This window comes from Nyctereutes procyonoides, unplaced genomic scaffold (genome assembly GCF_905146905.1).
Source record: "Nyctereutes procyonoides isolate TBG_1078 unplaced genomic scaffold, NYPRO_anot_genome, whole genome shotgun sequence".
NCBI lineage: Eukaryota > Metazoa > Chordata > Mammalia > Carnivora > Canidae > Nyctereutes > Nyctereutes procyonoides.
The window spans coordinates 59,350,620-59,422,708 of NW_026575142.1; the positions used below are offsets into that span (position 1 = coordinate 59,350,620).

The 72,089-nt window shown below is 35.6% G+C and overlaps 1 pseudogene; it reads left to right on the forward strand.

The window, feature by feature from the left end:
- Nucleotides 1–2,492: 2,492 nt before the first annotated feature.
- LOC129498467 (tigger transposable element-derived protein 1-like) lies at nucleotides 2,493–20,978 on the forward strand (annotated as a pseudogene).
- The last annotated feature ends 51,111 nt before the right edge of the window (nucleotides 20,979–72,089 follow it).

A 72,089-nucleotide genomic window follows, 5' to 3' on the forward strand; every position in this document is an offset into this window, starting at 1 on the left:
AGTCCTGCTCCTCGGACGGGCTCGCCTGTCCTGGGGCACTCGCCCGGGCTCAGCCCGGCTCCTCGCGGGGCCCTCCCCCACGGAGGCCTTTTGTTCCTTTATTTCTTTTTTCCCCGTCTTCCTAACTTGATAGAAGCGCGAATCCTCTCACCTGTAGATTCCAGCTGTCTCTCTTTACATCTCAGGTGAATTCGTAGACTTTTCAGGATGGGTTTGAAGGTTATTAGGTAATTTGGTGGGGACAGGTGATTTGGGGACCTGCTCTTCCGCATCTGCCCCTCCTGCATTTTTGTACTTAATATCTGTTTATATCTTCATGGAGCCTAATGCAGTTGAATCGTGTCCTCTTCAAAAGCATATTGGAGTTCTAACCCTCACTACTTGTGAATGTAACCTTTTTCTGGAAATCGATTCTTTGAAGTTGTATCAATCAAAGCAATCAAGTTAAGGCAAGGTCATACTAAATATGGATGGACCTAAAATCCAATGACCAGTGTCTTTATGAGAAAGGTTGAGGAAATAGAGAAAAAACAAAACACATACGGAGAAGATGACCATGTTGAGATGGAAGCAGAAAGAGACAAGCCAAGTGCTAAGGATTGCTGCTACTCACCAGATTCTAGAGAAGTAAGGTAGATTTCTTGACAAGAGCTTTTGGAGGGAGTATGACCCTGTTGACACCTTGATTTCAGACTTTCAGCCTCTAGAACTGTGAGAGGATAAATGTATGTTGTTTAAAGCCATTCAGTTTGTTATTGTTTGTTATAGCAGCCCTAGGAAACTAATACAAAATTGTGTTATTGAGTGTAGCCTTTCACTGGTTATTACAAAAGTACTATAAGCAATAACAATCAGTTTCACTTTGATACTATTACTACATTTGATCGAGAGTACAAGTTATATATGACAAAGAAAATGAAAGAGCACTGATATTTTTGTGTGTGCCCACTATTTGCTAAGATCTGTACTAAGTGCAGTTACATGGATTATTTAATATATTACTCATCAACTTTATGAGGCATTAACTCTTACAATCTTCTTTTCTTATAGCTGAAGTGATCAAAAGAGAGGGAGATTTTGTTTTCCCCCTTAAAGCTGGTTGAGTTACAGTCATGATCAAATCGTAGTTCTGGCTATCCTTAAGAGTTTTGAAGCTGCCTTTCCTTACTAGGGATTCAATGATCATTACAATATCAAAGGGCATTGTTGTTGATCTTGCTTAGAGGTTTAAAGAACAATATTTTATTCAAATAAATATTTTCTTGGAACTCCAATATATGAAAGAGGAGCAGAAATTTCTGGAACTATGTCTGCTTTTCCTATCATTCTCACTCCCAGCCTGACTGCAGTACTACTCTATGACCCCATGAAAACTCAAGTCTTTGCAAAACATAGGATTGAAACTGACATCTTTGTTTTAGTAGTATGGAAAATGAGACCATAAAGACAAAGTGATTTGCTCACAATCACTATATCAGATCCTGACAGAACTGAGATCAATAGAAATCCTACAGAGAAGGAGAAGACCGGTCAACTTTTTGCAGCATAATTGATATGGGACATCTGGGCTTCATTTTTTTTTCTTCTCATAGATAAAACAGGAAGCCCAGGCATTACTAAGCAAACTATCCCACAGCTGCAGGCAGTACCATGAACAGCTGTGAGCAATGTGCATTTTATGAAATAATACAGATGTTCTGCATTATAAATATTGCTGAGGCATTAAATGCCATCTTAAATAGAGATTAATTACACAGGTAATAATGATAGTGCTAGAGAATGCATGTCTTAGCTATGAGTAAAACACATTTTCTTCCAAGTATTATTTATTAGACTTTGTAAAATATGGTTTTTGTTAGCCTAAAGAGGAACTAATGAATTTGAGCTAACTGCTGAAATTTTTCTTTTCTTTTTCCTCTGCATCTACTCATTGGGAAAATGTATTGATCTTAGGTGAATATGAACAAATATCTCAACTTTTTGTCAAAATTTCTAAATACATAGAACTTTGCAGTGTGGATTATAGAACAATCTGGCTTCCCTAAGGTATATCAAGACCTTCAAGTACCAATTGAATTTTGCAAGTTTCCAGATGATAGAAGTATGTTACCTGGAATGGGCCATCCCTAGCATATACCCTCAGATGTCAGAGTATCTGCTATGGCCGTATTTCCTGGAAATCTGTTTGGGATAATAAACAGGATGATAAAGTTAGACCTTGGAGATTTGGGGAAAAAAACAGTCATCAGGGTAGATTGGGATATATATCTAAACATATATTACCACTAATGCTATCAGTAGATCAGTCAACCTGTAACAAGCAACCAATGATTGCCTTAATATCTAACTTACTGGCATATAAATAAGCATTTGCAAATTTGTCTCTACCTCCCTGAATTCTTCCATATGGAAGATTCAAATAACTCTCTTAAAGATGTGATAGGAGTGGAAGTCTGTTATACCTGTGTGTATTCGTAGCTCGTGCCTCAGACATGCCTGGAACAGCCAGATGTCAGCTTATGGAAATCACTGCTATTGTAACAAACAGTGAGTTATTTTGATACATTGTAAATTTAACTCCTACTCTCATACATCTTCTGGGATCATAATCAGACAGTAAATGTCCTGAAATTGGCTTGTTCCTTTTCTTCAAAATCATAGTCCAGAGCTCAGGTCAATGTTTGAAAAGTCCTGCTTTAAGTAGGCATGGTCCTGTCTTGGTTCTGAACCTACAGCCCTGCCTGGTCTGATGGGATTAGAAAATTCTGTTCAAGTTAGTGGGATTTAGACAGAACCATTTGCCCAGCCACCTGGGTTAATTTATGTGGTATTGAAATGCTCCTGGAATGAAAGTTTTAGAAGAAAACTTAGAGGAGAAGTCTTTGTTACTTTGAAGTGGCAAGGTTTATTAAAATGGACACTAAAAAACACTACCTGTAAATAAAGATAAGCTAGACTATATTAAAATTAACTTTCATAATCAAAAGGCACCAGTAAATTTGTGTAACAACACACAGAGAAGGAGAAAATATTTACAATGCATATGCCTGAAAATAGGTTTATCCAGAATATATGAACTTCTAATAAATAAAGAAAAGGCTAAAAATATAATAGCAAAAATGGATAGAAAATTGGAAGACACAACATTGAAAAGATTCAAATGGCCAACAAAGATATGAGAAGTTGTCCAACTTCATTGTTATTAAAAATGCAAATCAAAACTTGCAGTGTGATACCACCAGAATGGCTAAAATGACACAGAAGTCAATAATGATGAAAGTGTATATCCAACAAAAATTTCCTATATTCCTGTGGGCATATAAATTATTACAACAACTTGGAAAACCAGTTAACCAGCGTTTGCTAAAGTTGACTTGTGTACCTCGTGATGAAGCAATTAATACCCACATATACACCCAGAAGGAATATACACCCAGAAAGATGTGAGGTAGAATGTTATGGCAGCATGATTTCTATTTATTTATTTATGTATTTATGTATTTATTTATTTATTTATTCCATTCATTCATTCATTCATTCATTCATGAGAGAGAGAGAGAGGCAGGACACAGGCAGAGGGAGAAGCAGGCTCCATGCAGGGAGCCCGACGTGGGACTTGATCCCAGGACCCCGGGACCATGCCCTGGGTCTAAGGTGGTGCTAAACCGCTGAGCCACCCAGGCATCCCAGCAGCATGATTACTAATTGCCTCATGTTAGAAATTATCCAGGTGGCCAGTAGGAATAGTGTACAAATTGTGGTATATTGACACAATGGAATATTATTCAGCAATGAGAATCAATCTTAGAAGTCAGGAGAATGGGAACTTCTGGGAAAATGTAATGACTGGAAGGAATTTCTGAAGCATCTAGAGCGCTGATAGTAGTCTGTTTCTTCTTTTGAGTTCAGGTTACATAGGTGTGTTTAATTTACGAAGTTATCAAGCTGACACAATGCTTGCACTTTGATTTTCTACTACAATCCAATCAAATGTTAGGAATATATATGTGTGTGAGTTACTTATAAGCAGACTTCTGTTTTTGCTCCTAACCCCACTTCTTATTTTCTGGCCTGTCTTCTCTGTACTGAGATTGTGTTTTATGTTTGTCACTTGAACCAAGGTTTGTTTCAGAAAGTCAAGCATGTTGCCTAAAGCTCTCCCCATCCCTAGAGCTCCTTTTTTTCCCCCCTAGACTGGATCATGCTTCTAATAAATCTTGTACATCACCCTGATGGTCTTCTTTCAAGAGATAAATAGCTACCACACTGACATAAAGCTGCTCCAATCTTGACAATTTCTCTTGGTTCTTTGTGGATACATGGGTGCTGAAGCCTTGTTGGGGCATGGATGTTCTATGTCCCCTCAAGAATTAATTATTTGGGCTATAAATTTCTCCCAGACAGAGATTAGTTCCTATTTCTTGATGAGTTTATTCTAGTCCTATTTAAGCCCTTCTAGGGCCTTCCTCCTCACACCCTCCTCCACACATACTCATATGTACCTTTTACACTTCATATCCTATAAGAGGCTCACTAGCCTATGTATTTGAAAACTTGTCTAGTTAACTTAGGCTTGGAATTTAAATTGTAAGATAGACTTAATTGGTTCCTGTATTGCTAAAAAGTGAGGGTTTATGATTTGTATCATGCTGGAACATTTAAAATTTAATAAGCTTTATATAATGAATTTCAAGGCAATATCAAATAAGAAGAGCAGTTCCTTTCCTTTGACAGTATGAAAAATTAATCTGTATTAGAAGAAAGCTTCAAAATCATTGGTGAATTGCTCCCAATAAGTTATCTTTCACAGTTCAGCACATTTCCATTTAACAGGTTCTGAGTAGGCTGAAATGGATTGTATGATCAGGGAATTACTGTATTTTTTCTGACCACTTATTTAAAACATCAGTTGTGAATTTCTTACCCTATAACTGACATATTGGGTAGACCCCATTAATATTGTTTACTTTGAGACCTTAAAACAACTTCATTTTGAGGAATTAAAATTTAAGGCAAGTCTAAATCAAAGCTTTGTTCTCACATCTATTTTCAGTTTTCTCCCTGAACCCTCATCTCTAGCCTGATCTATTTTTTTGGGGACAAGCAATAGGAAAGAATTTTGTGGTCTGTTTTGGACCCTCTCTGTTCCATTTACTTCTTTTCCTTGACTCCTCACCCCTGCTTCTGGCTCAAGTAGAGTCAGGCTAGTAGTAAAGCAGCATGGTAAGAAGGAGGGCGTATATTTATTTAGCCGAATACTGCAGTTCAGTGTCAGCCAATGAAGGCTCTTTTTCAAAGCAGGTGTTCTAATGCTTGCTTTTTTGTGTGGGATTACTAGCCCATTCTTTCAAAGACTGTGTAAAGCCCCTGAATCTCACTGTCCCATGATCTGGCCATATGCTCTTTGGCTGACTTCATAGTCATCAGCCTGTAACTGTTATCCTGTAGTGGATCCCCTACAGATTATTTCTTCTGGGAATCCGTTTGCCACAATAGACATTGCTGTAGGGTAGTATCCTTTAAAAATATGTCAACTCTAGCTACCTGTGTGGTATCTACCTTGCCTTAGATACCTGAGGTGAGCTTGCCCACCAAGCACAGGACAGCTTGCTCCCATTGTTCTCTTTCTCTCTCTCCCTCTCCCTCTCTTTCTCTCTTTTTGCAGGCTACTCAAGGCAGCCACCTGTCTTTAGATTATTCTAGGCAAAAGCTGGTATAGGTATCTATGCCCCAACTATAGGTTACATGTAAAGCTCTCCCAAGAGTGCTCTTGGCTTCTGTCCTGGTGGTTGCGCTGGACAAGCTGAAGAATTTAAGCAGCTCAGAGTCCTCTGGGGTAGTAGGATGTAAGTTCCCCTCTAGCAAGCATCTGTAGCCTCTGAAAGTGTTCTCTTGGTGTTTCCTTTGCTTGCCTTAGGTGGGGTGAGGGTGGGGAAATCCCTATCCTCTTTGCTGTGGGGATAAAGATGAAATGATGCAGGATTCTGTACTCCTGCCAATTTCTCTATTACATCTCCCCTGTCCAAGCAATCAAGACTTGCCACACTAGTGTACCTTGAGGATTGGTGTTATTCAACCTGTTTGCCTCATTTTTAGTTAGTCCTGCATTTATGTGTTAACGTTCCTATTTAAAATTTCGTGTATTTGTACATCTTTCAGTTCAGCTTTGAAGCTTACATGGAACTCTTAGAAAAGCCCCAGGTGACATGTTTTTGTACACCTAATATTCGAATACATATTTCAAATGTATATTCTCGTAAATCTATAAACTATGTCTGTGACTCTATAGACTAGTGCACTCCCAAAGGAACATAATGCAAGCCACAGATGCGATTCTAAATTTTCTAGTGCAACTATGAAAAAATTTAAAAGAAGCAAATGAAATATTGCCTTAAATATAGAATATTTAACCCTGCATATTCAGCATATAATCACTTCCACGTGTGATCAGTATTGAAACATTAATAAGATATTATGTATGTTTAAAAAAATCCAAGTCTTAGAAGTCTGGTGGGTAATTTATACTTATAGCACCTCTCATTTTAAGTAGCTATATTTCAGGTGCATAATAGTGCACATGCTCTAGTGGCTACCATATGGCACAGGGCAGCCACAGACTATTAATTCCTTAAGGGAATGATCTAGGCCTTCTTTATCTCTTTATGCATGTGGCATGGGTAAGGGAGTTGGTAAAGGTAGGATGAATACATATGTGAATTAATTTATGGGTATCTCTAAGAAAAGTTAAAATATCTGTCGTTGTGAAGAAGGTTACAAGGACTTTTCATCCAATTGTCCTGGGGTTTCATTAATATGATGAAAGAGAAATAGTTAAGTCTTCACTCTTTAAAAAAATCAAAAGTAAGAGGAAGGAATACTATTGAGTTGGGAACTATTAGATAAAATACCAAAGAGTTTGCTGTCCCTTAAAATATGATTTAGAGTTTGAACTTAGCCACGAACATAAATTCTTTTCAAATAAAAAGCAATGCAAGTAGAATTTTTCAGTAGTTCCTTTTAATATGGTTAAACACATTAGTGGTGATCCTGGATCCTCTGGTCCTAAGGCTTTTGATGCAACATCATTTACCTATTAGCAATTTATGCTAATTCCAGTTCAAGTTAATAGGAGGAAAATCCAATATTTTAAATTAGTCATTTGGTCCACAACCAACAGTGAGAAGCACATCAGTATGTGGATAAAGTATGCCTTTGGTGAGAAGAGGACACAATTTGCTCTTCCTTTTATTTGCTATTCATTGACACCATTGTTTTAAGACAAGACTTCCACCTCTTACATATTCAATTTTTGTTTCACTTAGAATAATTTCTATGTGATATATATATATATATATATAGTCAAATTTTACTGCCAGGCAAGCCTACCCAGAGACAATATTGACATTTATATTCTATTAAGTCCACAGGGGCTATAAATGTTTTTATTGCATTCAAATGAAACTTGAGCATATCTTATTGACATCAGTCAAATAATTTATGAGAACAATATTAAATTATGACCAGAATGAGTGTAAGGATTATCTTGAGGTAGTCTATGTTATTTTATTTTATTCAGAATAAGAGAGAATATATTTGTAGAGAAAGTGTGAGATTTGGAGACTGGCATCCCTAGATTCAATCCTATTTGAATCTACTGTATCACCTTGAGCAAACTAACACCTATTATGAAATATTGTTAGAATTAAAAATAAAGCAGCAAGTGTTTATTGGCAGGTAAGAGCAACTAAATAATTGGCCATTTTGCTACTTTGTTATTTTCAAAATTTCAATCACAAATGTTGGTGTTTATGCCGTAATCCAAGTCTTAAAATATAAATTGCAGAATATCTTTGACATAGATATGGAAGTGGATATGCACATGATTAGATGAAATAGAGATTAACTTTCTTTTGAAGGGAGGTACTGATTGGGAAGTTTCCATGTAAGAACTGGCACTTGAGCTGGTCTATGAAGAATGTGTATAACTGTGATAGGTAGAAGAGGGGAGGAGAAAAAAAAACATGGAAACACAGCTATTAAAAATGCTTTTACTGCAAGTATATGGCTGCAAATGTAGAAATCTAAAAATTTAACTGAACCTGTTTACTGCTTCTTTGGTCCACCTTGTTCTTAATCCCTTTATTAGTGATTTTTCAGTATAAATCTTAAATTATTTGTGAACCAGGGAAACAAACGTTTAGTCTGTTATTTTGTCTGTGAGACTGCCATTGAAATTAAAATTAGAGATGTGAAAGTGTTTATTTGTTTATATTTTCTTGATAAGGTCTCAGTGGTGTTACCCTAAGAATTTTTTCTATCCTTTACTACACATTGTACTTTCTAGACATTCAAGCAATGCATCCAGAGCTGCAAAAACAATTGATGTTTAAACAATTATATGTAAAAATAATTATCAAGTAGGCATTAATATTGAAATAAAGATTGAGGAAAAGGCAAATATATTTCTCCTTTTATTTTTATTTTATTTTGTTTAGAGACTGAAAGAGTGCACATCAGCAGGGGAAAGGATGGAGGCAGAGAGAGAGAGAGAATCTTAAGCAGGCTCCACAATCAGCACAGAGCCCTACTTGGGTTCAATCTCAAGACCATGAGATCACGACCTGAGCTGAAATCAAGAGTCAGATGCTTAACCAACTGAGCTGCTCAGGTGCCCTGTCTCCTTTTAAATTAATAGTATAAACTACTGTGAGTCTAGGTTTGAGCACAATATGATTCTAAATATATGGATTCAAGGGGAGAGGAGTAATTTTTAGGATGTGATTCATTATCAGAAGTTGGATTGCATCATTAGAATGTATTTGTAACATTTAAGCTCAATTTGATCTGCTTTTAAAAGTCATTTGATTAATAGATGGAGATTGTAGGGTTTCAGTTAAAGTCAGTCAAATCATTTGTTTAATCAAGGCTATTATATAAAATTATGTATGTATGTTTCCTGAATGTTTGGCAATCAGTGTTTCTGTTTGTTTGTTTGTTTTTGTCTTTTCTTTAAGGAGGCTCCACACCCAACTTGGGGCTTGAACTCATGACCCTGAGATTAAGAGTCACATGCCCTACCAACTGAACCAATCATATGCCCCTGCCTTCTCCTAATATTTGGATAGCATTCTAATATACTATTATAAAATCATAAGGTTATATTTTTAGAACTGCATTTTAATTCATCACTTTTGTTTATAAATAAAAGAGTGACATCCTATTAGAAAAAAAATGAAACTAAAGATGTATTCTTTAAACTCCTAGCCTGCTTCACTGTTTTATCAGATAACACATTTTTATATAAAGGGAAGAAAATAGAATGTTTGGAATTAAAATATCAAACTCAGTAGAAAGTACAAAATGTTGTCAAATTGTTCTTATTTCCATGGAAAATTGCACATGATCTCATTTATCTCCTACAATCCCTCCCCCCTAAAGCAGTCATTTAGTAGATATATTTTATAGTTCTGTAAAAAAATTTAGATTATAAATTGCTCTGACCAGAAAATCTTGTTGGAGGAAACAATCCTAAAGCCCTAGGCTAGAACAGGATTAAGGTTCTTGAGAATGAAATAGCTATGTAATATTTTTGGCATTTGAGAATCTTCCAGACATTATATTGGTGTTAGGTAAAATAATGGAGTGATTTTCTTTTTAAAACTTTAGTACTTTACAGATACACTGGAAAAAAAAAAACACAAAAAACTTCAAACAGAAAATGGAACTTATATAGGAAAGAATGCTGCTTATTTAGTTTTCTAGCCATGGGTTAAACCACCCATGTCTTAAGACACTGACACTGGTTATTTTCCAACTAAAATCTAAAATGACAACTTTTGAAGAGCTATATTACTTTCATTCTTTATCCAAGGTTCCCTGATTTGTTATAATAGCTGCAATGCATTTTTAGGTAACTTGATCTGAAGCTAAGGACAGGGAACCAATCACAGCGCTCAGGTATTTTAAGTCTATCCTGAGTGTGACCTTAGTACTTTCCATATGCTTCAGTAGACTCCACACAGCATTTTTGTGAGGAGGTTGCTAGAAGGAAAAAAGGAAAACAAAACCAAGAACTAAAAACCTCACCATTCCTTCACTGCAAGCCTCATTACCTGTTCTATATCAGTTAAAGAAAGAAACTGCAGTTTTTCTTCTGTATCAAATGTCTCTTGTCTCTTTACCTAATATCTTTTCTCTGACCATATCTGGCATATAGATTCTCTTGAAGAGCATATCTTCCTCTGATGCTTTATGCAAAATCTTCCAGTAATTTCTCTTTGTTTGACTATGTTTAAACTCTTCACCTTAGCATGGAAGACTTTCTTCAGTTTATGCAACTGCACATTTATTTGTCTTTACATGCGTTCTCCTCAAATATATTCTGTGCTTTCCACTGAATCTGTTTCTGTGTTCCATACTACTATTATTCCTCTCTTTTAAATATGCCTTTGTTTCATTTAAAATGTATACTTTAATAAGTATTCATTTATTTATTTTAAATTTTTATTTATTTACGATAGTCACACAGAGAGAGAGCTAGAGAGATAGGCAGAGACACAGGCAGAGGGAGAAGCAGGCTCCATGCACCGGGAGCCCGACGTGGGATTCGATCCCGGGTCTCCAGGATCGCACCCTGAGCCAAAGGCAGGCGCCAAACCGCTGCGCCACCCAGGGATCCCCTAATAAGCATTTATAAAGTAAATAGTACTTTATAAAGTAAATAAGTATAAAGTACAAGAAAAAAATAGAAAATACATAAAAAATCACACCATCATAAATTACATTGTTAACACCAGCTGAACATTTTCTCAAATATTTATCTAAGTGTATTTAGAAAGTATTAGATGGCCAGATAAGCAAGCAGAAAAGCAGTTTTTCTCTATATAAAGGGAAAGCATCACAACTCTCCACAAATTCTCCATTTTATTTGATGCAATAGTTAGTGGAGCAATGTCTAGACAATTTTTAAAAATAACTTTTGATCGATGAAAATTTTATTTGTAGTTACATGGTTATTCAGGTTTAATGAAGATAGAAAGCCATTCTTACTTATGAAAGAGCTCAAGAATATGAGCCCTCCTGAACCTAAATTTAAAGAACATTCACAATGAAATCAATTGTAAAATGTAATAATTTGCTTTGCTCTCACTGGAAATTTTAAGAGTATCTCTTTTAATGGGACATTAATCTGAAGTTCATAAATTCCTGAAATTTAATATTTTTCCTATTAAATTCTAGTACACAGTCGTGTACTTATATGTAACATAGTCATAATTCTTAAAATAAGATAAGCAATGCGTTGGAAAAATCTATGAAATGATACTCTCTTAATGATTAGAAAACTAGAAAGATTATTTACACAAGAAAAGTAATACATTTAGTTTTACTGAAATTTAATAGCTTATTCATTCACTTATTAGTTGGCTGGATTTCATCAAGTTGTTTTTTGTTGTTGTTCATGTTGCTATTTGTTTTGCTTTATTTTGTTTCACAATATGTCAGAAGAACTCATCAGGGTTGTATTATCTGAGTTCTGTCATCAGTGAGAAAATTTATCATTTGTTTTTGCTAGTTAATAACAGAATGGATGGCTGTCATATTCTAAGGTAAAGCTTTCTAAGAAATTTTACAAATGTCTACAGACTTTTACTTTTCTGGTGAGGTATAGGCTACTAGATTTTCTCAACTACTACTCGTAGTCAGTTATCATTTTTTTTTTTTGAAAAACTGATACTTTCTTTCAATCTGAATATTTATATCTTCTTTCAGTTCTTCTGGTTTTGTCTCTGAATATTGTTTGGTTCTATTTTCTACTTCATGAAAGCCAGTTATTTTTTTAAATTTTCATCTTTTGCCAACTGTTTTACTCTTTTACTATTGCAATCTCATGACTTTTATTCTAAGTCAATAGTTGAATTTTTAGCCATAGCTATTCTCCCACTGATGGTTTCCTTTTTTTTTTTTTTTTTTTTTTAGAAATAGAAAAGCAGACTACTATTATACTATTATTTTCTGTTCTGGCTTGTTAGGAATTTGGAAGCTGCTACTCTGTTTTAACAAATAATAAAAGGCTGAACAAACTGAAAATTTAACAACTCCTCTTAGATCTGTTAGAAGTGAGGTCATAAGGCTGTTGCTCCCAAAATTTGAGAGACAAACAGGATAGGAACACAGAATCACAACTAACTGGAGCAGAAACCTCTGAACAGAAACTTCCATGGGAAGCAGTACCAGGATAGGAAAACCTAAACTGTAACTGACAGATTTCTGGAAGCTCAATGTGGACAACTTATACTCAAAAACTCCAAAGGGACTTGGTCATAATGAGGTCAAAGACCCAGAATAGCCAACCAAATATTGAAAAGAGCAAAGTTGCAGGATTGATGACACTCAACTTCAAGGTTTTTTATAAAGCTACAATAATCAAGATAGTGTGGTATTTGTAAAAGAATAAACAGATAAATTGAATAGAAATTGACCCATATAAGTAGTCTACTAGTATATGACAGGGGAGGAAAGACAATACACTGGAGCAAAGGCAGGTTTTTCAATGAATGGTGCTGAAACAGTGAGACATCCATATGCAAGAGAGAGAGAGAGAAAGAGAGAGAGAAAGGATCTAGACATAGACCTTATATTCTTAATAAAAATTAATTCAAAATGAGTCATAGACCTAAATGTAAAATGCAAAACTATAAAGCTCCTAGCAGACAACAGAAAGTGTAGGTGACCTTGTATAAGATATGACTTCTTTAATAAAATATTAAAGCACAATCCATGAAAGAACAGGTTGATAAGCTGGGGTTCATTAAAATTAGAAACTTCTGTGCTGTGAAAGACAATGTCAAGAGAATGAAAGGATAAGCCAAATACTGAGAAAAATTATTTGCAAGAGATACATCTGATGAAATACTGTTGCCCAAAATATACAAAGAATTCTTAATACTCAATGATAAGGAAAAAAAAAGACTAAAAAATTGGCAAAAAGACAGGAAAGGCACTTCACCAAAGGAGATATAAATAAGCATGAAGAGGACAAATAAGCACACAAAAAGATGTCTACATCATATATCATTAGAAAATTGAAAATTGCAACAAGATACCAGGACACCTACTAGAATGGCCAAAATCTAAACACTGACACCAAATGCTGATAAGGATGTGGAACAATGGGAACTTTCATTCATTGCTGCTGAGAATGGGAAGACAATGTGGCAGTTTCTTATAAAATTAAACATACCCTTACCATATAGCCCAGCAATCATATTTCTTGACATTTACCCACATAAACTGATAACTTAAGTCCACACCAAAAGCTTCATGCGAATATTTACAGGAGCTTTATTCATAAATGCCAAAACATGGAAGCAATCAAGATGTCCTTCAGTAGGTAAGTGGATAAACAAACTGTGATACATCACACAATGGAATATTACTCAGAACTAAAAAGAAATAAGCTGTCAAACCCTGAAAAAATAAGGAGGAACCTTAAATGCATATTATTAAGTGAAAGAAATTATTCTGAAAGCTTCCCACTGTATGATTCCAAATATATAACATTCTGGAAAAGGTAAAACTATGGAGGCAATAAAAAAATCAGCAATTGCCCAAGACTAGGAGGAGGGAGGCAGGACTGTGTAGAGCCCAGTGTCTTTAGGTCAGTGAAAACTATTCTGTTTGATACTTTAATGATCAATCCATATTTATACTTTTGTCAAAACCCATAAAATAAACAATACCAAGAGTGAACCTTAGTGTAGACTATGAACTTTGATTGATAATGACATGTCATGTCAATGTGGGTTCATCAATTTTGACAAATTTGCCACTGTTCAGTGGGATGTCAGTAGTGAGTGAGGGAGTGTGTGCATGTGTGAAGACAGAGCATGCATGGGAACACTTTATACTTTCTGCTCAATTTTCCTATGAACCTCAAATGCTCTTAAAAATAAAATTTGTTAACCAAAAAGAAGAATCTTAAAAGATAAAAGAAAGAAAGGAAAGTAATTATTGAACCTGGAAATGGCGTAGCATTGCTTTGAGGCCCTGATATTTTCAGGAGATGGACTTGTATCCCAACTTGACATTGGAGTTCTCCCACTGAACCCAAACAATTTCACAGAACACTGACATCAGATTAAGTCACTATGTGACCATGATGGATCAACACAAAATCAAATCTCTGTAATCATGTCTGCAGACAAAACACAGAGGTTATCAATAGAATAATAAAAGACTAATATTTGCCATCCTGCTTAATATAAATGACCGTTGCTTCCTTCCAATTACATGTTTAGTCTCACTTTTTTTTGTTTTTTTTTTTATTTTTTTTGTTTTTTTTCTTTCTGAAAAAAATTTATTAAGATATCAGCTCGGAGGGGCTCGGGCGGCGGCTCCGCGGAGGGGGCTGCGGGGCGGGAGCGCGAATCCACCAGCGCAGGCCCCGGGGCACAGGGCGCCGGGACACAGCCCAGGATCCGGCCTCCCCCGGGACAGGCAGAGGCCGGGAGGGCCCAGGACAGCGAGGACGCTCCTGCCCCGAGCCGAGCAGATCAGCGGCCCCGCCCCGGAGCCTCCAGGCCCTGCGGACGGAGAACCGAGAGCCCCGAGCCCGTAGTTCCTGCGGAGGCTGAATCCAGGCTTCCAGAGTTGCCATAGCAACTGCGGCTGTTCCTCCTGGGGCCCCACGGGGTAAACAACCCCCGCTGAGCCCTGCAGCAGGCAGGGGCAGAGCAGCTCCCCCAAGTGCTAACACCTGAAAATCAGCACAGCGGCCCCTCCCCCAGAAGACCAGCTGGACGGACCAGTGATACTCCCCCGTGTTCCAATACAACTTGTTTCTGGCCACTCTGCACTGAGCAAAATGACTAGAAGGAAAACCTCACCTCAAAAGAAAGAATCAGAAACAGCCCTCTCTCCCACAGAGTTACAAAATCTGGATTACACTTCAATGTCAGAAAGCCAATTCAGAAGCACCATTATACAGCTACTGGTGGCTCTAGAAAAAAGCATTAAGGACTCACGAGACTTCATGACTGCAGAATTTAGATCCAATCAGGCAGAAATTAAAAATCAATTGAATGAGATGCAATCCAAACTAGAAGTCCTAACGACGAGGGTTAACGAGGTGGAAGAACGAGTGAGTGACATAGAAGACAAGTTAATGGCAAAGAGGGAAACTGAGGAAAAAAGAGACAATCAATTAAGGGACCATGAAAACAGATTAAGGCAAATAAATGACAGTCTGAGGAAGAAAAACCTACGTTTAATTGGGGTTCCCGAGGGCGCCGAAAGGGCCAGAGGGCCAGAATATGTATTTGAACAAATCCTAGCTGAAAACTTTCCCAATCTGGGAAGGGAAACAGGCATTCAGATCCAGGAAATAGAGAGATCCCCCCCTAAAATCAATAAAAACCGTTCAACACCTCGACATCTAATAGTGAAGCTTGCAAATTCCAAAGATAAAGAGAAGATCCTTAAAGCAGCAAGAGACAAGAAGTCCCTGACTTTCATGGGGAGGAATATTAGGGTAACAGCAGACCTCTCCACAGAGACCTGGCAGGCCAGAAAGGGCTGGCAGGATATATTCAGGGTCCTAAATGAGAAGAACATGCAACCAAGAATACTTTATCCAGCGAGGCTCTCATTCAAAATGGAAGGAGAGATAAAGAGCTTCCAAGACAGGCAGGAACTGAAAGAATATGTGACCTCCAAACCAGCTCTGCAAGAAATTTTAAGGGGGACTCTTAAAACTCCCTTTAAGAAGAAGTTCAGTGGAACAATCCACAAAAACAAGGACTAAATAGATATCATGATGACACTAAACTCATATCTGTCAATACTAACTCTGAACGTGAATGGGCTTAATGACCCCATCAAAAGGCGCAGGGTTTCAGACTGGATAAAAAAGCAGGACCCATCTATTTGCTGTCTACAAGAGACTCATTTTAGACAGAAGGACACCTACAACCTGAAAATAAAAGGTTGGAGAACCATTTACCATTCAAATGGTTCTCAAAATATACCCTAAAAACTATAGAACACTTCTGAAAGAAATTGAGGAAGACACAAAGAGATGGAAAAATATTCCATGCTCATGGATTGGCAGAATTAATATTGTGAAAATGTCAATGTTACCCAGGGCAATTTACACGTATAATGCAATCCCTATCAAAATACCATGGACTTTCTTCAGAGACTTAGAACAAATTATTTTAAGATTTGTGTGGAATCAGAAAAGACCCCAAACAGCCAGGGGAATTTTAAAAAAGAAAACCATATCTGGGGGCATCACAATGCCAGATTTCAGGTTGTACTACAAAGCTGTGTTCATCAAGACAGTGTGGTACTGGCACAAAAACAGACATATAGATCAATGGAACAGAACAGAGAACCCAGAAGTGGACCCTGAACTTTATGGTCAACTAATATTCGATAAAGGAGGAAAGACTATCCATTGGAAGAAAGACAGTCTCTTCAATAAATGGTGCTGGGAAAATTGGACATCCACATGCAGAAGAATGAAACTGGACCACTCTCTTGCACCATACACAAAGATAAACTCAAAATAGATGAAAGATCTAAATGTGAGACAAGATCCCATCAAAATCCCAGAGGAGAACTCAGGCAACACCCTTTTTGAACTTGGCCACAGTAACCGGAGAAGGACAAACAGTGTATGTTCTCATTCATTTGGGGAATATGAATAATAGTGAAAGGGAATATAAGGGAAGGGAGAAGAAATGTGTGAGAAATATCAGAAAGGGAGACAGAACATAAAGACTTCTAACTCTGGGAAATGAACTAGGGGTGGTGGAGGGGGAGGAGGGCGGGGGGTGGGGGTGAATGGGTGACGGGCACTGAGGGGTACACTTGACGGGATGAGCACTGGGTGTTAAAGATAATCATAGAATTACTCTCCTTTCTGAGAGCATCTAATCCAGAGTAGAGTCTTGCTTCTTTGAAGTCTTTCCCAAAGCACCTAACACAAACTCACATCCTTTAATAAGTTCTTTCTACTCCTCATACTGATCTATCCCATGGTTTCCCATGGTGTGAGATCTCTGTTGTTGAAAGGCATCACTAAGTTCATTGTTCAACAGTTAGGTCCTTGGTAGTCTTTGAATGAAGGCCATTGGCCATTCATTAGTCCTTTAACAGCGTAGGTCTGATTTCCTTAACTTTCCCATTTCTCCTTTCCACCTTCTCTGTATTGTCATATAATCTCTGAGGTTTCCACTTACTGAAATCATTTTCATTTTAATTATTTCAGTGTTCAATACATTTTGGGAAAGATGTATTGCTATTTCTAAGATTATTTTATTCCAGACCAGCATGTTTTACTTTTTTCTGCCTAGTATTCTTCTTTTACTTGTTTTCCTTAGTCCACTAGCAAAATTTCCCTTATCAATCTCTTTTCAAGTTGATTATGTTTCAGTTAGCAGCATTATCCAAACATTTAATTTGTTCCTAGTTAGCATGAGTAAACTACTGTTAATATCCATATTATCTTATCTGAGAATTGCTTTTCTTCCACCCTTATCTAGTTTGAGTAATGATTGTTGTCATATTTATTTTGTAGGTGGAGATAGAGTGTTGTAGTACAGTATAACTTTGGTGGGGTTTGGTGCTATGGTGTCATTATATATGTAAATAAGAGTTTGGTTCACCCATTTGGATTTTATTCTCTCATTATGGAGAATATATCTGGGTTTGGGATAGATGTCTTATTTTAATAGTGAGCCTTCTTTTGCAATGTTTGTATATAAACAATCTTTTGCAATGTTTCCTCTTCTCATGAGACTCTGACCATCGGCAGTGGTTGTCACAGTTTGTTTTTCTGGAAATTAGATGATATTGAATGAGAGATATTAGGATTTTATGTTAGGATTTTATTGGTGCACTTTTTTTCCCATCATCTGGGATAGAGGGAGAAGAATAGAGCCAGCAGACACTGAATCATGTCGGAATCTTTTATTTCTTTTTCTTTTGATATGTTTCTTGTTACCATATTTATTTTTTTTATTTTTTTAATTTTTATTTATTTATGATAGTCAGAGAGAGAGAGAGAGAGAGAGACAGAGACATAAGCAGAGGGAGAAGCAGGCTCCATGCACCGGGAGCCCGATGTGGGATTCAATCCCGGGTTTCCAGGATCGCGCCTTGGGCCAAAGGCAGGCGCTAAACCGCTGCGCCACCCAGGGTTCCCTGTTACCATATTTCTCATGATATGTGGTGTGAAGTTGCCTCCTGCAGTTTCCTCTGATTATTCCTGTTTTTTTGTTATTATTTTCTTTATATTTCCTCAGTACTGAAGGAGGAAATATTCTGATTTACCTTTGCGTGTGTGTCTGTGTGTGTCTTTTTCACCATTTCTACATAGAAGTTCAAATAAAGCTTCATTTATATTTAATTTGCTAAAATTAGTTTTCTTTTCATGTCATTTAAAAGTTTTTCATCCATGAAAATTTCCTCCCTCCTTTGAAATCCCTGGCATGATATTTAAGCAATTTCCCAAATATGAACTCTTAAGGAAGAAAAGATAATATATTGTGATGTTTTTATATTATGAAAAACCTAGAAATGTATTTAGTATACAGGTTGTTTTAGAAGGAATGCTTGCAAAAGAATTTAAAAGTATGAACAAAATTAGTAAAGAAACAGTGCAACCACTGAATTGATTAAAAGATATTTCTTTAATTATTTCTAGAAGTTCTTTCTTTCTTTTTTTATAAAGATTTTATTGATTTATTCATGACAGACACAGAGAAAGTGAGAGGCAGAGACACAGGCAGAGGGAGAAGCAGGCTCCATGCAGGGAGCCCGACATGGGACACGATCCCAGATCTCCAGGATCACAACTGGGCTGCAGGCGGTGCTAAACCACTGGGCCACCAAGGCTGCCCTCTAAGTTATTTCTTAAAAGTGCAATTGTTAGATCAAAGGGCATTCATATTTATAATTTTAAAATATATTGCTAGAATAAAACCCAAACAGCAGTAGAAATTCGCAAATGCATGATTAATATATCATTAATGTACAGGCATACCTTGTTTTATTGTGCTTCACTTTCTCATGCTTTATAGATATTGCATTCTTCACAAATTGAAGGTTTGTGCAAAGTCTGAGTCAAGCAAGTCTACTGGTGTCTTTTTTCTAACAACATTTTCTCACTTTGCATCTCTGTGTCATATTTTGGTAATTGTCACAATAATTCAAACTTTTTTCATTTTTATTATATTTGTCATGGTGATCTAGGACCAGTGATCTTTGATGTTACTATTGTAGTTGTTTTGGGGCACCATAAACTGTGCCCATGTAAGATGTGTGTGTTCTGACTGCCTCACTATTGGTTGTTCCTTATCTGTCTCCCTTACCTCAGGCCTCCCTATTCCCTGAGACACGATAATATTGAAATTATGTCAATTAAGAACCCTAAGATGAAAAAAAAAAAACTTAGATGGGCTCTAAATATTCAAATGAACTTGTGCTAAACAGGTAAGCAAGTTGTGAATACAAAGGAAAAGTTCTCAAGGAAAACTAAAAGTGCTACCCAACTGAACACATGAATGATAAGGAGAAACAGCCCTATTGCTTATACAGATAAAGCTTGAATGGTTTATACAGATCAAACCAGCCTCAAAATATTCCCTTACACCAAAGCCTAATCCAGAGCGAAACCCTAATTCTTCAGTTATATGAAAGCTTAAAGAGATGAGGAAGCCACAGAAGAGGTTGGTTCATAAGGTTTGAAAAGAGAAGCTGTTTCCATGACATTAAAGTAAAAGTTGAAGCAACAGATGCTGATGTAGAAGCTACATCACGTTATGCAAAAGATCTAGCTCAGATAATTAATGAAAATGACTACACTAAAACAACAGATTTTCAATGTAGATGAAACAGCTTTCTACTGGAAGAAGATGCCATCTAGGACTTTTATTGCTAGAGAGAAGTCAATGCCTGGCTTCAAATCTTCAAAAAACAGGCTGATTCTCTTATTAGGGGGTAATGCAGCTGGTGGATTTAAATTGAAGCCAATGCTCATTGACCCTTCTGAAAATCCTAAGGCCCTTACAAGTTATGCTAAATCTACCCTGCCTGTGCTCCATAAATGGAATAATTAAGCCTGGATGACAGCATATCTGTTTACAACATGGTTTACTGAGTATTTGAAACCCACTGCTGAAAACTGCTCAGATGATGATTCCTTTCAAAATATTACATCTCCCTGACAAAGCACCTGACCACCCAAGATCTCTGATGGAGAGGCAGAATGAGATTAATATTGTTTCCATGCCTTGAAACACAATACACATTCTGCTGTCCATGGATCAAGGAGTAATTTTGACTTTCAAATCTTATTATTTAAGAAATATATTTCATAAGGCTATAGCTGCCATAGATTCCTTTGATGGACTTGGGCAATCAGTTGAAAACCTGTAAATGATTCACCATTCTAGATGCCTTTAAGAACACTTGTGATTCATGAAAAGAAGTCAAAATATGAAGGTGAACAGGAGTTTGGAAGAAGTTGATTCCAACCATCATGGATGACTTTCAGGGGTTCAAGACTTCAGTAAAGGAAATAACTGTTGATGTGTTAGAAATAGCAAGAGAACTAGAATTAGAAATGAAGCCCAAGTATGTGATTGAGTTGCTGTTATCTCACAATACTTAAACGGATAAAGAGTTGCTTTTTGTGGATGAGCAATGAAAGTGGTTTCTTTTTTCTTTTTTTTTTTTTCTTTTTTGAAGGTGGTTTCTTGAGATGGAATCTACTCTTGGTGAAGTTGACAACAAAGGATTTAAAATATTAAATAAACTTAGTTGACAAAGCAGTGGCAGAATTTGAGAGGATTGACTCCAGTTTTGAAAGGAATTCTACTCTGAGTAAAATGCTCTCAGATAGCATCACATGCCACAGAGAAAGTGTTCATGAAAGAAAGAGTCAATTGATTCAGCAAACTTCATTCTCATAAGAAATTGACACAGCCACCTCACCCTTGAGCAACCATCATCTTGACCATTCTTCAGCAGCCAGTAACACCAAGGCAAGACCGACCCCAACAAAAAGATGATGACTTCTGAAAGCTCAGGTAATGTTTAGCAATTTTTTTTTAGCAATCAAGTATTTGGAATTAAATTATGCACATTGTTTTTTAGACATAATCCTATTGCACACCTCATAGACTACAGTAGAGTATAAACATGACTTTTATATGCACTGGGAAACCAAAAAAAATCATTTGATTGCTTTCTGGTGATATTTACTTTAATGTGGTGGTCTGGAGCTGAATCTGCAATATCTCTGTGATATGCTTGTGCAGTTTTTCCTTCTCTTTTTTTGCTACATAAGAATGGACAACTTTACTAGATTATAAATATGAGCAACTACCAAATACATAGGGAAATACCTTGTATAAAGTTATAAAAAATATGTATTATAATGAAAATACATTATTCACTTAGGCAACATTTTAAAATCATCTATTTTTTGTCCTATTTTAGGTTTTGTGATATATGAAATGGCTTCCCTCCATAAGGGACTTAGTCCCAAAGGATGACAGACAAATACACATACACACTGCAATAAGGGTCAAATGGAGTATACTACCTCATGGATCATTATTTCTCAGTCTCTTTTGTTGACTCCTCAACCTCTAATTTCTTTTCTTTTTCATTTATTTTCTTTTTCTTTTCTTTTCTTGTTCTAGTACAGTTGACAGTGTTATATTAGTTTCAAGTGTATGATATAGTGATTCAACAATTCTATATGTCACCTGGTACTTATCACAATTGCCCTCCTTAATCCCCAACATCTATTTCACCCATCCCTCTGTATGGTGTTTCTTAATTTTTTAAAACTCATAGAAGAAAAATTGATCTATCACTGTACTGTTGCTTTATATTTCCCTGGCTACTGGGCATTTCAGCTTGTTTTCAAATATCTATTGATTCTTTGCAGATTTTTACATTGGATTTTTTCATTTCTATTTTTAAAATCAGGTAGTATAAACTTTCTGCATAATAAGATTAACTCTCTATTTCTTATGTATGGAGCCTGTGTTTCCCCGTGCCATGATTCATCTTTTAGCTTTTTAAATTTCTTTGCCAAATCTACCTTGTTTCCTTAATACTTTCTGAGTTTCTTGATTGGATGTAAAGGTGTGCTCTAAAATAATTTATTATTTTTATTATGTTTCAAATTTTCCTTTATGTATTTATAATTATCCTATATAAACTATATGTGATATTAGGAAGGATTCTATGCACTGCTTACTTTCAGATGTATGATCTCTAGCAGTGTTTGTTAAGCATACCATTCTTGTCCAAATGCATTGAAACATATTTATTTGTTTACCAATTGCCTCTTACTAACATTTCTTTGTGGTATATTCTTCTATTATACTGATATATTACTCTTTTTATTACAGTGGTGAGTCCATACCATTTTTCATTTCAGCAGTTCTATATTTACAAGTTTTTATGACTCTTAAGGTACTTTTCTACAAACTTTTAGCCATTCGCAGATATTTAGGTACGTTAAAGATTATTTGCTTTATTTGGTTAGAAGTTAGTAGTGAGGACCAGTACCATGAGTTCAATTATTTATTGCCTTTTCATGAGAGGTATCTGTAATTATAACTCAGTAGGGCACACTCTCAACATATAAGACAGATGCTGAAAAGGAAGAAAATGTTTGAATAAGAGAAAAAAGAGAAAAAAAGAAAACATGTCAGGTATACTGTTAATGCCCTCCATACATTTTATTTTATAACCTCACTTTAGGAGAAGGTATTATTCTATAAAGACGAAAAGTGGAGTTTGTGATAGTTTAGTAGAAGACAAGACAACAAGGATGCTTTTATACTATTGCACTATGTCTTTGTCAGTATGCTCATATACACAAGTGAAGTAGGCCTAGATGGTGTTGCTCTGGAGAATTGTTGACCTTTGTTAAATAATTAAATCCCTGCTGCTGCTTGCCCTGGAATATGCCACCTTGAGCTGCATGTGTGAGAAACAGCTAGATTACAAAACAACCCTAGTAGTTCTGAATATCTACCTTTTGAGACTTTGGGTGTGAATTGTTTTGAAATTACACCTGTCCTCAATAGCAAATTTCATGTATGCCACATGGCCTTATTGACCTCTTACGTCCTGCCTGCTCTTCCTGCAAATGGTTAGGGGAGAAAAAAGCATCCAATTTTATTTTCATTATATAGTAAAAGAAAATAGAAAAAAAAAGTATCTTTTAGATAGTCTTAGATGTTATTGTGATGTCATTACACTTAAGGTCTGAATATAGTCTGATATTTGCTAGATATACTTTCACTAAAATAATAATAATAAGTTAATATTTACTATTGATGGCATGGTTCAATGTCCTTATTTGATTTGTTAGAAAAAAAAAAGTTTGAGAAAGGGTAATTAAAGATAACATATAGCTATGCATAGTTCTATGAACTACAGATAGAATATATATCACAGATAATTTATATCTTAAAATGATTGTGATTTAAACTCCTATCTTAACCTGAATTGAGGTACATGCCATTTATTCTTATTAAGCCTGCTCCTGAATTGTATGAACAAATGCTATAATACTATTTTTCACAAATGTGGAAGCTTTAAAGACTATCATTTACTGCTTATGAATGCTAGCTTTGGCATTAATTATACCTTCTGTTTGAATCTTGGCTTTACTCATTTTTTGAGAATTCAGGTTTATAGAGATTAAGTAAACAACTGTCTTTCCATCAGCAAAATATAGTACTTCTTACCTATATAATTAGGAAGTCAACATGAGGTTATGTTTTCTCAGAATAGCATGTGCTAATTTTTTATAACAGTGGTAATTTTATATTTATTTATAACTAATTATTTCCTTGCACACTGGGAGTGCCATAAAGGTAGAGATCTTGTATCTGTTCTTATCGTTGTACACTTATTGCCTTAAATGGGCATGACACATAGTAGATTCTCAAAATTTATGTTAAATCAACAAAAATATATGAAAATGGGTTAGTGCAGCATCTGCACATGATCTATATTACTTATTAAAGATATATATTCATTATAAAATACTTCATATCCCATAATATATTAAAAATTTAGCCTTTGAGATTACACATGAGTATGTATGCTATAAGGCCAAATTTCTTTTTAGTTTTAAATTTTCAATTGATTAAAAATGAATGATGAAAATATAATTGTGGTTCACCTAGAAACTGGTGTACTAGGTTTTAGCCTGAGCCCCCAAACAGATTTATTTCCAATCTTGTTGAATTAAAGTTATAAAAAATGGTGTTGGTAACAAGATACTGAGAGGCCATTAACTATAGAGATGCTAAAAGTCTACACAATAATAAATGAGCTCAGTTGAATGTCATAAGTGTTCTTCATTGATATGGCTATTTTAAATTATTGCAAATGTACTGATAATTAATTACATTTCCTGAGACTATAAAGTCATTTTCTATACTGAGAGCTGAAAAACAAATCTGATATTTTATAGCAAAATGCCAAGTGGCATTTGTTGTTTTGTAAGTGTTCCCTGGAATAAGGCACTTGAACAGGATGAAGATAAAAGGGCAATGCCAAAAACATGATTTATTTCCCAATTGTTTATTCCTTTCCAGTAAGCAAACAACAATGCTACCCACTGAGAGAATTCACTATATTTGACACAGAAAAATACCCTGTACTCCATCATGATATCTTTTATTATTTTATTTTAAAGATTTTATTTATTTATTCATGAGAGACAGAGAGAGGTACGGGGAGAGATACAGGCAGAGGGAGAAGCAGGCTCCATGCAGGGAGCCCGACATGGGACTCGATCCTGGGACTCCGGGATCACGTCCTGGGTCAACGGCAGGCGCTGAACCACTGAGCTCCCCAGGCTGCCCTATCTTTTATTTTATAATACTTTCTTTTCATTTAAGAATTCAAGTAAATTTTGATATCTTGAATGTCTGGGTCATCCTGCATCCCTCTGGAGCTTACCATTATGCTTGGTACATAGTATATAAGTAGTAAGTATCTGTGAAACTGCTGATTTCATTTTACAAATACATGTAGAAAGATGAGTAGTCTCACTTCATAAATATACAAATCTTGCTCAAAAAACTCCTAATGCATAAAAGTACTACATGCCATCTGATGCTCTTATTTGATCAAAATTAGTACTACAGAGTGCTCCCATAGCAATAATGTGAAAACAAGATCAAATGAAATCAGTCTCTGATTTGGACATTTCTCCTACTTGGCAAGAGGAAGAAATTCCAGATTCTATTTCCTCTGGATCTGCACAGCCTGGACAATTCTTGTTTTGTACAGAAATTAAAACCTCCCCCAGCTTGCTCAGATCACTCAGAGAGAGTTAATGGCAGAGCCCATATTAATATCCAGGTTTTTCTACTTCTAATCTAATGCCCTTTTAATACACAGCAGAGGTGCTATTAGCAACTCCACTCGAGCTATTTGTCAAGACAAATCACTGACTTTGAGTCAGATGTTCTCTTTTTAATAAACCCACATTTGCCAATGAGATCTAGAAAAATGTATTAACACTTTCTAAATTTTAAAGTCAAATATTAATATGTTCTCCTGACAAAAAATATTTTCCTATTTATATAAATGTACTGAGTCAACAAATGATTATGTATGACAATACAATCACATATTTAACCTTGATTCATGAATAATCTTCAGGCATATATAATCCATTAATCTAATAGTAATAGCAAATAAACATATGAAGGTATATATTTGAACTTAAAAATTTTTAATATATACCATTTGTCACAACTGTAATTAATTCTTCTGTATTTTTTACTCGATTGTTATTAATGTCGATCTTTGGGTTTCTGAGAGCACGTCTAAGTGACAGATGAATTCAAAACAAGCATAGGACAAGTTATAAGAAAATGTTAAACCAAAGCTATAGTTTAATTTCCGTTAAAGCATTTTTATCATATGGAATTATTATTACCCTTTATCTGTTTCTTGTGCTATTTTTCTCTTTCCATTGGAACACAGAATGTAAAAATCATTAATTTATTAATTATCCTTAAAATTAAAGCTTAGGTGAATGTTCAAGGCATATGGTGGTTCCCTCATCATCTACTCATTTTGTTCAGAATGTGCACCCTTTGAACTAAAAAGCTGGCCAAGTTACAATGAAGTGTTTGGAGAATAATAAATTGAAAATACAACCAGAGGCACCTTTCTGTGCTCATTGTCTCACTAGTACCATTATTTTGTCCAATAATACTGACTTTGTGGAAACCATGAGATATAGCCAATGCATTTTACTTTTAAGCCCGAGGCACCTAATAATTTACAGTGATAAGTATCTGCCTACAATATTGCCAGCTCTAGTTTTAAGAAGTGGTGCCAAATAAGGCAGAAGTCTGGTCCCACAGCCCTCTTAGCTTCCTTTCATTTTTGCCTACCTGCAGATAATTTCACAATATCATGGTCATCCCCTTCTCTTCTTTACCCCAGACAAGAGCTAAAGCTGGAACAGCTACCAGAGACTATTGATATATTTGTGATATGTATGAAAAAAGACTGACTTATTTTCTTATAAAATCTATTTAACTGTTTAAGTTTACACTCTAGAATTTGAAGACTATTTGTGCTTTTCACGTTTTCAAAGAATAGCTTGCTGAATTTGTTGGATGTGCTATTTATTTTGTAGCCTATGGAAATATCTTCCATGAATAATACTAAAAGGCAGCCTGGCTGGTATTGCTTACAAATTAATCTAGTAAATGTGATGATAAAGCTCAAAAAGTATAAATTGATGCAGTCCACAGCCAAGAAGTATAATCCTGAGGGTTGAACTGTTTGTTTCCTTTCTGTTCCTTCTTTAGTCAGTTGTGATCACTTTGCCTCAACTCTGGAATCTTTCTCCATGGTAATTCAGGCTGTAATTACCCATCCCCACGTAATTAAGCGGATGAGGTCAGTCCTCGTAGTACAAGTACTGTCATGTGTAGTCTCAAAGGCCAAATTTTAATGTCTTGTGGGCTATGAAGCATGTTATAATTTATTTTTCTCATTATGTCTCTCCATCCTGTATTGTCTACCTCCTTGACTACTGTGCTAACCCACGTCGTTAACTCTAAGACAGGTACACATTTTACTTAGAGTTGGATTATTATAACATATGGCTCACTCCTCCTAACTACAGAAAGTGATTTTACTACTGCTTTCACAGTTGTACTGCTCCTTTTGCTACAACATATTTGAGTGAAATTTTACGTGCTGTAGACAGTTCTTCATTATCTCTGGTATCATGTTTTTCATTCATTGATAGTATTTCTGGTATTTGGCCATTTCAGAAGAGGCCCCAAATGTTCCAGGAGTATTGAAATTAACTTAGAACTCTTGGCTACATGCTCCAAGGTCAAAACCTATTGAGGGCTTGAAAGTTGTGTGTATGTTTTGAAGAGTGAGGATTGGAGTTATCTTGAGAGCTCTTGGCTCATAGCCACACTGACCAGCTGCCTTATGATTTGTATTTTCCATACAGTGTCATCGCCATTCACAGTTTTTCTTCACTCTCTGTTTGGGAAGTCATCGAATCTATTCTCAGTAAAAAAGGGAGGTCATCCTTATTCTTCCTAGAGAACCATCCTAGTGTGTTGTTGTTGTTGTTTTTTAATCAGAAAATCTTTTTGTGCCAATTGCTAGAATGCTTCTCCATGTGACCATAACTTCATTTTCTCTCCTCATTTTCTATCACATCTTTTGATCAAATCCATAGTTTTGGAAATGTATTCTTACCTGCTAAGACACTGAAAAACATTCTTAACTCTTTTGATCACTGAGCAATTATTTAAGATTCCTATCATCCCTGCCACTGAATACATTCTACACACACACACACAAACACACACACACACACACTCTCAGTTTCTCTTATTACCTACTTTTTTTTCTTTTTTTTGCTAGAAAAAGTAACTTGTTCAAGGTCATAGAATCACTAAGTGTTCGAGCTCACACCTGAACTCGTATCTTTCTGTCACTGAGGCCTATGGCAATTTTACAGTAGTACTAAATACACAGTGCTCTAGAAGAGGGTTGTTTGTTGCTGGCCATTTGATTTCCTAGACGTGAAAATTCAGCAGTGTTTTACGCTCACAACACATTGTCATGGATCTGGTCCTGTCTGAGCTTCTCAGCCATAAGCCGGTCTGTGAATGATCCCTCCAGTTTTAAAAAGAGAGAGAGAGAGAGAGAGAGAGAGAGAGAGAAACAGGAGATCACAGGGATCTGCAAAAAAAAGATCCAGAGAAAGAAATCCCAGGTTCCATTAGAGGATTTGGGTGATATCTGAAATGCTCTTACATTTTGCATAGAGACCATAGCAGCTGAGGGATTCACTTTTGAGAAACTTTTGCTATCATGGAGTGCATTAATGAGCTGACGACAGGATGAGAGGCTCTGGATTTTGTCAATAAAGTGGTTGACTTCTTTGCATTGGATTTATTTTCCGCCTTCAACCATGATGGGAAGGCTCCACTGTAAACAACTAGTGAAAAACCTATAGGATGAAATTGTTTTGTTCCCCTCATTTATCGGTCTTGTTTTTCAGGGCTTTCTTCATCAGTCTTGCTATCCTGTACACGTGCCCAAGCCCTTCTTGCTCCTCTGAGCTAGTAACAGGTTCAATTCAGCCTGCCTTGTGTTAGATCTGTCATTCTATTCCAAATCCACTCTACAATTTTAGTGTAATCAATTAAGCCATTGTCACAAATGTTGATTGGATGGCCATCCCATAACAGAGCTGCCAACTAGAAAGAGATTTCTTGGGGAAAAAAATGCCTTATCAAACTAAATAGTGATATGATAAGAGTTATCATTATAACTAACATTTCTCAGGCTTTTGTTGGATTAGGCTCTATGCTAAGCACTTTTTAACCTTATCTTCTTCTAATGCTTTTTAAAAGCTGCATGCGTTCAGTATGATTTCCATCTGTTTGCCCTTTTTCTGTATGTGAATTTTCTGATGATTAAATAGATTATGGTTGCCTAAAGCCACATAGGAAGTGGTAGAGAGATTACTCACAGTGATTTGCTGGGTATCAAAGTCTATATTTGAACCACTTCACTGTACTGGGGTGGCAGGCAGTATGCAATGAGATTGTAGCTTTATTCATCCCATATTGGGAGAGACTCAACTCTAATTCATGGTAATTTTTCTGAGCTCTACTGTGGGTTTCCAGTCTTTTTCTTTAAACTGCAACTGTTATTTATGTTAGCCAATTACTCCAGAGTTTAATTTTGTGTCAGGCACATGCATTTAAGGCATGCAGGTGGTATAGAAATGGTAGCATCATAAAGGATCCGCACACTGGTGCTGGGCTAGAGCAACGCACAGCATCAAAAGTGGTGGCTTGTCACTGATGGAAATTCTACATAACCTTATATCTCAAAGGGAGGAAGTTAATCTTACAATAAAAGCAATCTGTTCTGCCCCATGAGCTTCATCCACCATAAATGTATTCTGGGTACTCAAGTGCTTGTCTTTAAAAGCACTCCAACCTGCAGAGTCATGTAACACACCAAAAATACAGAAACTAGATGAAATTGCCATAAAGAATCCATAGGAGGCTTGACCTCCTGGGTCTGAAGGCATTGATGGATGAAGTCTGCCTTTTACCAGTTTGCTGCTTGCAAAGTTAAACAGTAAATGAAGAAATCTAGCTGCCTGTCCTGCCCTGTCTGAGACGTCATGTAAGCATAGCCCTGTGAAAGCCATAGGTCTCTGTACGTGATGAGATGGCTCCTCCATTTCTATACACTATCCCTTAACACGACATTCAGAATCAATAGTCTCAACCTCAGAGACCTTATAAGTGTTTGAGAACTTTGAAAACTGGCCTCTGTATGACAACAAACAGGAAATGCCCTTCCCTCAACTCTTGTTGGCAGTGACTTTCTGAAATACTCTCCGGCCCTTCTCTGTCCTACGTTGTTTCAGACATCAGCCAAGTGGCAGTGGCAGCAAGTTTGGGATTCACTGTTTTGAGCCTTGGAAGAGCATCCTGGTTTCAGGCCATCATTGCGGCAGCATTATCTGAACCACAGGCCACTAGGTTAGTCACTGCTTTATCATACTTTGTTGTTCTTTCGGTGCACCCATCAGTCTGTCAAACCTTGTTTTCCTGGTTCTGATGATCACTGAGCCATGGCCAGAAGAGAAATGTGTGCTGGGATTCTGTGTTTCAGGAGGGAAAAAAGCAGCCCTAACAGACTACCGTTTCTCACCCTCGAGGTCTAGCTATGCCACATACCAAATGGTTTCTGTCGAAGCAGCCATTCTTCTGGTTTAGGCAAGTCCTTTCTATTGCACCACAGCTCACAAAGGTTTCCAGGAGCAGCACCCTCTTCTTAAATTTATTGATATAGCCCAGCATCAAATGAAAAGCTAAGCTCAGCTTCTGTGACCCTTGGAACAAGCCTGTATTGCAAATAGCCATGGAACTTCAAGCCAGGATTTGGCTTGATGACCTGCTGACACTTCTCGGATGCAGATTGTCTGTCAGACTTCTCTTTGCTGGGTCTGAGTAAACAGTGCCAAATAAAGGAGGCCTGTCATTTGACTCTTGGGGCATTTATCTCTAACTCTTCTGTATATTTGTAAGATTATTACTCTGGTCGTGTTCACTGTTTTCTTGTTCAATATTTCAGGCTGAAAGAACTCAAGTTAAACAATAGAGCAGCCAGATATACTTTTATAGCAGAAGAAAGAAAGATTGGCTATAAGATTTCTAATTCTGACTGTAATGAACTAAAAGTAATGAGTTGCAAAAATTTGGAAACAAGATTGAAAGCCCAAATTGCAGGTTTAAATAAGTCTATATCACATTCCAGAGATATGCTCCAAAAATGCATTTTGTGATTGAAATTTAACTATTTTTTATTCCAGTTTGTTTGGCGAGAGGGAGGGTGGTGTAGAGAGAGAGGGAGAGAGAAGCTTAGGCAGGTTTCATGCCCAGCACAGAGCCCAACACGGGGCTCATTCTCACAATGCTGAGATCGTGACGTGAGCCAAAATCAAGAGTTGGACTCTTAACCAGCTGAGCTGCCCAGGTGCTCTTGTTCCAGGTTGTTTTTCTAAAGAAGAGGGATGTTAGGCATAAGATGAACAGCAATTTTATTAATTTCTCTGGTACTTGAGTAGTGCAGCACACTTCCATCTCTATAGGACCCTATTCATCCAATATATGACCATGTTTGTGATAGAGGAGTCCCTCCTAGGGGTTCATGTGCAGCAGGTTGTCTTTTGTCACAATTCTTCTAAATGTTTGAAAAAAAAGTTTATATCACAAAGCTAAATGTCCAAATTGGAACAAAATAAAACAAAAATGGAGAATATATGTTTACCCTCTCTGAACTTAGGGTTTTTAAAATAACAAAACTAGGTATACTGTTCTTAAGATGTCTCGTATGAATGTGTGTGTGCTCCCATAGTCCCTCATGTGTTTTCATAAAGCCTGTTGTTTACAGCTCAAAAGTTTCCAAGGATTATCACTTGCTTCTTAAGTATTATGGAACCGTACTCCACTGGGCACTCTTTCAGCACTTGCCAAAGATCAGAAGACCTGTACTCTGTTCCTGTTTCTACTTCTTTTTTTTTTTTTAAAGATTTTATTTATTTACTTATGAGAGACAGAGAGAGAGAGGCAGAGACACAGGCAGAGGGAGAAGCAGGATCCATGCAGGGAGCCTGAAGTGGGACTCAATCCCGGGTCTCCAGGATCATGCCCTGGGCTGAAGGCAGCAATAAACAGCTGAGCCACCTGGGCTGCCCCTGTTTCTACTTCCTAATAACTTTGTGGACCTTGGCCACATCACTAGATTTCTTTTAGGCAAGTTAATTTCATTCATTTTCTTTTCTTAAAAAAAAAAGATTTTATTTATTTATTCATGAGAGACACAGAGAGAGAGATACAGAGATATAGGCAGGGATATAGGCTCCATGCAGGGAACCCAGGACTCCAGGATCATGCCCTGGACTGAAGGCAGGCGCTAAACCACTGAGCCACCCAGGCCTCTCAATTTCATTCATTTTCATTGACAGGAATAACTATTCTCTCTCTTCCATCTCTGTCCTCTGCCATTTAAATTTAAGAGGTGATTTAATTTTTCTTAGTGTTTTAATTTATACTATCGAATATGCTTATATTTCTATTACTTGGTTGGACAGTTGTAAGAGACGCCCCTTGCCTTAATACAAGAACTCGTGCCTTATCTTAATGATAGACGGAAGTGAGGCTATTAGCAAACTTACCCTGCTTACCACTTTCTTTCTCCCTTGCATTTAGATTTGTTTCTAGTTGCATTATGTCTGCATTTTCATTGCATATTATATCTGCATCCTGATCTGTCACACTGCACTGGACTCAGTTTATGCTCCACACTGGATCTGTGAACTCATTTGCTATCTGGCCACAGGACCCCAGCCAGGGCTTGCTTTTCCAACAAGCAGGAAGTTAGGGGTGTTATTGCTACTGCAAACTCTCAAGACCATGCAGTCTGCCTTGGTGCATTGCTCCCAGGTCTTCCCAGTCATATACAGAAAAAAAAAAAAGCCCCAATGATATGTATTCTGATGCCTGTTTCACTTCTACCCCCACCCCCCTTAGCTCCAGGGCTTCCCTGATGCCAATGAGGCATGAAAAATAGCAGGGTGTGCTTGTCACCCATAGATACCGGGGCAGGCCATTAAACCTATAGGCAACATTGAACAGATGAGAGTTCACTGACTTGTGTGGGGCCCACAATGCCATCGTTGCTCTCTCGGGCACTGGCTTCTGCAGCAGTTGTTTGGGTGGAGGGCCAAGGGGGACTGGTATAATTCAAGAGCATGCAAGAGTTGAAGACCCATTGGGCAAACTTTGACTGATAAGGTACAGAAACCTACAGATAAATCTCTCCCCACAAGGATAGATGGTTCCAGAGTCCAATAAGGCCTCTGAGAAAGTGCCCCTCAATAAAGGCAGTAAGGAATGCTTGTCGTGATGCTATAGCCAGTACAGGAAAGCCCTCTATAACTTAGGTTCTCTTTCATTCCCCTTTTGTCTAGCTTCTGTTTTCCTGAAATTAACTCTCAACATTTGCTTATATTTTCCTCCAGGATCAGTTTTTTTTTGTTTGTTTTGTTTTGAGGACTTGGACTGTGATACATATTGATTCCAATATTTAAGTCTTAATTCTCTTTTTTTCCCTGTCATCCAGATATTTTTCAAATGCTTTTGTCATTCCATTTTGACCCTAATTCTTAATTTTCTGCTTTGTGACCTTTTTTTAATAGAAGTGATTATGTCTTTACAATTTTGTTTTCTTTTGTTTTCTTTATTTGCAGCAAAATGTTGATCAGAATTTTATTCTACCCTATGGAAAAAATATCTGTTGAGTATTATTTGTTACAGGATTTTTTCCTACATGTTTTCTTATTACATTAAAAAATATCTCTTGTCAGTTTGTTTTTATTTCTGCTAAATGATGGATCTGAATATTCGGGTGTGGCTTCTTGCAGGAGGTGCTGGTGTAAGATAGGAAGGGCCACATTAGTGGAGACTATTCAACTCAGAAGTTCCTTTTCCTTTGTGGTCACAGAAATTCGCTTCCTGTAAAAATTGCTAGTCCATGTAATGTTTGTGAATAACTTTGGATCCCTTATGGCATCTGATACTAGGTCTGGCACGATTTCTGCCCAAAGACATCATACACTCAGTTCCATGTTCTTGTGTTAAACAGGAAATTCAACTTTTGCACTTCAGGGGGAGCCCGTCCTCTTCTACGAGATTATTTATGTAGGTAGTTGTTTTTAAAAGTCTGGTCCTGTCAGGCCCTTTGCACTCTTTTTGCTTACTGCTTATTTCCTTCTGCTCATTTTCAGCTTCTTTTGTCATCCCTTGCATGTATTTTAGAATGCATGGGTCATATCTGAAAAAAAAAATAGGTATTTATCCCTGGCTTCTATGGCTTGGCTAGCTCAAAGGAGATGTTCTCCAGCCTTACATAAAACGAAAAGGTGTAAAATGGAAATTTTTGTTCAAGAATACTAATACACATCTCAGTAACCACATTGTTTGAAAGAAAAAAAAATTAAATGACTTAATAATAGATTTGCCACAAGAACATATTGTTAAAACATATGTTTCCATATAGGGGGTATAAATATTTTGTTCTATTCATATAATGCTTATAAGAAACTAAATAGAATAGTAATATTAAATCCACAAGGGATTATTAAAGAAAGCAATTTAAAGTGGTTTAAATTAATTGCATTAAATTACATTGTTTATCTGACCCACTAGGTTACTTTCTATTACCATTTTGATACTCTCTCAAAATTTCCGTTTGAATAACTTCTGTGAAGTATAATTCCCTACCATAGGTCATAGATTCCATATTTCTGTGGCTATCATCTCTTTAATTAATTCAAGCTTGTTTTTTTTTTTTTTGTAACTGCTAAGTATTGTGCAAGGCACATTAAGGAATAAGAAATCTTAATTTTTCTTTTCTCAAAGGAACAAACTAAAGTTCAATATGGTATTACTATGATAGCTGCATCAGAATCCAAAGAGGAACATTTCCTCAAGTTTTTTAGTATGTAACTTAATACATGTATGCTTATTCATAAAATATGTACGTATATAATATCTTGATGCATATTAAGTATTAGTGAAGCTAAGCTCTATTATTTCAGAATATTTATAAATATAAATTAAAATTCCGCATATATATACATTTATATGAAATATATATATATACATGTATAAATACATGGTGTAGTACCTTGTGCAAATATGGTGTATACTAGGTGATTGTGCAAGGAATCAAGGTGTTTTTTTTTTTAAAGCCAAATTTATGACCTGTTTCTTCACAGTCTTCTTAGAGTTTAACACAATGCTTTCACAAAGTAGGGACTAAAGAAATATTCGTTGCCTGAGTAAACTGAATGAATGAAAAAGTATCATGATTACAAAACAGTGGTGCTGTATATGATTTCTGTCTGGATAATTAGCAGTCTTTGTGGTGGAATAATTCTTTATGGATTAGTAGCTTGAGAAAAATTGAAAATTTCTGGTGAGAAAAGCTATTCAGGTAGAGGAGATGGATCAGGGATTCCTTGTTACACTGATGAATATGTACATGCAAAAAATTGAAGCTGAAAAAAAGTAAATATGATTAGAATTTTGTTGTTCTTCCATGGACAAGAGAGAATTAACTTGTACTTTTCATATAAAGGAAGAGAACTGAAAAGAGACTTTGTTTCTCTATGCCATAATCTTCTTGGAGGAAAGCTATAATGTAATTTTTCTGTGCATTTTTTCTTGTTACTCTTAGGTTTTTGATGAGAATATTACAATTACTGAGGTAAGCAGCTCCAACTGGACCTTTTGTATCCAGGGAATAAAAAGCTTTAGTGGCTCTATGAGCATTTCTTTCTTCATTATTAATTATGTTAATGTCAATTCCAGACAGTACCAATCAGATTAAAACTGGGCCTTTATGCACTCAACATTCTCAATATGTCTTATTAAATGGGCTTTATGCATCTAATTATGCACAAATGACTTTTTCTTTTGCTTAGCATTCTCTTACATTATTTTAATTGGGGATATACTATCATTCAAAAATGTTGATACCTCTTAAATTACTGGTGTGTATGTATATATGTGTGTGTGTGTGTTTGTGTGTGTGTATGTGTGTCTACTAGAGTAAGACGTCTGAGTCTCAAACATATAATTACATCAAAATGATCATGGTAGAGATGCCTGGGTGGCTTAGCGGTTGAGCATCTGCCTTTGGCTCAGGGCGTGATCCTAGTTCGGGGATCAAATCCCACATCAGGATCCCTGTGAGGAGCCTGCTTCTCCCTCTGCCTATGTCTCTGCCTCTCTCTCTGTGACTCTGATGAATAAATAAATAAAAGCTTTAAAAAACAAACCAACAAAACAAAACAAAACAAAAAAAACCAAAATGATCATAGCAAGTGGTTTATCAATGGTGATGGACACTATAAGGTAGGATAATTCTGTTCTTTTTTCGGGAGAGAATATGTCTTTATTAAACTTTTTCTTTAAGATTGAATAATTTTATTAAGAAGTAAGTCAGATATCTTACTCTATTCTATATTATCTATTTCATTCAGATGTTATAAATGACTTGCAACAGAGGTGATCATTAAAAATACATATTCTTGCTCTCTCCCAAATGAACAAATGCCAACTCAAGATCAATCAAATGTTGGAGTCATTAGACAAATTTTAAAGCAGCTTTAACCATGCTCTGTGAGGTAAGAGTAAAAACTCTTGTAATGAATGGGAAGATATATTTCAGCAGAGAATTGAAACTGTAAAAAGAACCAAATGGAAGTTTTAGAACTGGAAAACACAGTATCTGCAATAAAAATGTTCACAGAATAGGCTCAGTAGCAGAATGGCAATAATAGAGAAAATAGCAAACTTCATGATAGGTCACTAGAAATCATCCAAGCTGAAGAACAGAGGGAAAAAAAGAAAACAAGTGAACAGAACCAGTGTTCACTGAGATAATATCCAAATACATAATACTTCTGTCATTGAGTGTTAGAAGGTGAGGAGAAAAATATTAGTACAGAAAAATATTTTTTAAGTTTTTATTTAAATATCAGTTAACATAAGTGTAATATTAGTTTCAGTGTACAATATAGTAATTCAGCACTTCCGTACAACACCCAGTGCTCGTCACAAGTGCACTTCTTAATCCCCGTCACCTATTTCACCTTTCCCCCCACTTCCTTCCCTCTGGTAACCATCAGTTCTCTATAGTTAAGAGTCTGTTTCTTGGTTTGTCTCCCTCTCTTTTGTCTCTCTTTGCTCATTTGTTCTGTCTTAAATGCCACATGTGAGTGAAATCATACAGTATTTGTCTTTCTCTGATTGACTGATGTTGCTTACCATTATTCTCTCTAGCTCTATCCATGTCTTTTTTTTAAGGTTTTATTTATTTATTCATGAGAGACACAGAGAAAGAAGGAGAGATACAGGCAGGGGGAGAGGCAGGCTCCTCATAGGGAGAGTGATGTGGGACTCCATCCAGAACTCTGGGATCATGCCCTGAGCCAAAGGCAGACACTCAACTGCTGAGCCACCCAGGTGTCCCAGGTCTATCCATGAGTATGCAAATGGCAACAGTTCATTCTTTTTTTATGGCTGAGCAATATTCCAGTGTGTGTGTGTGTGTGTGTGTGTGTGTGTGTGTGTGTGTTAATATATAAAGATGTGGTGTCTATACCACATCTTCTTTATCCATACATCAGTAAATGGATGCTTGGGCTGTTTTCATTATTTGGCTATTATATATAATGCTCCTCTAAACATTAGGGTGTATGTATCCCTTTGAATTAGTATTTTTGTATCCTTTGGGTAAATATCTAGTAGTTCAATTGCTGGATCATAGTGTAGTTCTATTTTTAACTTTTTGAGGAAAATTCATACCATTTTCCAGAGTGGCCTCAATAGTTTGCATTCTCATCCACAGTAAGAGAGGGTTCCCCTTTCTCCATATCCTTGCTGACACCTGTTGTTTCTTGAGTTGTACATTTTAGCCATTCTGAAAGACATGAGGTGATATCTCATTGTAGTTTTGATTTGCATTTCCTTTTTTAAAAAAGATTTTATTTTTTTATTCATGAGACAGGCAGAGACATAGGCAAAGGGAGAAGCAGGCTCCATGCAGAGAGCCTGATGTAGGGCTCAATCCCAGGACTCCAGAATCATGCCCTGAGCTGAAGGCAAATGATCAACCGCTGGGCCCCCCAGGTGTCCCTTGATTTGCATTTCCTGATGCGCATCTTTTCATGTGTCTGCCATCTGGATTTCTTCTTTGAAAATATGTCTATTCATGTTTTTTGTTTTTATTTATTTATTTATGCCCATTTTTATTTTTTTTTATTTTTTATGCCCATTTTTAAATGGCATTCTTCGTTTATTAAGTGTGGAATTTTCTAAGTATTTTATATATTTTGATACTAACCCTTTATCAGATATGTCATTTGATAAATGGCATGTTGCCTTTTAGTTTTGTTGATTGTTTCCTTTGCTGCACAGAAGCATCTTATTTTCATGAAGTTCCAATAGTTCTTTTTTTCTTTTGTTTCCCTTGCCTCAGGAGACATATCTGGAAAGAAGTTGCTACCGCCCATGTCAAAGTGGTTCCTGACTGTGTTCTCCTCTAGGATTTTGATAGTTTCAAGTCTCACAGTTAGGTTTTTTCACCCATTTTTGAATTTCCTTTGATGTATAGTGTAAGATAGTGGTCCAGTTTCATTCTTTTGCATGTTGCTGCCCAATTTTCCCAACATGATTTGTTGAAGAGACTGTCTTTTTCCCCACTGGATATCCTTTCCTGCCTTGTCAAAGATTAATTGACCATATAGTTGTCAGTCCATTTCTGAGGTTTTCATTTTGTTGCATTGATCTATGTGTCAGTACTGGATTGTTTTGATTACTACAGGTTTGTAATTCAGCTTGAAATCTGGAATTGTGATGCCTTCTGCTCTGCTTTTCTTCTTCATGGTTGCTTTGGCTGCAGTCCTTTGTGGTTCCATATAAATTTTAGGATTGTTTGTTCCAGCTCTGTGAAAAATGCTGTTGGCATTTTGACAGAAGTTGCATTAGATGTGTATATTGCTTTGGATAGCATAGATGTTTTAATAATAATTTTTCTTCCAATCCATGAGCATGGAATGTTTTTCCATTTCTTTGTGCCATCTTCGGTTTCTTTCCTCAGGGGTTTACAATTTTCAGAGTATAGGTATTTCATCTCTTTGGCTTGGTTTATGCATAGGTGTCTCTTTGCTTCTTTGTTTTTGTTTTCGTTTTTTGTTTTTTGGTGAAACTGCAAATAGAATCAATTCCTTAATTTCTCTTTCTGCTGTTTCATTACTGGTGTATAGGAGTGCAACAGATTCCTGGACATTGATTCCATATCCTGCAACTTGACTAAATTTGTATATCAGTTCTAGCAGTTTTTTGGTGGAATCTATTAGGTTTTCCATATAAAGTATCACATCTTCTTAAATAGTGAAAATTTTACTTCTTGCCAATTTGGATACCTTTTATTTCTTTTTGTTTTCTGGTTGCTGTCACTTGGACTTCCAGTACTATGTTAAATAACAGTGGTAAGAGGGAACATCCCTAATTTGTTCCTCACCTTAAAGCAAAGCTCTGTTTTTCCCCATTGAGGATAATGTGAGCTGTGGGTCTTTCATATATGGCCCTTATACTGTTGAGATATGTTCCTTCTATCTCTACTATGTTAAGAGTTTTCATCATGAATTAATGTTGTACTTTGTGAGATGCCTTTTCTGCATCTACTGAAATGATCATATGGTTCTTATCCTTTCTTTTACTAATATGTTATATCACCCTGACTGATTTGCAAATATTGAACCACCCTTGCAGCCCAGGAATAAATCCCACTAGATTGCGGCGAGTGATTCTTTTAATGTATTGCTGGATTCAGTTTGCTAGTACTTTATGAAGAATTTTTGCATCCATGTTCATCAGGGATATTGGCCTGTAGCTCCCTTTTTCAGTGGAGTTCTTTCTCTGGTTTTGGTATCAGAGTAATGCTGGCCTCATAGAATGAGTTTGGAAGTTTGCCTTCTCATTCTATTTTCTGGAATAGTTTGAGATAAATTGGTAATAACTCTGATTAAGTGTTTAGTGGAATTTGTCTGTGAAGCCATGTGCCCCTGGAGTTTTGTTTGTTGTGAATTTTTTGATTACTGATCCAATTTCTTTGCTGGTTATCAGTCTGTTCAAGTTTTCTATTTCTTCCCATTTCAGTTTTGGTAGTTTATATGTTTGTAGGAATTTTTCCATTTTTTCCTTTGTGCAATTTGTTGGCATATAATTTTTAATAATATTCTCTTATAATTATTTGTATTTCTGTGATATTGTTATTTCTTCTCACTCGTTTGTGATTTTAATTATTTAGGTTCCTTTTCTTTTCTTTTTGATAAGTCTATCTAGAGAGTTATCAATTTCATCAATTTTCTCAAAGAACCAGCTCCTGGTTTTATTGATTTATTCTGTTTTTGTTTGTTTGCATGTTTTCTCTGTGTGTGTGTGTGTGTGTGTGTGTGTGGATTTTATTTCTGCTCTAATCTTTATTATTTTCTTCCTTCTGCTGGCTTTAGTCTTCATATATTCTTTTTCCTCTAGCTCCTCAGGTGTAAGGTTAGGTTCTTGATTGGAGATTTTTCTTGTTTCCTTTAGAAAACAGGTCTGTAATGCTATATACTTCCCTCCTAGGCCCACTTTTGCTGCACATCAAAGGTTTTGAACCATTGTGTTTTCATTTTCATTTGTTTCCAAGTGTTTTTTATTATTTGATTTCTTAGTTGACCCATTCATTATTTCGTAGCATGTTGTTTTACCTCCATGTATTATGGTCTTTCAAAATTTTTTCTTGTGGTTTTACTTCTACTTTCATAGTGCTGTGGTCAGAAAAGGTGCATGGCATGATTTCAGTATTTGAATTTATTTTGATGTGTAGTGTAAGATAGTATATTTGTATTTGTTGAGCACTATCTTTTTATCTAGTATGTGACCTATTCTGGAGAAAGTTCCATGAGCACTTGATAAGAATGTGTATTCTGCTGTTGTAGGAGCTATGTTCTGAACAAATCTGTTAAATCCATCAGGCCTAGTGGATCTTTCAAAGCCATAGTTTCCTTGATTATTTTCTGCTTAGATGACCTGTCCATTGTTTTAAGTAGAGTGTTAAAGTCCCCTAGTATTATTGTGTTATTATCAATTAGTTCCTTTATGTTTGTTATTAATTGCTTAATATATTTGGGTGCTCCTAAGTTGAGTTGTATATCTTCTTGTTGGATTGTCCCCTTTATGATTATAGAATGCCCTTCTTTGTCTTTTTTTACATACTTTGTGTCTTTTCTCAGATTTATTTATTTATTTGAGAGAGAGAGCAGGGAGGAGGAGCAGGGAAAGTGGGAGAAAGAGAATCTCTCCCCACTGAGACTGGAGTCTAATATGGGACTTAATTTCATGACCCTGAGATCCTGACTGAGCTAAAACTAAGAGTCAGACACGCAACTGACTGAGCCACTCTGTCTCTACAGTCTTTGTTTCAATGCCTAGTTTGTCTGATATAAGTATTGATATTCCTATTTTTTTAAACTTCTGTTTGTGTGATAAATGTTTCTATAGCCCCTCACTTTCTTTCTTTCTTTTTTTTTTAAGATTTTATCTATTTATTCAAGAGCCAGAGAGAGCCAGAGACACAGGCAGAGGGAGAAGAAGGCTCCTTTAGGGGAGCCTGATGTGAGACTTGATCCTGGGACTCTGGCACCACACCCTGAGTCAAAGGCATATGCTCAACCACTGAGCCACCCAGGCATACCTACTCCCTCACTTTCTAACTGTAGGTGTCTTTAATTCTAAAATGAGTTTCTTGTAGGTAGCATATATATGAATCTTATTTTATTTATCCATTTTGTTATCCTATTTTTTATTGGAGTGTTTACTCCTCCATTTACATTCATATTGATACATATGCATTTATTACCATTTTATTACTAGTTTTGTCATTGTTTCTGAAGGTTTTCTCGGATCTTTTCTCATCTTTGTCTCTCCCGTGCACTCAGAGTCTCCTTTAATATTTCTTACAGGGCTGTCTTAGTGTTCTAGAACTCCTTTAGTTTTTTTGTTTATCTGAGAAATTGTTTATCTCTTCTCCCATTATGAATGATAACTTTCTTGGCTGCAGATTTTTCCCATTCAGCACTTAGAATATATCATGTCACCCTCTTCTGGCTTGCCAAGTTTCTGTTGAGAAATCTCCAGCTAGCCTCATGGATTTTCCCTTATAAGTTAAGGACACCTTTTTTTTCTTACTGCTTTTCAGGTTTTTTTTTTTTCTTTATCACAATATTTTGCAAATTTAATTACAATATGTCTTGTGCGGGCCTGATTTTGTTGATGTTGATGGAGGTTCTCTGTATATTCTGGACCCTGATGTCCATTTTCTTCCCCAGATCAGGGAGTTAATAGCTAACAATTTCTCCAAAGAGCTAATTTAAAGATTCAAGAAAATTGCTTAATATCAAACAGGATAAAAATCAAAGAAAAACTTTCTCAGACATATCACATACATACTATAAAGTAAATAATTTTTAAAAATGACATTACATGTGAGTATAACTCAAATGACTGAAAACTTTTATAAAGGGGCACCTGGGTGGCTCACTGGTTGAGTGTCTGGCTTTGGCTCAGTTCATGATCCCAGGGTCCTGGAATAGAGTCCCACATCAGGCTCCCTACAGGGAACGTTCTTCTCCCTCTGCCTATGTCTCTGCCTCTCTGTTTCTCTCATGAATAAAAAATAAAATCTTTAAAAAAACACTTTTCATAAAAACATAACTATAGTGAAACATCTTTAAAGCTTGAAAGAAAAGAAGTGTGAATTCTATATGTACTAAATATGTCCTTGTGTAATGACAGCAAGATAAAGATCTTGAAGGAAAAAGAAGAGTATTCAATGATAACACATGTACTCTAAAAGAGTATAGATTCTCTTTAGGCTGAAAGGACATTTCCTTTATGCCAGAGGGATCCCACACTGTCACACAACCAGATAACAGGCTATTTTGATGGTTTCTCTGTAGATTTTGAGAGGAGATAATCACTACCTCTGTACTATGTATCTCTTGACATAATTCCAACCTCTTTCTGTGTTGAGTTCTGTATGTCAAGTATTGTTAGATCTGAACATTTACTGAAGCTTTTCTCCTGGAGCCTTTCAAATCTTCTCTAATCTAGGATTCTTTTTTTTTTTAAATCTAGGATTCTTCATGAGTTTTTGTTTCAACATTAACATAAATAAGAAGTTTATCCACTTCTAGTCAGTTGTTTTTTCCCGTCTACAGAGATATTAAAAATTGTCTTTTCACCAAAGCTTCCAGAAGTGCAGAATACACTTAAATTTAATAATTTATTTTTACTAAACAGATTAAAATTTATAGAGTAAACTTTCCTATACTATCTCTTTAAAATTACACAGCTCTTCTGTGAAGAAGGTATTTTACAGATGAGAAAAACAAGGTTGAAAATGATACTAAGGGACCTGCTCATTTTCACAGAGCTTTAACATGTCAGTGGTGGCTGTGCTGATTTTCCTTTTTCAAAAAGAAAGTTCTTCCAGGGTGGAAGAACTGAGATGAATGATTTAGAGAACTGAAAGAAAGCCAGTGTTACTGCTTCACAATGAGGGAGGGAAAAAAAGGAAATGAGATTGCAGACAGTGTGGTCCAGATCAAGCCGGGACTATTAGGTAATGCTAACTGACTTGTTTTCTCTCAGTACAAATTAAAGCAATTAAATCATGTTAAACAAGAAAATGGTTGATTTAACTTAATTATTTAAGAAAGATTAGGGATCCCTGGTGGCACAGCAGTTTGGCGCCTTCCTTTGGGCCCAGGGTGCGATCCTGGAGACCCAGGATCGAATCCTGTGTCGGGCTCCTGGTGCGTGGAGCCTGCTTCTCCTTCTGCCTGTGTCTCTGCCTCTCTCTCTCTCTCTCTCTCTCTCTCTCTATCATAAATAAATAAATTAATTAATTAAAAAAATATTATCCTATTATTTATGGAGAATAGATGAAAATACAAGCCAAATGACATGGTTTATTCACAATGTAAGGGAGAGATCATATTTTCTTGATCCAGAGTACTGCCATTGGAGGAGAAGAGAAATGGATGGGTGATTTGAGGCAGAGCCGAAGGCCTTTTAATGGACTAAATGTATATGGGAGTTTGATGAGAAAGAACAGTTCTTAGGTGTCTTGTTTCTGACTAGAACCCGTTTATAAGAGTAGGGGATGAGCAGGCTTGAAAGTGGATCTAAGAGTTCCCTTAGTTGTAGGCCTGAAACACTGGCCACATTGTGAGTTACACAGAGGAGTCTCAAATTCAAGAGGGGATGCTAGAATAGAAATGCAAGATGGGTATCCTTCCTATATAGATAATACATTGAAACAATAATAAAATGTTTCATCTAGACCTAGAGAGAATGAGGTCTAGAACTAAACTAGAAGACACTGAATTTAGAGCCGGGTTGCATAGGAGCTACTGGAAATTAAGCTTAAAACAATGAATCTTAATTAATGGGTGTCAAGAAAAAAGAGAAAGTGGAAAAGAAGGAAGGTCTATGCACTAAACACTGACTTGCTGCCAGCTGCAATGAACAAAATTAATAGCTTCCAGTTGTTAGTTTTGTCACAGTGTGCCCCGACTTCTGATCTGAGGTCCCTGCCCTATTCATGGGTAATTCCCATTCAGTAATATGTGCTTAAAGACTTTGGCACATGTGGCTAACAGCAATCTCTCTAATGTGCAGTCTTTGTTCTGCAATATCCCATTGGGCAGCCATAGATGTCCTCAGGTCAACATCTAAGTGGGAAGGCTCCTCTTGTCCTATACTACTTCTTCCCTTTTCTTTCTGTAATTGCTCTTTCCCAGCAAACCTTTCGAACTAACTATGGCTCAACATTTTCCCATGGCAAATATTTAAAATGAATAATACTTAGAAGATGCCAAAAATTATATTCCATCAGGTTTTCTGAATTCACAGAGTTCCCAATTTCTCACTTGAATTGCACTCTTGGATAATAATTTATTTCATTAGGCTCTCACTGACACTATACTAACACAATGTGTGAACTCATGACTGAAGCATGAGAGTAGGTGTTAAAGGTGTTATTTGGAAATAAACAAGAGTGTAAGATTTCTAATAATTTCTTGTGCTCTAGATTTTTCCTTTTTATGAAGATAAGATATTACTTAGCATAACTTGAAAAATATTTCATTACACAATAAAAAATCTTATTAAAATATCATTTACTTTTGGGTAATGTCAGAAAATTAGCAGTTTAAAATGTTTTAACTACATAAAATTTTCTAAGATATCAGAAAATGTATAGAAACAACTTTTAGTGGATTTTCTTTTCAAATGAAATAGTAAACTAAATATGAGGCTGGAAACTACTTAAAACCCAAAATGTCATTAATTCAAAATTAAGGCTAAGTTCTAAAAATAAGTAGAAATAAGTAATAACCATATATAGAAGTGTCTTTTCTCATTAAAGAAATAAATTTATGGTTGTAGAACATTTAATTTTTATAAACCAATTTATAGATATTATATAATTTATAATTTTTCCAAATCATGTTTTGCATGTCAGGATTTTTAGATTGCTTTAATAATATGAAGTTGTCACTCAATAAATATTGAACTAAAGCTTGGTGAATACATGCATATTTGATTCAGGCAAGCAGATAAATGGCAAAACATTTACAATTGCACCAATATTTATTAACTTCTCCAGCTGTATTAGCTTATACTATTTGTATTGCAACTTAGATATTTGCTGTTTCAAGTCCTTGGTGTTCAGATATTGATCAGAATTTGAAGAGATATTCTAGGAAAAAAATGATAGAGTAATTTTATGATAATTAAACAGAATTTTATCTTTATATTTTGAAAGATCAAAATTTGTCATATGATAAAATACATGTCATAAATAAATATTTTTATATTAGAGTTTTGAAAATAAGTTCATCCAGTTATAGTTTTTTATTCCTTTTTATAATAGCAAAATACATATGACGCATTTTGAAGATTTATCCTTGACACTTGAAAGAATATTATAATGCATCATATTTTTGCTTTGTGGGAGGACTTTTAATTATTTTAATTCAGAAAGGTTCTTAAAAACAAAATTTTGTTTCCATGTGCTAAATGTATTTAAAATTAAATGCCTATTTACAGAGAATTTTTAAAACATTTCTGCTTTATTTCAAACTCATTTATATTTCTTCATTGTATTCCACACATTTAGTTGGATTTGTTGCAATTGTCACCAGAATAAGGAAATATCTTATTAGTCGTTATATCCCCAGATCCTAAATATTTTGATGGTACTTAGTAGGCACAGCAATAATTTGGTGAATTATTACTTCAAAGTTGGTTAACCTTTGGTGCACTCTAAGACTTTCCTAGAATTTGCCTTGAAAATTTGCAAAGATACCCTGGAAGATGATTTGTGTTAGTTCAACTGTATTTTGTTTGTTCTTCCCATTAAAAAGTGGTAATATTTCTCCTTCCTCTTAAAACTGGATAGACTCATGATCGATTTGCTTTGAACAATATAAGATAGCAGAAATGGCACTATCGAGTTATAGCACTTATGCAAAGAGTCTTTGCAGTTTTATTTTTACCCTCTTGGATGATACCATGAGCAGTCATGTGTGGTAGCCAGGCTAGCCAACTGGAGGATGAGAAGACACATGAAAGAGACCTAAGACTCCCTGGCAGTCAGCCCGTACAAACTGAAAGATATGTGAGTGAGGCCATTTTGAACCTTTTGATCAAGCTAAGATTCCTGCTGAATAGGGCCCTGTAGTTGAGCACAGGTCAAAGAACCACTTAGTCAACTACAGAATGGTGAGAAATGACACATTGTCATTTTAGGCCACTAAACTGTAAGGTGTTTTTTTAAATGCAAAAAATAGATAATTAGTAATTGTTAGAAGAAAAATGGTGTGGTAACATAAAAAGGAAAAAACTTTTTCTTAGGGATACATGGAATGATGAGTTTGTAAGACAGAGTAAAGAATACCTTTTTTTCTCTAAGGAAATGTAAAAGGAGAGCCAAGATAAAGTTTTAGATTGTTTTAAGGTGGATAGTGAGTTAGCTGAAAAAAGGTAAAGGAATCCACATGCCTTTTTGAATTACTTACATTGTTATAATTATATTGTTATAAATGTATGTGTATGCAATTATATATATACATACATATAATACATGATTTTACATGTGTGTAGAAAGGTGATAGATTAGATAGATAGTGTGCATACACTTCTGTAATAATTAAACATATAATCTAAAACTCACATGTGCTGGAAATTACACTGAAGTATGTATCTTAATTTGGGCTTTGAATGCTGAAGCCAAGGCCAAATAATTCCTTTCAGCCAAATAATTCATTTTAGCCAAATGTTAAGGTTGAAGCCAATTTTTAACTCAGCTACATTGTAAGATATATTTCTAATGGTGGATTGTGGTCAAAATATTTCAACGACACTAATATAATAGTTATTTGAATGGGACAAAAATGTGTTAGTTGTTTGTGCAGATAAAATAGAAGAAAATAGAAAGTACCAGAAAAAGAACAAGTTTCTAGAATGGATAGTGCTAGCAATAGTTACTTAGTATTATGGGCTTTGAAATAAATTCTGGGCACTTGAATACATCATGTCTACTTTTCCAAGACCCTCTGAAATCAGGTTAATAATCACAGTTCACTTTTGAACAACATGGGGGTGTGCTGGTGGAGGTTAGAAGCACTGACCCCCTCCCCTTGCCCTGGCACAATCAAAAGTCTGCATATAACTTTTGACTCTTCAAAATCTTCATTATTTATAGCCTACTGCTGCCTGGGAGTCTTACTGACATAACTTCATCAGTGGATTAATACATATTTTGTATGTTATTTCCATTATTTACTGTATTCTTACAATAAAGTAAACTTGAGAAAAGTTATTAAGAAATTCACAAGGAAGAGAAAGTACACTTATAGTACTATATATTTATCAAGGAAATCTGCATATAAGTGGACCAATGTAATTCAAACTCATGCTCTTTAAAGGGTCAACTGTATATACATAGAATGTGAGAAAACTGAAGGTTAGAGAAGTCTTATACTTGATAAGAGACCAAAATTTCACAAAGTGGAAAAAAACCTCAAACATATACAGTTTATTGTAAACTTGCTTCAATATGGACATAAAAAAGCTGGAGCTTGAGAATAAGAAGAAAGAGTTGGAGAAAACAACTAATCCCCATATCTTTTGCTCTACTGAATTCAGTTGAAAATAAGGGTCTATTTAGAATCTCTGAGGCCATGCCACCTTGGAAACCCATAGGGGAGGATCATTCCTTGGGTGGTAGGAATGTTAGCTATAATCTTTGCCTCTGTCTTCACCCTGTGTCTGTGTATGTTTGGGTTCATGCTAATCAGGGTGTCTTAACTTGATTATATCTACAAACAACCTATTTCCAAATAAAGTTATATTCACAGGTACCTGGGGGAGGAGGAGGGTTGTCTTGGAACCCCACCATATCTTTTTGGGGCATATAATCCAAACCACAACAACCACTAATATACAAATCTCAATACACAATTTCAAAATACAGACTACCAACATCCTCTCAAGAGGTTACATACTTAAACTTGAAGAAAATAGCATCAGGTGGCCCCCACATTGTATTCAATGTTTCTGGAAAACATATGAATGATTTCAAAATCTGGCAGATCAGTCAAAATTACTTGGGACAGGGCCCTTTCTGTTTTCCAGAAACACACACACACACACACACACACATACTTGTTGATTGACTGACTGATTGATTGATTGTTGAAGCCACCAGAGCCTTTCTGATTCAGAATTTCCAGATAGCTACATTATATATTAAAAAAATTCCATTTGCAAAATAGTTTTGAAACCATTTCCTTAAAAAGCCTTCAACTTATCTACAGAAGATGATGAATGTGTTAAATTAAGGCAAAAGATACCTTCTTTTCTTTTCTTTTTTTTTGATTTTTCTTATCTATTTGAGAAAAAGATTGAGGGAGAGCAGGGTGAAAAGCAGAGGGAGAAACAGACTCTCCTCTGGGCAGGGAGCTCATTGTGGGGCTTGATCCTGGGACTCTGGGATTATGACCTGATCTGAAGGCAGATGCTTAACCGACTGAGCCACCCAGGCACCCAATACTTTCTTTATTGATGTGCTCTTGAAATAACATGGCTGAGCTGCAAGTGATGAGCATAACAAGGTAGAAACATTGGGTCATCAACTTCAGGCATGGCTGAGAAGAGTAAAAGCTGTCAAAAGCAAATATTCTGTATCCTTTCATTTCTTAGCTACAGTTTTCCATGTGTTCCCCAGACAAAAAATTATGTATTATCCCAGAAAAATAGTAACACTATTGGAAATAATTAAAAAAAATCTAAATCGGGAGGGAGGCAAATGGTGGAAGAGCAGGGTCCCCAGTCACCTTCCCCACCAATTAACCACGAGATAACCTTCAAAACCATCCGGAAGAATCGACGTATTCGGCCTGAAGTAAAGAGAACCAGCTGGAAAGTGCTACAGTGAGAAGAGTCCCGCGCTTTCTATCAAGTAGAGACGGGAAAAAAATAAAGAACAAAAGCCGCCGAGGGGAGGGGCCCCGCGAGAGCCGGCGAGGCCGTGGCGAGTGCCCAGACAGAAGCCCCGTCCCGGAGGACAGGAGAAGCAACCAACCTGCGCTGTGCGGGCGGATGGGGCTCGCAGGGAGGGGAGCAGACCCAGGAGGGCCGGGGATCACTCGGGCTCCCGGGGACACTAACAGACACCGTCGCCGCGGGAGAAGTGCCTCCGAGCTCCCTAAGCTGCAGCGCGCACGTCGGGACCACCGGCGCAGCGCGAGGGCTCGGCGGCCTCCCGCGAGGGCTGCAGGGCGGGAGCGCGAATCCAACAACACAGCCCCAGCACAGGGCCGCCGGACACAGCCCAGATCCGGCCTCCCCCGGACAGCAAGCGAGGGCCCAGACAGCGATGACGCTCCTGCCCCGAGCTTAGCAGATCACGGCCCCCCCCAGCCTCCACCACTGCAGACCAGAGCTCCGAGCGACTGTGGAGCTGACTCCAGGGCTCCAGAGCGGCCCCCCACTCGCGGTTCCCGCCTGGCCCACGGGGTAAACAACCCCGCTGACCCAGGCAGCAGGCAGGGCAGAGCACGCCCCAAGTGCGAACACCTGAAAATCAGCACAGCAGGCCCCTCCCCCAAAGACCAGCTGACGGACCAGTGATACTCCCCCCGGGTTCCAAGACAACTTTTGTTGCCACTCGGCACTGACAAAATGACTTGAAAAGGAAAACCTCACCTCAAAAGAAAAATCAAAACTGCCACTCTCTCCCACAGAGCTACAAAATCTGATTACACTTCATGTCAGAAAGCCAATACAAAGCACCATTATGCGAGCTACTGTGCTCTAGAAAAAACATTAAGGCCTCACGAGACTTCAGACTGCTGAATTTAGGAGCCAAATCAGCAAAATGATAAAAGCAATTGGATGGAGAGGCAATCGCCAAACTAGAATCACTATCCGACAGGTTAACGAGTGGAAAACAGTGATGACATAGAAGTCAAGTTAATGGCAAAGGAAACTGAGGACAATAGAGACCTACAATTAAGGACCAGAAGACAGATTACGAAATAAATAAGCCTAACAAGAACAAACCTACGCTTAATTGGGGTGTCCCCGAGGCCGAAAGGGACAAGCCAGAATATGTATTAACAAATCCTAGCTGAAACTTTCCCAAGATCTGGAAGGGACAAAAGCATTCTGATCCAGGAAATAGAGAACTCCCCCTCACAAATCAAGAAAAACCCGTTTGCAACACTCGACTGCTGAAGAGTGAAGCTTGCAAATTCCAAAGAAAAAGAGAAAATCCTTAAAGCAGCAAAACAAGAAGGCCCGACTTTCATGGGGGAGGAATAGTTAGGTAACAGCAGACCTCTCCACAGAGGGGACCTGGCAGGCCAAAACGGTCGGGCAGGTATATATTCAGGTGCCTAAATAGAAAACCTGCAACCAAGAATACTTTGATCCAGCATGCTCTCAGTCAAAATGGAAGGAGAGAAAAGAGCGTCAAGACAAGGCAGGAACTGAGAAGAATAATTGACCTCCAAACCACTCTGCAAGAAATTTTAAGGGGACCGTAAACTCCCCTTTAAGAAAAGGTCCATGGAAACAATCCACAAAAAACAAGGACTAATAGATATCCTGATGACACAAAACTCATATCTTCCAATTGTAACTCTGAACGTGAACGGTTAATACCCCATCAAAAGGCGCAGGTTGCAGACTGGGATAAAAAAGCAGGACCCCTCCTAGTTTGCTGTCGACAAAGAACATCATTGTAGACAGAAGACACCTACAACCTGAAAATAAAATGTTGGAGAACCAGAGTACCAGTCAAATGTTCCTCAAAATAGCCCTAACAACTATAAGAACACTTCGTGAAAGAAATTGAGGAAGACACAAGCGAGATAAAAATAGCCATGCGCAAGGAATTGGCAGAAGTAATATTGGTGGAAAAGTGCAATTGACCCACAATTGTACTCGTATAATCAAGCCCTAGCAAAATACCAGGACTGTCTTCAGAGAGTTAAAACAAATTATGGTAAATTTTGGGAATCAGAAAAGACGCCACAAACACCAGAGAATTTTCGTAAAAAGAAAACCAGATCTGGGGGCATCACATATGCCAGATTGCAGGTTGTACTACAACGGGTTCATGAAGACTGTGTGACTGCACAAAAACAACATATAGATATCAATGAACAGAACTAAAACCCAGAATGGACCCTAACTGGATGGCTCAGTCGTATTTACAATAAAGAGAATAACATCCACTGAAGACAACAGACTCTTCAAGAAAATGGGCCGGGAAACATTGGAAACCATCCACATGCAGACGAATGAAACTGACCAAACTCTCTTGCACCATACAACAAAATAAACTCAAATAGATGAAAATCTAAATTAACAAATTCCATCAAAATCCCAGAGAAACTCAGCAACACCCTTGTGAAACGGGGCCACAGAACCGGAGAAGACAAACAGGGTTAGTTCTCAGTCATTTTGGGGATTATGAATAAGAGTGGAAAATATAAGGAAGGAGAAATATATTGAGAAATATCAAAATGAGACAACTTAAAGACGTCTAACGCTGGAATGAACCGGTGTAGGGGAGGGCGGGCTGGAAGGGGTCCGGCGAGGACACGGGACGGGATGTCAACTGGTGTATTCGGATTGGGTAAATGGAACAAAACTAAAAAAAATCTTAATTTAATAAAAATAATCTAAATCGATGTCTCTTGTCGTAAACAATTGAGGATGAGTTTCATTATGAGAATTTTTAATGTCATTCTAAAACCCCTCTACTTGGAAGAAAAAGTAAGATCATTTATTACTTAATAAACTTAACAACCACTGTCTTTCATTTTCTTGTCCATTTTAAATATTTATTGAATAAAGGATATATAAATAAATTTTGTTAAAAACTCAAACAAGAAGGAAAAAATCATTTATGAGTATTCACTGTAATATGTACAGGATATGTAATATAGTGTTATTTTGTATATATAGTTTTTCGATCATATGTTATGTAGTTTTGATTATATACGTAGTTTATATATAGCTTTGATTATTTGCTTTATCCTCTATAACATGTCTCAGAGATCTTTACGTATCAGTGTATTTAGTTTGATTTTATTCATTAGAACCACTCCCTACTATTTGTTTAACCATAGTACTTCGATTGTTAAAACAATTTGCTCACAATATAATGATGTAAGGAATTTTCTTATGTGTTTCATTGTGGACAAGTGTATTTCTCTATGCTATATAAATTATACATCAATTAAAAGCTTTGCCCATTTTTAAGCTTTATGAAAAACTAAATTTTTACATTTAGCTTACATTTAACTAAATGGGCTCCAAAGATATTATATCACGTTTCCTCCCTAATTTCACAAATTATGAGGGTAATGATTTCCTAAAAATTCACCAATACTGTTTATTGTCAGTCTCTATTTTGGTAATGTAAAGGTTAAAAATATTTTCCCAGAACCTCACCTATACCAGATATTATCAAGCTATTCATTTTTGAAACAACAAAGTTAAACTATTTTATGATCATTTCAGTTTTGTAGTCCTGATTTAAAAAAAAAAACTATTTATTTATTCATGACAGACCCATAGAGAGAGAGAGAGAGAGAGGCAGAGACACAGGCAGAGGGAGAAGCAGGCTCCATGCAGGGAGCTCCATGCGGGACTTGATCCCGGATCTCCAGGATCACACCCCGGGTGAAGGCAGGGCTAAACCATTGGGCCACCGGGGCTGCCCTGTAGTCCTGGTTTTTATGAGATTTTTTTTCATATGTTTATTGGCCATTTATATTTCTTCTATGGTGAGTTAGTTGGTTTTTATCTTTTGCATATTTTTTTAAGTTCTCTAGTAATTTGCATATTAATTTCTAAGTGTTCTTCATATATTTTGGATTTTGGACAAGTACTGCAAATACTCCCAATCTGTCACTTTTCTTCTAATTCTGTTTACTGCATCACTGTTATAAGTTATTTCATCTTTGCTAACATTCATCAATAGCTTTTCTTATAGCTATTTAAATGACAACTATAGAAGGAAATTTTAATCAAAATTAATTTTTCTTATGTTTATTAAAAATAAAAATAAAACCTGTTTTAGAAGAGAATCAAACAGGATGAGTGTCCTAGAATAAAGGAAAACAATATAACCAGTTTTTGTCCTCAATCTACACAGGCCCTAGATAAGATTTTTAGACAAAATGGGATGAAGGCCAAAATGAATGGAAAGAGAACTTGAGCAGGTGTTTGTATACATCTGCCCTCATTTGTAGTGGCCAAGAGACACAACCTCTGATTCTAACTTTGTCTTATAACTTATGTTTATTGCTCTTAGAAATGTAAATACATTGAACTCCCTCAAGTTTAAGAGTTCAAACACTGCAAGCAATTAAAACTCGTATTTAGAAAATAGCACTTGTAAAGAAGAGCTCTAGTGGTGTTTAAATTGTTCATTTAAGATTTAAAACATTGTGTATTTGGTTATTAAAAAACTGATGCATGTATGCTAAAATACATTTCTATTTTAAAACTGTTCCATTATGTACATCTATTGGTAGACTCACACTAATGTAATAAATAGGACAATATTTGCTGAGATAACTGAATTGTGATTTAAAATGGACCAGTTAGGTTAGGACTTTGAAAAGAACTCCTACAAATATGTAACAAATTGATATTCTTTCTGTTCAGAATTTAATATAGGGGATAGAATCAGGGTCTTGGGGAGGGACAGATGTCTTTTATGAATGTCAGATCTGCCTGTGATTATGTTATTTAAACCTTGATGTCTCATCCCCTTATATGTAAAATGAAGATAATAATGATTTATATGCTAGTGTATATTCATTTAATGACATATTGAGCACTTAGAACAATGCCTGATGCATAATGATAAATGTTAGTTGTCATTCATGTATTTATTAATCTTTTAAAATTGGTTCTCTTAGTCTTTAGGTACAATATTTAAAAGACAATTTACATTGAAAGCTATTTCTATTAATTATAAATCCATTTGGCTTTTGACAAACTTCTCAATATCTTCTGATGCACATAAAGCAAAATATTAAGGAAAAAATCACCATAATTAAATTAAGTTGAACGAACTACTAAGATCAAGTGTAAGGTTTTAAGAGAAAAATTCATATTATTTCACTTAGTTCTATCAGCTCTAACAGAATTAGATAGTTTTGTTCTTGTCTTGGTGAGAATAGCTAACCATAACAATATAATATTTGAACTATAACAGTATAACAATAACGGTATAATAATTGAACAATTAACATTCAAGTGGCTTTCAACTTTCTCTGAAAACCTCAAATACCAAAGTGAGTAAAATATCCATCTCACCTGGAAAGAGTTCCTTGGGTCATTTCTGAACGATAACTGCTTCAATATTTTGAAAAGGAAAGAAATCGTTGAATGCTAGGACAAAGCACACCACGAGCCTCTATTTGACCTTAATTAATGACTAAGGAAGACAGTTCAAATGTTATCAAAATTCACTTGGGTATTTTTTTCTCTTTTATTCTTCTATTTACATTTTGGATATAATGTTGTTTCTAAGTGCTTATATTCTTTCTATGGAGTATACATTAGAAATAATTTTGGAGATATGATTGGGTTAGAAGAATAGAGAAAAACGGCTAAAAATTGATGCCTCTGACTTCCCTATGAAGTGATCCTTGAACACTAATTGGTGAGATCTCTGCTATCCAAAAAGGAAATAACCTCCTTTCAGTCAACTACTCCAGAGCTGCATTCCTTCCCCTCTGAGGGCTGGGTAGGTAATTTTATTGTATATACAATGCCTCACATTACACTTCTATTACTCCTTCCCTCCAGTGAGGTTGAAAATGTGAAACAACATGGCTATTAGGAGCATAGTTGAGGTCTATGGAGGGTTGCCGCGACTCTTATGAGTTAGAAAGAGAAGAGAAAGAAGATTATGGAATAATGTGCCTTGATAGGAAGACTGAATTGAAAACACAACGATTTGAAGAAGCAGAGAACAACATAACACCAATCAGAGTTAAAAGAAATCTGTTCAGAGGGAAGGCAATCTCTTAAAACTCTGAAAAAATTCTTTATCAGAAAAAAGACAAATCTGTCTAGATTTAAGAGGAAAAGAGTTTTAAAATGAAACTTGTGATTCTTTTTGGTAGGTTACATTTTTTTTTATTTTTTATTTATGATAGTCACAGAGAGAGAGAGAGAGAGGCAGAGACACAGGCAGAGGGAGAAGCAGGCTCCATGCACCGGGAGCCCGACATGGGATTCGATCCCGGGTCTCCAGGATCGCGCCCTGGGCCAAAGGCAGGCGCCAAACCGCTGCGCCACCCAGGGATCCCTACATTTATTATTGCTAGTAGATGAAGCATTTGATAAGTAAGCTACTGAGTCTGGGAAGTAAAAGGAATGAAGTCATGTTTACAGAGGTCCATTGCACAGTTGTTTCAGAGAAACTATTGTTACTTGTCTTTCACCTACTTCTGTTCTGCAAGATGGTATTATTTATCTTTGAAAAAGTATTTTGTGTACATCATGTTTTACAATCTCTCCCTTTATCTACAGTCCTCTGTGTTTTTGCCCTTCATCTGACACCGTTTTTGCATTGAACTGGAAAAATATAGCAGGAACTTCTAGAGCTGGAAAGGTAGAATGTTGATAAAGAGAGACTCTCAGCAAGAATTCTTGCTTTTGGGAGAACTGGGGCTTTCTAATATTATCATGGTTTATTTGAAAGTAGGGACTGAAGTAGAAGTCTAACTTAAGAAATTGATGGTAGACATGTATCATAATCATTTTTTAATAAGTGGAGTTTAATAAAGCAGCTGTTTATGAATATGTGGCTACTAATGGAAAGTGTCATGGGTTGACCTAAAATGTTTGGAACTTCAACCACTGTAGGCTTCAGATATAACCAGAAGGAAGAGTCATGGAGACTAAGAAAGAAGAGCTGTAGCTCTAAGAGATGTATTACCTGCCCTGATAGAAGCTGTGTTCCTTGGTAGACAGACTTTGCCAAATTGTGATGACCCTTCTGGTAGAGAGAGATGGCCAAACTCTGGGGGAGGATTTGAAAATAAATTGTTTTTCCATCCTGTAATGACTCGCTAGTTATACCCAGTGATTGGACCAAACTCGAAGCCAGAGGGCAGGAGAGCCCTTTGATGAAGTCCACAGAGTTAGCTACATATGGCACAGAGCATAGATGAAGAGCAGCAAGCAGAGAATATCTAGCATACACGAGCCAAATGTCTAGGATATATACCCAGGATATACAAGTGTTTAAGAAAATATCTTTTTTTCCAAGATAAGTATCTTTATAGGCACTGAGAGCACAAAGGTGAGGAAGTTAGCACAATCCTTGCCCTCACTGGGCTTATATTCTATTGCATATTTTTAATATAATGTGTGCATGTACATATATGTGTACACTTGTATGATTTACCTGGATACACATCCATGCATGTAGTTACATACGATCTTAGAATATGTATTTCTGTGTTTTTCTTTCTTTCTTTCCTACAATTCCAAATCTCCCACTGGTAGACAGGAAAATTCCCATTGCACAAACTAGATAGAAATAAGGATGTTGAGACAGCTGAGCACATTTTGGCTAACACCAGGGTTCTACCTTGAAATTAAGCATGTTTGTAGCCCATCTCTTGTTATTCAAGTAAGCATGTAACATCCTCCTTGTGTGAACACAGAGACCATCTATATAGTTATTGGGAGAGGGTTTCAGTAGCCTCATTAGGTACATGCTGGTGGTGGGGCCTGCTTATTATCTAGAAGAATAATCTTATGTCCTCTGAAATTTTATTTCACATCTATGTCAATTCTACCCCATGTCAAACACTCAGAATACTCATTAACTTCCTCTCAATCTTCCAAAACCTCAATCCAGGTCCTTGAAGCACTCACAGAATATCACAGAATACATAGTGATGATATGGAAAGAAAAATCCCAGCTGGACAATGCAGAAACTCTTCCTGGTTATTATACAGATATGCAAAAGGGTATGTGTGATATGTTGAATATCTGTTAATGATGAATATTTAGCACACTTAAGAGTTCTGAAGATTTTAATCAAACATAATTCAGTTGCCAGAACTTGTTTCCTTTTACTAATTGTCATGTTCTTAGAAAACAGCCTCTATATATGCATTGTTTTTCGACATTAATTGAAACATAATTTTTAAATCTTTTTTTAAGGATCTATTGGAAATAAACACTTAAAGAAGTCTCTAGATGTTATAAGGAAATGAGCGCTTAAGAAGTGTTTGGAGAAGTCACAACTGAATTTGTACACTGATTCCAATGATTGCTACATCTGCATTTTTAGATTGTTACCTTACTTTTCTGAATTTAATTTTTTCATATTTTTAAAGTAAGGGTAGTAATTCCAAACTTGTATGGATATTGGAAACAATAAATGTGCATGAAAATCTTCTAACCCTACCACTCTGCCATTCTTCCTATTCACTTATCATCACCAATCTGACAGTATTTTCTTGGGTCCTATCAAAGACACTGACCAATGGTGTAATTTTCTCTATTTATCCAGTTCCAGATTGACTGTAAATGTATTCCATTATTCCTGAAGACCTCGGGAAGTTAGAGACTTGAAAGGTTGAATGAATACAAAGCTATTTGACCTATATTTTGCTACCTCTTGTCTTGGTTCACATTTTAACACAGAAAATATTGCCCACATCCCAGTGATTTTACTCTCTAAGATTTCCTCCAGGCACAAGACTAAAGATCCCCAGGCTCTTTCCACTAGCTAACAATGCTTCATAGATACAGCCAGTTTTGAAGAAAGTCAGAGCCTAAAATGAAATCTGTACTTCTTTACCCATGTCTAAATAAGGGGATACAAATGTGAAATATGGCAAAATTTTAATCCCAAATTCAAGACTACTTAAGTGGATAAACAGAAAGAAGAAAAAAGGAATTCTATTTTAGCATTAATTCCCATCAGTATTAGAGATAATTGATTCCACAAAAACTGGAATATAAAATTTACCCATAACATCGTCATGAAAATTACAAAATTAATGATATATTTACCTTATAAATACTATTATGTAAATATATTGGTAACCCCTACTAGAAATTATAATGAAACATTAAACTCTAAATCAAATTTATATTGAGGCAATTGCTCCAGATTCTTCAAAAGCAAACAAATTCCTTAAGTGTCCTTCAATTGTAATACTGCTGAGGGCATTTTTAGATACCTGAGATGATATTAAATTCATTACATTTTAAATAAGTCTGGATAAAGAATGCATATCATCTGGTTAATTTATTATTAAGAAGCTTACCTTCAGAAAAATTAAGGTAAGGAAGCAAGGAATGTTTTAAAATGTATTATGATTAGGATATTTTGGTAAGAATGATTTTTAAATGATGGAGCTAAAAAGTATTTATATGAAAGAGAAGGGAATGGAATAGCTAATTTTCAGTTATTTAACATATAGTTATTTATACACTTGTTCACACACGCACAGGCACACACACTCATATGTCTGTATGTGTAAAGATGTATTTATATAAGATTGAAAAGCTTTAGAGAAAATTCATTAACTCATTTAGCTGAGCAAAAATACTGTAATACTAACTCTGGATTTGATGTTGTACTAAATTATGGAAGATATTACCACTGGGATAGGCTGGATAAAGAGTGCACAGGACCTCTTGGCACATTTCTTTGAAACTGATGTGAATCTGTAATTACAAAATAAATATTTTAAAAAATAAGATAATGTTGGCCTATTTTTTTTTAAGTAAAGAGCTTTTAGAGGGAAATTACGCTGTGGTTTTGAAACCAAGAGGGTATATTTTAATTGCACATTTTGAAAATTATTATAGGAACTAAATGTGATTGTAAGATTAAACATGAGAAATAGAGGATCAATAGGAATTTTAAAATCCATTCTTCTTGCATAGAAATGGAAAATTGCTTTTATGCATTTACCTGGACTTTATGGTTGTAATCATAATCCATAACTTTTATTAAACAATTATTTATTTATTATTTATTATTTGAGAGAGAGAAATCACATGCATGTGTACATACAAGCAGAGGGAAAAGCAGAGGGAAAGAATCTCAAGCAGAGTTTGCACTCACTGTGGAGCCCAACATAGAGGTCTATGCGAGGCTAAATCCCACAACCCTGAGATCATGACCTTAGCCAAAAACAAGGGTTAGGTACTTAACAGACTGAGTCACCCAAGCACCCCACATAATCTATAATTTTATGTGGGAAGCATGGTAGAAAAAAGTGAGCATATGAAACATGGGAAAAATTTTCTAGACAAAATTTAAAACAGGATTTACTGTTTCCCTCTTTGAGTAGAAAGTCTAGGGAGAGTCTGTTCTATAAAAAAGAATGTTTTCTTTTGAGTTCACTGAACATATTAATTCTAGACAGTGAACTTAAAAAGTCTCAATATCCTCATTTGAAATCCAAGGCCATAATATATTGTTTTCAAAATGTTATTTTTATATGTTGTAGCACCATAAAATATTTGTTATAATTAATTTATAAATTAATAGAAATAATGAAATATGTCTTAAAATGGTCTGATAGAAGTTTATGAAACACTTTAAAATGATGCTAAAGAATGAAATAGGGCAATGGGTGGCTCAGTCTGTTAAGTTTTTGCCTTTGGCTCAGGTCCTTAAACTAGGATCCTGGGATTGAGTCCCACATCAGGCTACCTACTCAGTGGGGTGTCTGCTTTTTCCTCTGCCTCTCCCCATTGTGCTCATACTCTCTTTCTCTCTCTTTCTCTCATAAATAATAAATATTAAATAATAAATAAAAAATAAATACAATCTTTTTTTAAAAAAGGAATGAAATAAAGTTGTACAGATTCATTTGAGATATTTATTTTCTAATTAAAATTAAATTAAAAATTAAAATCTTACTGTGCAAAGATTAGTATAATTTTGCTTTTCTATAAATTCTTATTTGAAGTCAACATGGTCTGTTTGCATCAAATAGAAATGGAATGAATCATAGAAATTAGTGATTTTTCAATCCATACCTGGAGAGTAGCAGGATTTCCATAATATTCTGAAAGAATAGTGTTAGGTTTATCATTGAAGAAAGATCTATTGAAGTAGATCTCCTTTCACTTATATATAATCTCCTTTCAAACTATTAGCTATGGTCTCTTCAACCACCAATCTCTGCTCACCAGTGTACATCATCAGGATAATGTTGTCTTGAATTCATGTTTTCTCTTTATTACTCGCCTCTGGTTAAAATAGGAGAGTCAGCTTATAAATTTGATTAAATCACTAGATATACAACTTCTCCTAGTTTCTTTGTAGAGTTTTAAGTTCACTCTGCTTTTCAAAGGAGCAGTATTCTTTCACATAAATGATATTTGGGCAGCTTTGGGAACTTACATAGACATTAATATGGAAGAAGAGTTGGAAAAAAACAGTAATTGAACTGCTGAGATAATTCCTGTCAGCTGCAGTGCTCAGAACTGGCTTGTGTCCATCTGAAGCCTTCTGGTCCTGTGGTCTCACTGAAGGCAGCATTCTGCATATTATTTTTGATCGAGTTATGCTTGAATAATTTTGGCTGAAGATGGAACATTTTCACACTCTTCAGAACTTTACAGTTGTGCTTGCTAATAAATTCATTGAATTATTTAATTTCCTTTTAACTATGAGTTAGTTCTGAATTATAGTTCTGTATTTAAAATTTATGATATAAATTTTCATTTGTAAGAATAGTAAAAATCTATAGTATTGAGACATTATAACCCAATTTAGTCCTAGTTTTTTTTGAAATAAATAATCATTATAATGTATTCTTCTGTCTTAGTCTGGTAGGACTGCCATACAAATATCATAATTTGGTGACTTAAAAAATAGAAATTTATTTTCTCATGGTTCTGGAGTCTGGAAGCCTATGATCAGGGTAGCAGCATGATCAGTTTCTGGTTATGGTGCTCTTTCTGCCTTATAGATAGCCAACTTCTCTCTGTATCCTATATGGAAGAGAGAAAGTGAGCAAGGGAGCACAAACTCTCTAGCGTCTCTTCTTAGAAAGGCACAATCTCATCATGAGGGCCCCATGGCCCTCAAGACTTCATCTAACCTAAATTACCTACCAAAGTTCCTATCACCAAATATCATTACATTGGGGGTCAGGGCTTCAACATATGAATATTGGGAGGAAACAAATATCTACTATATTAAGAATCTCTTAATTTTTTTTTTTCTAAACAAAGGACATGGCATTTAAATGTGTCCATAGAGGTAACACTGCACAATGACCATAGCACTTGACCACCTTACTAAAGCACCATACTATTTTGTATTGGAAATAAATGTAGAATTTATAAAGGGCTTATATGTAGTTGTGAATTTGTTTCCAGGAAATACTGAGAGAGAGGGAAAATCTATCTGCCCTCTCTAGTTGGTGAAACTAAGACTCAGAGAGGATCCATGACTTAGCCAACAAGTTCTAAAAAGAGGAGCTCAGGTTTTCATCCTGGCTTCTTGAAGAACCCTAATGTTCCTAAATGTTATTTTACTCTTATATAATAAAATATGTTTTCCAACATTTCTATTTATTTTCTCAATAGGTCAATAGACAAAAACTTTGGCTAATCATTGGAATTATAATTTTTTTCTCAATTTTACTTTCCTATAATTAATCTTTTCCTTTATTGACTAATGATTTGAATATTATTTCTTAGGCAATAATCATCAATCTAAAAATTACAGAGTTATGACTTTCTAGTAATCTATCATGGTAAGTAAAAAGCTTAACATATTTCACCAGAACATTTTTTTGTGGTTACACAGTGAAGAAATTTTCCTCATTCTGCTAAAATGTTCTTAAAAGGAGAGACAAAAATGTTAAAACCCAATTTTCATGTCATGTTTTCCTATTTCTTGTTTTAATACACTCTCTGAATTCTTTCAGATTTGTATATTTCTGTCAATATGCAAGACCTCAAAGCAAACCAAAGTATTTCTATAGAAATCAAACTCAATTCAGAGTACCTGGAATGGACACTCACTTCAGAATAAAATAGCATTTGGTTTGATATCTGAATCTGTATCTTAAGGGATATCTGATCTTGAGCAATTAAATTATTTTTACACTCAAATTTTTAGCTAAAAAATAAAGGGTAGTAATTACTCTAATATTTACTATGTAGAATTGAGGCAAAAATTTAATGGATAAAATGATATATCTCTTTGGGCAGTAGCCATGTACATGGTTGAAATATAAACTAGCTAGTTAATTCTATTTGTTATAAAAATTTTAACACTAGTCCCTTTGTTGTGTATGACATTGCTTTGGGGTCAGCATATTATTGCTTTCAGTTTTGAAAACAATTCAAGATTCAGAAATTTGGAGTCTTAATGTGAAAACATTATAGCAGGTAAGTGAGTGATGAGTTGTTGGCACATTATATATTTTTTTATAAATGAAAATAGGAATGAGAACTGGTATTGATGTGGGTATCTACCTCAATAAGGTCTTAAGCCTATTAAGAAATTACTATTTCTAGCCTATTGTTCATAATGATTAACGGCCATATTGAATGACCACTCTAGTAGTTTAACCTGCATATTTAAATTTTCATGTGGTTGAAATCACAAGCTATCATTAGGAAGTATATCAGGTTAGGAAGGACAAATCTGTCATCAGTTACATGCCAGAGAAGGAGCTGGGGATATTCCCAGCACGAAGTATTGGGAGTTCTTGAAATTAGGAATTTGTCTAAAGTAACCTTCATATATTAATATTTTATACTGACAAACAGAAAGTGATACTAAAGGGGCACCAACAGAAAAACCTACTTGTTATTATTCAGCCATAAAAAAGAATGAAATATTGCCATTTGCAATAATGTGGATGGAGGTAGATTGTAAAATGCAAAGTGAAGTAAGTTAGAGAAAGACAAACACCGTATGATTTTACTCATATGTGGAATTTTAGAAACTAAACAAGTGAGCAAAGAAAAAAAAGAAAGAGACAAGTTGAGAAACAGACTCGTAACTATTGGGAACCAACTGATGGTTATCAGAAGGGATGTGGGCAGGGGGATTAGTAAAATAGGTGATGGGATTAAGGAGGGCATTTGTGATGAGCACTGGTTGATGTATGGATTTTTTTTTGATGTATGGAATTATTGAAATACTATATTGTATACTTGAAACTAACATAACATTGTATGTTAATTGTACTGGAATTTTAAAAAAGAGTCTGCTTTTTGGTTTATCTCTTTTTTCTTTGTTCGTTTCTTAAATTCTATATATGAATGAAATCATAAGATATATATCTTTCTCTGCCTAACTTATTTCACTTAGCATTATACCCTCTAGATCCATCTATATTGCTGCAAACAGCAAGATTTCATTATTTTCTATGACTATATTATATATACCACTTCTTTATCCATTCATCTATTCATGGACACTTGCACTGCTTCCATAATTTGACTATTTTAAATAATGCAATAAACACAGGGGCTACATATATCTTTTTGAATTAGTGTTTTTGTATTCTTTGAGTAAATACCTCGTAGTGGAATTATTTGGTGTTCTGTTTTGTTTTGTTTTTGAGTTTTATAAACTCTTTATATATTTTGGATAGTGACCCCTTATCAGATAAGTCATTTGCAAATACCTTCTCCCATCCAGTAGGTTGTTTTTTTAGCGTTGTTACTTGTTTCCTTTGCTGTGCAGAAACTTTTTATTCCAATGTAGTCCCAAGAGTGCATTTTTGCCTTTGTTTGCTTTGCCTCAAGAGACATATCTAGAACAATGTTGCTATAACCAATGTCAGAAAAATTACTTCTTGTGCCCTCTTTTAGGATTTTCATGGTTTTAGGTCTCACATTTAGGTCCTTAATGCATTTTGAGTTTATTTTTGTACATGGTGTAAGAAAGTAGTCCAATTTTATTTTTTTGCATGTAGCTATCCAGTTTTCCCAGTACCATTTGTTGAAGAAACTGCCTTTCCCCTGTTGCATATTCTTGCCTCTTATGTCAAAGATAGACCTATAATTGTGTGTTTATTTCTGGGCTCTCCATTCTACCTCATTGAAGTGTCTGTTTTTGTGCTAGTATTGTATTGTTTTGAATACTATAGCTTTGTAGTATATCTTGAAATCTGGGATTGTGATACCTTGTTTTGTTCTTTTTCAAGATTGCTTTGGCTATTTGGGGTCTCTTATGGTTCCATACAAATTTTAAGATTATTTGTCCTAGTTCTATATAAAATACAGTTCATATTTTGATACAGATTGCAGTAAATGTATAGATTGCTTTGGGTAGTATGGCCACTTTAACAATATTTGTTCTAACAACCCATGAGCATGGAATATCTATTTCTTTGTGTCATCCTCAATTTCTTTCATCAGGATTTTATACTTTTCAGTACAGTTTTTTCACCTCCTTGGTTAAGTTTGTTCCTAAGTATTGTATTATTTTTGGCATAACTGTAAATGAGATAGTTTTCTTAATTTCTCTTTCTGCTGCTTTATTAGTGCATAGATAAGCAATGGATTTCTGTATGTTGATTTTGTTTTCTGCAGTATTATTGAATTCATTTATCAGTTCTAGTTTTTTTTTTATGGAAACTTCAGGATTTTCCATATACATAATCATGTCATCTGCAAATAGTGGAAGTGGGTACATAAATATTTATAATTGTTATATCTTCTTTTTGTATGTTTATGATTAGGTAATATTTTACTCTGTCTCTTGTAATAGTCTTTGTTTTAAAGTCTCTTTTGTACATTTTAAGTATTGCTCCTTCAGCTTTCTTTTTCTTTCCATTTGTGTGATAAGTGCTCTTCCATCCTTTCACTTCCAATCTGCATATATCTTTTGACCTGAAATGAGTCTCTTATAGGTTGCATATAGATAGGTTTTGATTTTTTAAAATCCATTTAGTTACCCTTTGTCACTGGAGCATTTAGTCCATTTACATTAAAAATAATTATTAATGGGTATGTATTTATGGCCATTTTGTTACTTGTTTTATGGTTGTTTTTGTACTTCTGTTGCTTCTTCACTTATAGTTGGATGGCTTTCTTTAATGATATGCTTCAATTATTTTCTCTTTGTTTTTGCATACCTATTAAAGATTTTTGATTTGTGGTTACCATTATTTGTTTTGTTCTGTTTTTAGTTGTTTTTTTTTACCATTATATATATGTGTATATATATATATATATATATATATATATATATATATATGTCTTCAAATTTGCTAGTCCATTTTTCATCTTCTTCTAGTCTCCTATTTAGTCCCTCTAGTGTATTTATAATTTCAGTTATTGATTCTATGTCTCTGATTGGTTCTTTTGTATATTTTCTATCTCTTTGTTGAAGGTCTCGGTGGTATCATCCATTATTTGCTCAAGTCCAATCAGTATCTTTATGACCACTTTGAATTCTCCGTCAGACATATTGCTTATCTCTATTTAATTTAGCTCTTTTGCTGTGACTTTTATCCTGGTCTTTCATTTGGGAAATGCTCCTCTCTCTCCTCATTTTGTCTAATTCCATGTGTCTCTTTTTGTACTAGGAAGGTTCATTGATATCTCCTGACCTTGAAAGTAGTGGCCATATAAAGAAGAGGTCTTGTAGTGCCCTGTAGAACAATGTCCCCTGTTCATTAGAACCAGGTACTCAGAGGTGTCTTCTATGTGTGTTGTATCTGCCCTACTGTTGCGGCTGCGTGATGTTTGTTTGCCTTTAGGTCTGCTGTTTGAAATGGCCCTCTTTGTATATTGTAGGCAAGGTTTGGTTCTATGTTGCTAAGGGGCCAGTCTGAAGCTAGCGTGGGTTTGAATTTCATCAAACCAAAACTCTGTCCTCAATTCATTTACTGGAATTGAGGTTGCACTAACCTGCAGCGTGCATCCCCTGCACTGTCCCTATGAGAGGCTTTCACTGGTGGGTGTGGCCTGCAGTCAGATCAGATGTCTACCACCAGTCTGTATGTTGGGGTGCCAGTGACCCTAAGCTACCAGGGTCTCTGTTTGTGCTGCCTCCTGTGAGGTTGTTTGTTTGTTTGTTTGTTTTGGTGGATGGGACCAAAAATCAGATCAGATGTCTTCCCCTAGTCCACTGCCAGGGCTGCCATGGAACTGGTGAATATGGTTATTTGCACCTTTCCCCTAGAGTAAAAGTTAACATTAGAGTGATGCTGGCCACTGCTGGGGCTACTTGAAGAATGAGATGTGTTTGGCAATGTCTTGGATGAACTCCACCTGAATGAGAGAGGGCAGTCCCCAAGAGAACACAGAGGTGGGGCATGCCGTGTTAGTAAGTTAGGTGGTGAGTGTTCATTCTGGTTCCAGTGTTCATTCTGTCCACGTATCTAGGCTGGGGGGCAAGGGGGAAAAATGATGCCTGCTAGCTCTTTTGTTCTTTGAGAATTATTCTAAAGATTCCTGATCCACCAGTGAAAATTCTGATATTAGTAAATACATTTTTTCCTATATGTGCCAGCCACTTTCAAATTGCTGTTTCTATGCTCTATATCAGCAGAATTATTTACTATGCTATCTTCTTAAGGGTGGCAAATGTTTTCTATCACCTTCTACCTCTCTCACAGCTGAACCAGTTGATTTTTAAAGTTCTAGATATTATGCCCCACTGATTGTGAAATCTCACCAAGTTAGGCCCTTTTGGTTTTCAAAGCCAAATGTTTTGTGGACTTGTCTTTATAAAGCAGGTCCCCTGTTTCTGGGGTACCTGCTGTAAAGTCTATTCTCTTCTTTGTGCTTTTGTGTCCCTTCTGTTTATGTTCATTTAGTATTGCAGGTAATTTGGTTCCAACCATGTCTCCACACTTCCTGCCATTTTTTTTTAATGTGGCCTGCTCTTTATTATTAGTGTGGAGTCTCTTCTTTTAGTCTTTAGTTCATTTTCTTGGTTGGTTATACAATATGGCTTTTATGTAGGAGTATCCATGGGACAAGGTGAGCTTAAGATTCTCCTACTGTGCCATCATTTCAGGCTTTATAAGCATGATTAAAAAAAACACTTTTTAATAATGACTTTTCAAAATTTTAATTGAAAATTCATTAAAATTTAAAATTGGGAAGAACTGATACATTTATAATATTATATATTCACAATTATATATACTATGTATATAGATAAGATTATGTTTTATACAGAATATTTACTGTATTATATATTCACATTGAGGTACATCAAAAACTATCCTTGTATTTCATAATCTATGATTTTCTTGATAGGATTTTGAAGCTGATTTTTGAATAGCTCAGACTCATGTATTTTTAAAATTTATCCCCATTGATTTATAACTTTGTAGATATGATGTTTCTTGCATTATATCTTCCTAATTGTCATTAATTATATGGAAGAAAATGATTTATGGTGAGGACTTTGTCTATCTATCCTTCTTTCATTCCCCTTTCTTTTCTTCTATTTTTTTGTTCAGGTGTTCAGATTCCTCCCATATAATTTTGTAACTCCAAATCTACCTCCAACAGTTGGATTATGATTATGCAAAGTTAGTCAAGATACTCTTTTTTTAGAGAGTTTATTTATTTATTTATTTACTCATGAGAGACACAGAGAGGCAGAGACGTAGGCAGAGGAAAAGCAGGCTCCCTGAGGGGAGCCCAATGCAGGACTCAATCCCAGGAATCCAGGATCATGACCTGAGCCAAAGGCAAACACTCAACCACTGGGCCATCCAGATGTCCCAGTCATGATCCTCTCATTGTTTTTCTTAATGAATCAATTGGGAATGGGTATATGGCCCAATTCTTGCCAATGATACCTGAGCAGTACTTTTTGTTGGACTTCAAGGGATAGTATCATCAGTCATAATACCATATAACCAAAAGAGACAACTTTATATTTCTTTTTTAAGGTTTTTGCTTTTCATGGTATAATTTCTTAAATCTTTTGCCGCTATCTTATCAGCCTAAAAATGAAACATTTAATCTAAATGAAGACAGATCAAGAGCATCATAGGAAAAGTAGAGCTAGAACATTGAATGTAATAAATCTGAAGCCTATTCTACCTATGAATTTCTATGTAAAATAATGTCTTCACATCTCTGTCAGTTTGAATGAATGATTCTTCTATTATTGAAGCCCAAACCAGCTTAACTAATAATCAATGTGTTTGTATTTCTTTTGCAACCTTATACCCCATGAATGTTCTTATAATACATTTGATTGTTTTAGGGTTTGAATTATATCATCTAAAATAACCATGAGTTCTAAGTTGTAAAGACTTTGAAAGTTATCACTTCATTTCTTATAAAAAAAAAAGTAGAAAAATACCCCCTGAAAATCAACAACTATTCATGGGAACTCAACAGATTGCTGAGATTGTAGGGCAGTGTACTATCCTGAAATTTGAGAGTACAGATAAATCTAGAAATTCACAATTGAGATCTCTTATCTGTAGCAGAAGCTGCTAAAGCCATATGTTGGTAGGAATTCTTAAATAATTATTTTTAAAAAATTACTGGAAGCTGACTGAATCAGTAAGTGTGAGAACTCCTGAAGGCCATAATCTTAGGGTTGGAGGCACACTTTCCTACATTTTACCTCCAGGAAATTTATCAGACTAGGTGGTTTCTAAGAAACATTTATTAAGGGCACAGCTCAGGGACGTAAACCCACTAAAAGACAGACATTTCACCATAAGGTAACAGAATGCCTCTGTTCTCCCATACTTAACCACCACACCAATAGGGTTCTAGTACAATAACAGTGGATTGTATATAAAGACTAAAGAAAGGACACTAGAGGATTTGAAAATGCGAGCATCTACCTGTAAAGCAAACATTAAATATAGTCCAAACTCTAGTCAGACTAACGTAAAACCTCACACTGGTGGCCTCTTTACTTCAGTTACCTTGGTAACAATTCGACGGTCTTTCAACAAAAATTATAGGTATGCTAAAAAGAAAAAGATTCAAAGTAATTATCAGAACTTGTCTCAGATATGACACAGATAGTGGAATTACTAGACATAGAATTTAAAAGAATTACACATAGTATGTTAAGAACTCTAATAAAAAAAAAAGACAATATGGAAGAACAGGAAAGAGAGTAATGTAACCAGAGAGATGGAAACTCTAAGAAAGGATCAAAATGCTGGAAGTGAGAACGCTAATAGAAATGGATGATATCTTTGATAGAATCATTAGTAGACTGGACATGGATGAGGAAAGAATAAGGAAGTTTAAAGATATGTTTATAGAAACATAAAATAAAAATGAAAAAAGAAAGAATAAAATCAAAAAGAATAGAATGACCATGAACTACGGAGAATTATGAAAGGTAACATCTATGTAATTGGCATGCTAAGAAGAAAAAGAGAATAGAGTAGTAATGTTTGAAGTAATGGCTCACAACTTTCCAAAATTAATGACAGACACTAAATATCATACACAAGAAGTACAGAAAGCATCAAGGAAAATAATCCCAAATAATTTACATTTTAGAGACATCAGGTTCACATTGCAGAAAACTAAAGACAAAGAAAAAAACCCTCAAAAGGTGCTGAAGAATAAAAACACTCTGCCAATAGAAGAATAATGATACAAATTATATCAAACTTCTTGTCATAAACCATGCAAACAAGAAGAGAGTGGAACAGAACATGTAAAGTATTAAAAGAAGAAGAAAAATTTAAAACCACCCACCTGGATTTATATATCCAAAAAAAAAAATTAAAAAAAATATCCAAAAAAGTTGTTCTTCTAAAATGAAAAAGAAATAAAGATTTGTTAAGGCAAAAACTGAGGGAATCCATCATCAATAGGCTTGTCTTTGAACTTAACATTCAAAGACGTTCTTCACAGAGCAGGAAATGATGGAGATCAGAAACTTGGATCTAGATGAAAAAGGAAGAATGTTGGCCAGCCCCAGTAGTTTCGCGGTTTAGCGCTTCCTTCAGCCGAGGGCCTGATCCTGGAGACCTGGGATCAAGTCCCACATTGGGCTCCCTGCATGGAGCCTGCTTCTCCCTCTGCCTGTGTCCCTGCCTCTCTCTCTGTGTCTCTCATGAATAAATAAATAAAACATTTAAAAAAAAAGAAAAAGAAAAAGGAAGAATGTTGGAGGAGGAATAAATGAAAATAAATAATAAAATAATTTTTCTTCTTAATCTTAAAGATAACTGTTTAAGATAAAAATAGTCTATTTATTGGGTGATAATAGCATATGGTTAAGTGAAATCAGTGACAGACGTCCTGAGATGGGAGATAGCGGGAATACTCTTATAGTATCTATACCGCTTACAAAATAATACAGTGTTTTTTTGAGGTGGACTTAGATTATTTTAAAAATGTGTATTCAACTCTGGCTCATTCATTAAAATTTATTTTTAAAATGTATAATTAATATTCTGAGAGGAAATAAAATGGACTCATATAATATGTTCAATTAAAACCAGAGACTCCAGAGAAAAAGATACAAAGAAAAAGTCCACCAAATTGGAAACAGATGCAAACATGTAGATACTAATTTAGCTCTATCAGTAATTACTTTAAATGTAGAAAGTCCAATTATGCCAATTAAAAAACAGAGACTATCAGAGTGCATTTTTTTAAAAAAAGACCTAATTATATGCTGTCTACAAGGAACCCAGTTTAAATATAAATATTCAGGTTAAAATATAAAGGGATGATATACCACACTAACATAAATAGAAAGCTAGACTAGCTGTATGAATTCAGAAAAGGCAACTTCAGAACAAGGAAAATATCAGAAATAGAGAAGATATATAATGATAGTCAGTGCTCCAAAAAGACATAGCAATTCTCAATATCTATATAGCTAACAACATGCTGTTAAAATACATGAGGCAAAAACTGATAGAACTGTAAAGAAAATAGATGAGTCCGTTATTATAGTTGAACATCTAACATGCTTCTCTGAGTAACTGATAATCAAGCACCCAGAAAATTAGTTAAGGATATAGTTAACCTGAATAGCACTATTGGTACACTTGTTCTAATTGAAAATAATCCTGACTTTCTCCTGCTTTCCAGTATTTGTATCTCTATAAAAAAATTACTTTCAGTGTAAAAATTATCCATCGTGATGGTAGGATTTGTGTGAAAGTGAGAACTTTCTTTTATTTTACTTCATAAAATGCAAGTACACTTTCCACCACTTATTAGTCATTTCTATTGTACTTTTTTTAGATAAACCTTGCTCAAAATGTGGGTAGTCCATGTTGACAATTGAGAGAAGGCATCTTTGCTTGGATATATTTCCTTTTTTTGGTTGTAATGACGAAAAGTAAGGTCAGAACTCTGCTATAAAAATCAGAGTAATTTTATTCTTCTCCCAGAGATTGGTCATGAGATACATGTGATCTGGGCAAAATTTTCTGCAAAAACAAACCAAAAAAAAAAACCCTCCTGATTTTAGTTTTTTGCATCATACAGCATGAATAATACAAAATATTAATCAAATTTATTTTAGAAAAATAATTACTTACTATAAAATATCTCTTAAAAATTCCACATAAGAATTTGAAAACCACTGATATTTCTACTAGTAGTTGTGCTAATAGAGCAGACTAAAATTAGACATGACTATGGTTAGTAACTAATATTTTATAAGTATCAATCAATATCGATATGTATCCAAATATCTTGGAATTTCTGCTTATTTCTGGCCAAGGAACTTCCCATTTAATTGAGAGATAACCATGATATAAAGTACATGAGCAATTAAAAGCATGTTTTCAATC